Here is a 63,381-nt window from a genome sequence, read left to right as displayed (position 1 = left end):
GTAAACAGAAACATTTTGCTGAATAGATGTGACAGTAACCTAAGCTGTCATATCCCTGATGGGCAGAAATACCAGAAATGACCCTGGAATGGCATTGAGCTCTTCAGCCTTTCAAACACTGAAGTTTACACTGATGAATCATTTGGGCTGATAAATCATTTGGGCTGAATATCAAGCTGAAGCTGAACTTCTCAGAATGATTTTTTAAAATCTTTTACAAGATATTCATATTTGAGAAACAGTTGTTCATACACTAAAAGGGTGACCTTAAATGCCATGTATGTAAACAGCGGTGCTGGGCCAGTGCTCTGAATGACAGGAAGGTGAGGAGAGGGATCTCAGGAAGATATTTTGTGTAAAGGCAGAGAGCTGGCATGAACTCAATAATGTGGAGAAAGGAAAGAGTGCTCAGACATAGTTCATACCGGGGCAGGTCACTGGACCCAGAGATGCCATTCAAGGTGGCTGATGTAGTATCTTCAGCCAATTCACTATGTTGGGGAATTGTGTCTGCAAGTAGGAGCCATTTTCAGTAGTTCAATAGGAAGATTCAGCACCAAAGCTTGCCAAGAAATCTTGGGTTGCTATAAGAAGGTATCACTGGAGAGTTGATAAAAAAAAAGTGCCCGTTAGTGTTGAAGTAGTTTTGGCACCAAGTATTCTAAATAATTAAAGCATTGCATCAGGCTTGGAGACCATGAGTCCATGTTGGAAGGAGATAGTGACTACAGTTGGCCATGTACCACAGGGAATATACTTTTCCTTCCCTGTTTTGTGAACCCAAGGCAGGGCTACAGTCCAGCTGTCTGTAACTAAGAATGATCTGAACAATACATCACCATCATTGCCTCAATATAGCTCATGAACCCAAGGAGTTACACCTCAGAGAAACACTTGGCACATGTGTGTAAAAGTGTATACATAAGCTAACAAGTCACATTGGATTTTTTAAAAAATTAAAGACTTATTATTTAGAACATTTTTTTTGTTTCATAGCAACAGTGAGTGGAAGGTACAGAGAATATCCATATACCTTGTGTATATGTAGCCTCATATACACATGCACAGCCTTCCCCCGTTATCAATGTCCTCTACCAGAGCACTGCATTTGTTACCCTTGGTGAACCTACATTGGCACATGGTAATCACCCAAGTCCACAGTTCACCTTACGGTTCTCTCTTGGTGGTGTGCATTCTGTGAGTTTGAACAAATGTATGATGACATGAATCCATCATGATAGTATTCTACAGAGTAGTTTTACTGCCTTAATAATCCTCTGTGCTCCCTTATTCCTCTACTCACCCTATCCTGTCGATCTTCATATTGAATTATTAAATTATAAAACAAGATTAAGGTAAATCTATCTTTAATCAGGACATCTTTTTGAGCTGTTCACTTTTAAGGAATTTCTTGTCTGCTGAAGGACATGCAGACTCAAGATTCTGGAGGTTCATCTATTTATGGAGGTCTGCAACAAATCAGTAAGAGAGTAGAGATGATACATCTCATGATTATTTTCCAAAAAGAAGATCTTGTTTTACTTGGTAGGCTTTTGAGCCCAGGCTAAATTCTGGAGACCACAGAACTTTAGGATATCACGCAATATTCTAAGGTGCTTTACTGTCCTGCCTCTCTGAACATCCACAAGTCACAATTAATATAGGTATGTGGACTTAGATGGAAACATTTTTATAAATATGTTTCTTATTAATAGGATCATAATCACATAACTCAGATTTAAATTTCTAGCTCAAATATTTTAATAATATTTAATATATAAGGGAAAGTCTGCTTCAAAGACTTTCTTCCTTCACAGAACACCTGCCTATTTAAGTGTGCAATTTTTTTCTCCAAATATGATACAGATAAGTTGGGTAAGAATTGAACCTCAGGTTTCAGGCACCACACTGCCTTCCTTGGATTATACTTGCAAATAAATGAGAGGAAATAGAAACGTTTTTTTTTTCTCCAAATGCTGGAAGGTCGTCTTAGGGCCCTGGATGGGAGCAAAGTAGTTTCTTGCTGATGTACTTCCTCTTCTACCAAAGACACTTCTATTTCTTCTTCCTGTTTTTTCTTTATCACCTTCAATCATCCTTTGTATTGGGCTCCTATCGCCTGATATGTTTGGTCATCCTGAGGCACCTAATACCTCACAAACATTGTTTGCATTTGGTTACTGAGGTTGAGGAGGGTTGATTTCCTCTTCTGTAGTCTAAATAGATAAACCCCAGTTAAGTTTACTACAACATGTAGGATGTTTCTGATTAGTGAAGGAAGGGGACTCTAGGGAATGCCACTCTCCAGGATGCTAATATTGTATGTCATTATGCCTTAAAATTTTCCCTTGGGAATGCAGAAAGGGATTTTACCCCTTGTATATCATGGAAAGCTGCTTCTAAAGAGGGCTAAAAACGCTTGACACCAATTTAGAATGTTGTCACAGGTAAGTGACAGATTGATATCTTTGAACTCAGAAATGTATTATTACAAACTAATCCAACATGGTTTAAAAGTACATTTCTGTATGTCTTATACTGTACCTACTTTCTCTGAGAGATGAACAGAAAAAATGATTTTAGAAGTTTACTGTTCATGTAGTAAACAGGTAGAATGGAAATCAGCTTTGGAATAAAACAATCTTTTGAATTCAACAAATATTTTATGAGCTCCAGATAAGTGATAAGCCATCCTTGTGTAGGGAGAGAAAAATGAATTCCATGTTCTAAAGTTTCTTGAGGTGGCAGAGTGCAGACAAGTTCTCAAATGCTTTTCATGTGTGATAGCTGAGCAAGATGCATCCTCATTATGTGTGTTAAAAGTTAGAAAAGAATACATCTAGTTAGAAGTTGGAGAAACTGTTAATAAAGGAGTGACAGCTTTAAGTGGAATGTTGTATAGCACAGTTTCAAATGATTACTGTTTGCATGTTGCTAGAATGGTATAATAAGAACACAATTTGCAGTCAAAACACATCTGAGATAAAGTCTGAAAGGCTGAATAACTACTTCTCGTGGAAAGTTTAGAGAAACCATGACAATGTGAAGGTGAAAAACTACAATGAAAGGGAAAGGTAATGTGTCATGTGCATGAGAGGGAGTTTTTATGTTCTTTAATTTGGGCTTTTGAGGGATGAAGAATTGTGATACAATCTATTAGCTTTCCAGCAGAGAGTGGTAAATTTTGCATAGACATGAAATGAGTATAGGGAGTTTCCCAGAGGTAGAAGTGTAGTAGAACTGAGTCAGCGAGGGTTGGGTAGTTGAAGAGGAAAATGCTGATTCTCACTGTGGCCTGTGCAACAAAAGCGACTTTTAGGATGGGAAGGCATGCCTACCCTCCGTATTCCACCCTCATCTATTCTCTCACCTATTCCCCACTGTCGGCTTTCCTTTCAGCTCATTCCTGTTACCTCCCAACCCAACATGTCATCTGTTCGCTATAGTTTTGACAAATCCAGCTACTCTAAAGTTGGCCAAACTTGCTGGGGAAGTTGAGGTATGTTATTAGAAGAAGCACTATTTTACTAATGCTGTTTCATATCTGATCATTGTTGCCCATTTTTTGGGACAAATTGCTTTGAGAACCCCATGACAAAAGGTGTTAATGCACCTCTGGGAAAAGTGAATGTGATCATCCACAAAGACATGCACTAAACCCTGCATCAGGATCAGAGGACATGAACACTGTCAAAGCTCTCCTTGCATTCTTTAAAGGCCAAGGATTCATGTAAAAAGTGTCAAATGTGTGACATAATCATTTCTCTGGGTGGCAGCGTTCCCCAGTCTTCCATGGCCATACAGAGTGCAACACCTGCTCCAGCTTGTGAAGCTGATTAACTCACTTATTTAAAAATTGATCTCAGAATATTTTTCCTGGATTTATACATTGGGATCATGTTTATCTCTTTAGCATACATAATAGATGGAAGGTCACTGTAGGTTAATGATCTGAATGTGTTCAGTAATCAGAATAGTACTGACATATCATATAAATGTGATATTGTAAAAGGTGCTAGAGAATGTTCACTTTAAAAATACTTGAAGTGCCTACAGTGTACAAGACATTGAGTTTGGAACTATGGAGAAGCAAATCCCAGGAATGTAGTTTCTAAAGATTCTTATTTTTAAAAAGGAAGCTGAAGGAATCACACATATAATTAAATTTTAGTATGTACTATTATAAGAAAAGCTACAAAAGGAGCTTTTAGAGAAGAGGAGAGAGAATTTCCTTTATCACAAAGTGGTCACCAAAGGCTCCCAGAGAAGAGTTGTATTTGAAGAGCACTGTAGAAAAGTATAAATTTCACAAGCTTATTTGAGACTCATAGGGCCCTATGAAGTGGTCATTACAAGTTCAAAGACAAAATGCTGAGATGACACATTAAGAAACCACAACCAAAATGCCTATGTTGAGGAATATTTATTTTTCTTAAGATATGTCATAAAATCACCTATTGCACCATGAATTACTTCCTTCATTTTTTTGCAGATAAACAACTTCACACTCACCCCTCATCCTCATTCGTGAAATTATGCAGCTGAATAACAATGTGACTGAATTCATTCTGCTTGGGTTGACCCAGGATCCTGTTAGGAAGAAAATAGTGTTTGTCACTTTCTTGCTTTTCTATTTGGGGACATTGCTGGGTAACTTTCTGATTCTGGCTACTATCAAGACCAGCCGGGCACTTGGGAGTCCAATGTATTTCTTCCTTTTCCACTTGTCTTTATCAGATACCTGCTTCTCTACTTCCATAGCCCCAAGAATGATAGTGGACACCCTTTTGAAGGACGCCACAATCTCTTTCAGTGAGTGCCTAATCCAAGTCTTTTCATTCCATTTCTTTGGCTGTCTGGAGATCTTCATCCTGATACTCATGGCTGTTGACCGCTACGTGGCCATCTGTAAGCCCCTGCACTACATGACCATCATGAGTCGACAGGTCTGTGGTGTGTTGGTGGCTATGGCCTGGGTGGGGTCGTGTGTGCATTCTTTAGCTCAGATTTTTCTGGCCTTGAGTTTACCTTTCTGTGGTCCCAATGTGATCGATCACTATTTTTGTGACTTGCAGCCCTTGTTGCAGCTTGCTTGTACAGACACCTACATGATCAATCTGCTCCTGGTGTCCAACAGTGGGGCCATTTGTACAGTGAGTTTTGTCACGCTGATGTTCTCCTACATTTTCATCTTGCATTCTCTGAGAAACCACAGTGCTGAAGGGAGGAGAAAAGCTCTCTCTACCTGCATCTCCCATATCATTGTGGTAGTCTTGTTCTTTGGTCCTTGCATATTTATATACACCCGCCCTGCAACCACCTTCTCTGTGGATAAGTTGGTGGCTATATTTTATACACTTGGAACACCTTTGCTCAACCCTTTGATTTATACGCTGCGAAACGCAGAAGTGAAAAATGCCATGAGGAAGTTCTGGAGCAAGGCACTGGTCTCTGATGACAGACTATGAATGGATATTTCAAATTGTTCTTCAGAGTTTGGACTGATCTAGAAGAAGACCATAGAGGATATTATCTTCTTATTGTGCAGTTAATTTAATCCTAACTCGGGAAATGAGAATTAGTTTCTTCAGGAAAATAGGCAATGCAAACACACATATGGAGTGATATTGAGTCAATTTTAACATACCTTTTTTATGTATTGATTTTGTGAGAGGGAGAGGGAGAGGGGGAGAGAGAGAGAGAGAGAGAGAGAGAGAGAGAGAGAGAGAGAGAGAGAGAGAGGACTGGGAATAGAAACTACAGTCTTGGCATATTAGACAATCCTCTAAGCAACTGAACTGTACAGCCAGGGCTAGAGTCCATTTAAAAAAGAAGATACAGCCTAGGTACAAACAGCCATCGATGTTCACTGCTGTGTATCAGCCATTCTTGCCTGACTACTAGCATTGTGACTTTGATCTGGTGCTTTCTTTGACTGCTTCATGTTGACTTGCAGTGTTCTCTGTTTATACTTATACTTTATATATGTATATCAACAGTCTGGCAAGATTCTCTTCCTAGCAGCTTATTTATTCTACACTGTTCTTTTAGTATCTGAACATGGACTTTCAACTTGATTGTTCTTCCTGACTCACAAGGAGGTGCCAGATTAAAATAATAGTAGGATGTTTATGTTTTAAGGGACAATGTATATAATCTAGATACTATCCCTTCTGTTTCTTGGGATTATATTTTGAATTTTTCTCATGTTTACCTAGATCCTTCTAGAATAATGACAGAATAAAATGAGAAAATTCACATTTCTGAAGGAGTCTTTAAAAAAAATGTTTTTAGAGAGAGAGGGGAATGAGAAAGAGAGAGAGAGACCAGATTTTTGTTCCATCTATTTATGCATTCATTGATTGATTCTTTTATGTACCCAGAACAGGGATTTAACCTAAAACCTTGGTGTATTGGAGGGATGCTCTAACTAACCAAGCTACCAAGCCAGGGCTGAAGGCGACTTTTTATCTTAGAAAACTTTTGGCTATTGAGATTGTACTCATTATTCTTTTTGTAAAAACTACTTTTTTTCTTCTAAAGAAATTCCCCTTAGAATTTTGGGGAAATAGTAGGTTTTCTCTTGAATCATAGCAATAAAAATAATTTATGTTTAGCATTGAGTTCTTACAATTGTCACAAAGATGGCCCAAACTACGGTAGACATATTCATGTGGGCTAGAAGTAAAGGTACAGTTGTTAATGATAGGGAGTTTAAAAACAATAACCAATTAATGTGAAAATATTTACCCTCTGATAATCACCACCATACTGTTGTGTCTATGAGTTGTTTTTTTCTTTGCTGACTTCATTCATTTGGAAAAAATTCTAAAGGTACTTTCTGAAATTGTCACCCAGATGTCCAGTATTTAATATTATGAGCTCATTGAAGTCTGACGATGTTGCTCAACTTTTGGGATTTAGCACAAAATTAGTCACTGGGAAGATCTGAAAATGATACTGACTTCACTGCTTTTGAAGAAGAAATATCTCAAAGATTTAAAAATCACTCTTATGTATAATTCTGAATGTGCATGCCAAAATTTTTCTTAAAAAGGATGTTTCATCTTTTAAGAATTTCTTCTGTTGTTCATGGTATATGTGAGACTTCGGGATTTACCATGATTGCAACTGATTGATTATTTGTGCTATTATTGTTACAGTCTGTTTTTCCTAATGAACAGTCCCCTTCTTATGGATAGTGATTGTATGTATTTTGTAACTGCTTATCCCTAGCACTGATTATTGTTATTGTATTAGTATCACAACAAACAATGTAAATTTATTCAATAAATCAGAGACTTTCAAAATAAATTACCAATTTCAACAAGTTGAGTTTTTAGGTATATTAATTTCCCCCCTGCCAATGATCAAACCAACAGCAACCATGGGATATGACAACAAGCACAGGATTTTTCCTCCCGAAAGCATTTAGTCATGAGGATGCAAAGGTCGCCTGCTTTGTGGTCCTCTTGCTGTGCTAGATTATAATTCTGTCAGGAATCCTGCTCACTCTTTCCACCACCAGGGGCAGTTGCTTCAGTGAAAAGCCCCTTGTACAACACAGTTTGCTCAGCTACCTCTCCTTTATGGGTATCTGCTTCACCTCTACATTGTCCCCCAAACTGATCCCAGACTTACTGGCCCCATGGAAGACTATCCCCCATGACAGCTGCATGGCCCAGATGTTTTATGTGTACTTCTTTGGTGCCACTGAGACCTTCATGTGGTGGTCATGACATATGGTCACTATGCAGCCATCTGCAGACCCCTTCACTCTATGGTCATCATGAGCAGACAGGTGTGGTATGTCCTGTGATGGCTTAATTTTTGAGGCATTTATCCATCCACCCTCCATGTTCTGATTATTAGCGAACTTCCCTTAGTGGCTCTAAACAGATAGACCACCATTTCTTTGACGTGTTCTCCCTGATGAAGCTGGCCTGAACCAGCACCAGCCTGGTGGTTATTGCAGTCACCACCACCACCAGGGTGCTGTCCATTCTGACCTTTGCTATCTTGGTAATTTCTTACTTCATCATCCTGTCCACCCCCAGGACACGCTCCTCTGAGAGCTGCTGCAAAGCCCTTTCCACCTGTGGCTCACACATCACTGTTGTGTTCATGTTCTTGACTCTCATCTTCACTTAAGTCCCCATGGTCTATTCTGTCAGTAACAACAAGGCTTTCGCCCTGTTTTACACCATGATTTCCCCCCATGTTCAACTCTCCCTTCTGCAAACTGAGAAACACAGACATGAAGAATGCCATGAGGAAAGGTGATGTTTGATATGGATTATATGAAGGAAAGTGAAGCCTCTGGTGTGTGACCCTTTGTAGGTCTCCTTCTACACACAGAATTGTTAATGTTGACAGGTATAACAGCAGGGACAGAGAGTGATGTGTTGTCAGCAAAAGCTGCAAGTGTAAAGAGAGAAGGCCTTCAGTCACTCAATTCCTCTCCCTTTACCTGCCTAGGTCTCTATACAATGGGAGTTGGTCAAACAATCTCCAGGGCTCCTCAAGCTCTAACATTCAGTAACTTATGCCTGAGATTCTGGAATACTCTGCATATTATAATCCCAGACATAGGTGAGCCCTATAAGCACTTTTGTCAGGGCAAATCATAAAGACAGCATGGTCTGGCAGTTGTGCCCTGCTTTAGGAAACAGATATCTTGACTGACATGCCTCTCAGATAGACAGAGAGGTTCTAAGCACTTCCATTGTTTTGAGGTTTCCATTGCAATAAAAAAATAAAGCAATGCCAAAATATATACTAGTATTTGATATTGGAACTCTTTACATTAACAAATCATACATCTAAAACATTGCAATGGTGGTGTAATTATACTATTTGCACTATACTTATGGAAGTTATCATGATTAAGCCTTAGTACCCTATCAATAGTATATCCTGTCATTATAAGTTTCAAATGGGATGATGAACCACTTTTTATTCAATGATAGAAATTTAATTTTATGACTGCATTTATAATCCAATCTTTAAATTGTCCAAGAGTGAACAAACTAATGGTTTTTATAAATGTGCAACATAGGAGATGTCCCTTCCTGTGTAAGGCCCTGATTTAAGAAGGGGTAATGCTAAAGAGATAGATGTTCTCAGGTTCATTTTTCTAATCTTCAGTGCTCCTTATGCAAAAGGCATATGTTGACGTTTCTTTAACACTGTGCACATCTGTCTAATTTCCACGCAGGTAGGCCCTGACATTAGGGAGAAATAAAGAAGATTGAACTAAGAAGCAGAGATAACCAATTGAAAACAGGCCTAGGACAAGGTAATCTTTGGTACATTGAGGTTTTTCTTTAATTTATACCAGAATCCTATAGCTTTACAAATTACAAGGGACTTCTGACATTCTCTAGGGTCATTCATTAGCACAATGTACACCTGAGGAACAGAGGCTGAGAGGGTGGGGAACCCAATATATCAAATATGAGAGACATGGACCTGATATTTTCTGGTGCTCATTCTGTTTATCTCAGTTTCCATTAAGAAATTGTATTGTATATACCTTTTTTAAAAAGATTTTTTACTTACTCATTTTTAGAGATATGGGAAGGGAAGGAGAAAGAGAAAGAGAGAAATATCAATGTGTCATTGCCTCTCACACTCCCTCTACTAGGGACCTGGCTTGCAACCCAGGAATATGCTCTGATGGGCATTTGAACTGGTGACCCTTTGGTTTGCAGGCTGGCACTTAACCCATTGAGGCACACCAGGCAGGGCAAAATTGTATTGTATAAACTTAATGAACCATTGTGCCTTGTGTAACTGAAATCCAAGTTTTCAGGTGAGAATTACATTTGCAGAGATTAGCCCTAGGTTGATAAATATTTTTAACAATAGTTTATCTCTTGCAAAGAAACATAGGTACTACCTGAAAAAGTAGAGAGGTTAGAGCAAGGGGAGGCAGAAAAGTAATGAAGTATATTGAAAGGGTGATGAAGACAAAGGCTGATCAAATCAGGGGTTAGTTTTGATGGTGACCTTAGTATGTTTCCTCCTGGGGAGATCACCCAACCCTGGAAGGTGAAGATGAACAGAAACGTCTGTAGCTGTATGGGCAGTATCTAGTTCTGGTGTTTATTTTAATAAGCCTGTCTTTGTAACAAGGCCCTGTGATCATTTTTATGCAGTCCATGGCACATTGGGCATTTAGATTTGGAAACATTGAGACTAGATAATACTGGATGTTCTTAGAACACAAGAGGTCTATGAGTCAATGAAATGCAAAGAGCTGTACCTTTGGATAGACAAGTTCTGTCCAGGTGGCATCCAGCCATGTAATATGCCAAATGGAGACATTTATTGAAGAAGATACAAGATACAGGAAACATTGTACATGGGACAATGATACCTCAGTCCCCTTCAAAGTAGGCACCATGGGATCCCACACAGTTCTCCCAATTGCCATCAGCTGTCCTGTGGTAGTTTCCTGAACTCATTGATGGTCTGAACTGTCTTCTCTTTCAGAGGTGATTTTAGTTTTGGGAAAAGCCAGAAGTTGCAGGGTGTCAAATCTGGGCTGTAGTGGAACTGAGTCATCTGGGTGATTTGACGGTTTGCCAAAAAACTCTACAGGAGACATGATGCATGAACAGGTGTGTTATTGTGATGAAGCTGACAATTACCAGTTGCCCAGAGTTGCGGGTTCACGAATCATCCAAATAGTTTCCACAGAGGAATGTTCAAGCTTAAAGCAAAATTTGATGCAGATCCATTGCTCTAATTGCTCATTCATTTTGATTGTGATGGCTACACAGTACACATGCTCACTCAACAGTGTCTATCACCCCCACTGACCAGTACAATGAAGTCATCATTGTTCACACATGTGCATTCCAGTCCACTCTTCTTTGCTGCCAGGTTACATCAATGTTGTGCAAACAACATTCTCATTATGTTAACATAGAATTATAATTCTCATTATATTAACAATTGCTGGACTTTTTCTGGACAGACCTTGTCAGATATCCCTACCTGCTTGGCTAATGAACACAGAGAGCTAAACTTGAACTGAGTTTAGAAAACAGTGGAAAAATTAATGTTATTCATCTGATAACTTTTGTACACTATGTTCTTGCTTTTATGTTTTTGTATGAAGGAGTTGACCATCAAGGCATATTAGTGATGTTGAGGGTCTGAAGTTCCTAAGAAGGGAAAAACTGAGAGCCTCATCACTCTCAAAAACCAGGAAGTGAAACCTATGAAATAGTATTCAAGTTTCCACTAATGACCTTATAAACTTGTTCTTGTTCACGAAAGTTCCTCAGGGGGAATACCAAACAGAGGAGTTCATAGAGTCTCCTCTTGGTTCCCTGGAAAGATATAACCAAGATATTCATATCCAGGCTTACTGGATTGGAAACTCTTTGATTACGTACCATTATCTGCTCAAAAATCCCTCACGATGATTCCAATGGTCAGCTGAGGTTGAGAAGTGCTGATCTGGTCATCATTTTAAAACTGAGCAAATGAAGTCCCGTGGAGGCCCCATGACTATATGACCAAACTGGAGCAATAAAGAAGGATTTATAATCAATAAACAAGAGTTTCTTAATTATAACTTCTTTTTAAAATTAAAGATTATATTTGTTTATTTTTAGAGAGAAGGGAAGGGAAGGAGAAAGATGGGGAAAGAAACATCAATGTGTGGTTGTCTCTGGTGTGCCCCAGACTGGGGACTTGGCCTTCAACCCAGGCATGTGCCCTGACTGGGAATCGAATTGTTGATCCTTTGGGTCATAGGCCATCTCTCAATCCACTGAGGCACCCCAGACAGTGCTTAATTATAATTTTTAATACAGATGTCTTTCTGCCTTGGATCTTTCCTTTCTTTAATTTTATGAATGCATCAACATCAGAGATAATTTTTAAACCCCTATGCACAGTCCTTTACCTAAAGCTCATGCATGCACACACTCCAGAACACACTTGCAGGTATAGGCAGTTACTTAAATAATCAGATTTGTATGAAGGACAAGGAAACAATTGCAGAGGTAATTAATGATGCATTCATTTGCTATAGAAAAATAATGCTTTGATTGTGTGAATAAGAAATGTAGCACCACAGCAGGTATCAGTTCATATAAAAAAGATGTGTGTGTTTGTCCAGAACAAGTCCTTCTGGAATGTGTAGCTGGAATAGGGTGACAGCACAACTGCACAGTTCAGACCATGGAGAAAATACAGTTCCCAGCCATGCATTTCAGCAAATTCTGTTTACCCTGCCAACTGAGTCATAGTCATCTATGTCACCAATGGCTTACTTTTTATTATTTTCTTAATTTTTCCTGTTAGTCACTTTTTGTTAATAGGGATGGCAGCCTATAGACTATAATATCAGGGTTAGTGGAAACATATTGGAATGTTACAGTTAAAAGAAAGATCTTAGAGGTAATTTCTTCCAATTTCCTTATTGTTTGGGTAAAGAAAATGAGTCCTAGAGAAAGGAAAAGTTTTTTTCCCAAGACCAGAAGATGAAATCAAGTCATTTATTTTTTATACCTATGTTTTATCTCTTTTACATTCTGCAGACATGCTTCCTCCCACTACAGCCTTACTAGGTTTTATTTTCATTCTGTTTTGGAGTGATGCATGGGTCACCGGCCAGCAGTGACCACGGAATGCTGCAGATGGCTCGCCGAAAACATGCAAGAGAAAACATGCACAGAGACAGACCAGTTTCTGTGAAGAAGTAGGTACGGAATGGCCACCCCCCTAGTGGGGACCACCGATTTACCATCTATACCTGCTTTTATTGGGTTTCTTTTGCATAATAATTCAGGTAAAGTACAGTACTCATTAGGGGGGAGTAAGGAACCATAGAAAACAAGGAAGTCTGAGGGTCTATTTTGAGTCGGGGTCAAAGAGCTGTAAGACTTCCTCCTAGGACCCTTCTCATTCAACTGAGAGCATTCTAAACAAAGAAGGTTTCACAGTAATTTACATATTCTTTCTTAGGCCTGATCACCCAGGGAATCCGCCCTTTTCAGCACAGAGCTGCACCACCCTGTCATTGTTTCAGCCTTAGGTGGAGCAAGGGAACTAAGGCAACCAAGAGATAAGGAGATTTTTCCCAGACAATGAGAACTCAGGCAATGTCAAAGCTGAGGAGCGAGGGTCCATCACCCCCTTTTGCTGCAGCCCCCCAAGTCCTTCTTTTGGGGGGCCTCCCAAAGTTATCATGCCTGTCTTAGGTCATTCCCCCCTTGGGGAATCTTACTCGTGTTTGGCTAACCGACCAAGCTTTTTGGGGTTCAGTTATGAATAAAGCAGCAGAAGCAGCATTCCTGCCAGGGAGATAAGCTTTTGTCTCCTTGCTGGCTTATGGTTCCAAGAGCGTTCCCTTAGCCTTAGCCTAGGCGGGGGTTTCAGCTTCTGATACCAGTCAGGGCAGTTCCCAACATTGGAGGGCTTATATAAACAAGCTTTAGTCAGATCTGTGTTATTTTTTCATGTATCACTTCTTTCCTAAAGATACACATAGTAAGTGATTAGTATGTGCAATCACAGTTCTAAACACTAGAAAAGAGCCTTAAGAACTTCACAATAAACTCATTCTTTAAAGAAAATAGTAAGGCAAAAATGGAGAGAAAATAATGATGCTAAGAATGATCTGGGTGAGTTTCTGAGTTTAAATAAGATGTTTCTGGTCCAAACATTTCAGAAAATGATCTGATTATAGCGCACTAGAACAAATAACGTAATAATGATAAGTAAATAATTTACTTTTGTATAATGTGTCAATTTCCTCCATAAAACCCATGAATTGTTATTTTCTTTACTGTACAGATGAGGAAATTTAAGATTATCCAGCTTAAATTGCTACTTCCACCTGTTTATGGTTAGCTTCCCAGGAACCCTTCCTGCCCCATAGTTTCTTCATTACATTCTTTACTTCAGCATTTCTCATTGTATAAATCAGCGGATTTAACATGGGGGTGATAATGGTGTAAAATATAGCCACCATCTTATCTTCAGAATAGGTAGTATCAGGGCGCATATACATGAAAGTACAGGGACCAAAAAAGATGATGACCACGGCAATGTGAGAGCCACAGGTGGAGAGGGCTTTGCGCCTGCCCTCTGCTGACTGCTTTCTCAGGGACACCAGGATGACAGTGTAGGAGATTAGCAAAATAACAAAGCTTCCCAGAGCAATGGTCCCACTGTTGACTGTCACAACAACACCAACAACGTACGTATCTGTACAGGCAAGGCTCAGCAGGGGGTGGACATCACAAAAGTAGTGATCAATCTCATTGGGCCCACAAAAGGGCAGTTGGACTACCAGAGCCACCTGGATGATGGAGTGGAGGAACCCACCCTAACCAGGTCCCCAGTAACATTTTATTGCAGCTGTCCTGGTCCATGATGACCACATAGTATAGAGGTTTACAGATGGCCACATAACGATCATAGGCCATTACAGTGAGGATGAAGATCTCTGTGCAACCAAAGAAATGTACCCAAAAGAGTTGCATCATGCACCCTTCATAGGAGATGGTTTTGTTCTTGGCTAACAGGTCAACTATCATCTTAGGAGCTGTGACTGAAGAGTAGCAAATGTCCACAAAAGACAGGTAGTTGAGAAAGAAATACATAGGAGACTTGAAAAGGTTGCCCATGTAAACTGTCAGCATGATGAGGAGGTTTCCCAGGAGAATGACTGTGTAGAAGACAGAAAACAGCACGAAACAAATTTCTTCAACCTCTGGGTTTTGAGAAAGACCCCAGAAAACAAATTGAGTTACACTGTTTATTTTTTCCATGGAATTAGTCTAGCAGGCCAAGTTCCCAATTAAGTTATCTGAAAGAAAAATGTAACAGAGACCAACATTTATTTCTAACTAAAAAAATAAAAAGAATAATCACAGTAGTTGCAAACAGAAAAATGGGTACTTCCTGCTGCTTGGCAAGTATACATAAAGGACTTGGAGTGTGCACATTCTGATCATTCTACCTGAGTATGACAGTTCTTTCCTTCACTTGAGACTAGTAAATAAATTCAAGGAGATAATGCAGGCCATCTAAGTCACACATCTAGCCAAGAGTCTTACCTCCCTCACCTTTTATTAAGGGTTTTTAAAAATCTGTTTATTTTTTTTAAAATTTACTTACTTCTTATTCTGTAGAAGGCATGCAACCTTATTTTGAAAACAACTTTTGTATTTAGGGATATGGTAACATTTATCTATCAGGAAAAATTTGTCTGATTTTTGACACAGAAACACATGATCACATTTTTCCCTCTGAGTACTGCCATGAATGTTTCAAGTCATTGAGAACATTTGACCTCTGCTGGTTAGTCTTCTTATGAAACTCTGATCTCTGGCTATATGAATGTATGCCCCTACTTGATACTAAGTTCTTAGAACCAGAATGATGGTATGATGTAGTGGAAAGAGGACCAAAATTATGCAACCTGATTCTGAGGTAATGTTGCTGTATCTTGAGACAAATTGTGTAGCTTCATGGAGCTTCTGTTATCCCATTTATGAAATGAGAATGCTTTAACTTCACTATCATCTATCATGTTCAGTTATTTTTACCATGAAATTAAGTCTATTGTGTCAGCCTAGAATAACCTGGAATCCCTGATAAGGCTGCAGAGATAAGAGAAGATAAAGCAATAAAAGAAACTGCTGTAGACACAACAGGACCTGTCTGATTTGAGAGGAATGGAAGTGAAGTTTCAGGTGCTTTCTCCAGGAATTACTTTGACTTGGTATTTTTCTTTATACTTTTACAAAAACTATAATGCTATTATACTTTTAATAGCACTGAAAGGGAAAAAACTGTACTTAAATAATGATTAAAATAAAACAAAAAAAGGAAAGAGATTTGAAAAAAAAGGGAGAAAACTATTTTGTTTGCTGGAAGGCTAGAATTAAACAGTATTACAGTAGCTTTTCATTTATGAACAGGGGAGAGTTTTAAAGAAAAATGGAATACTTTGAAAGGCACCATTCACCCACAATGATATTTAAAATATTTTATAATTATAAAAAATGAGATAAAACAATGAAAATGTAAATAATAAAGTCATATTCATCTTTCATCTTCACTTCAAAAGACAAGCAAATGCTCCAGAAAAAGAGAATTAGATGGTACACTGATAGGAGCCCAAAAGTTTTATTTTAAGAAATACCTTTTCTTTAACTCAATTAACAAAAGACTTCAATATGATGGTTCTTCAGTTTCCCTTTTATATTAGGGGAGTAAATATGGTCATGTTTAAAAGAGGCATACACACAGGGGAGAGAAGCCATTCAAATATTTGAGAAAAATAAGGGTGTGACAATTCAAACAGAAGTAAAGGCTTAGTGTGTGTTTTTATCTATGTTGTTTTGTCACTGTTTATATAAACAATTTATAAGGAATAGTAGCTTTTTAAAAGTGCAGTAAAATTTGGGAGAAATATTTGGCATTTTTTTTTAATTATTAGGCAATGCTTCCATAATAGAAAAAACAAGTTCCTCTTATAGCTCTAAATTGATCATCACAATTTATTTAATAACCATTTCACATTATGGATTTGAATATTGCATTTTGTCTTAGCAGACTATAATGCACAAATAGTATAAAATTGGATTTTCATGTAAGCAGGATGTACAGGTGATATAATAACCACTGTTATGATTTTCACTTTTAAAAATTCATTTTAAAGGAATACATTTCTGTCAAACTTAAGTGGGCTCCTTCAAAGCCCAAATAAATGTAATTTATCTCAAGTTTTTAGCAAGTCATTAAAAGACAATACATGATATAAATTAAAATGCATCTTAATAAGTTCCAAATATACTTATTAAATATAAAGTAGTTAGCTCTGGTACATAAGAAAATATTCACAGCTAATGAAGAGCAGACTATAGGATATACATGTTCTATGTATAAAAAAAAGTAAAATATGCATAGTGGAGACCTAGGGATCTTTTCTAAGGAAAGTTTTGTCTATGCAACTGCATTGCAACGCCATCTTACTAGTGTTACTGGAGCACATATATGCATGGAAGAAACCTGATTGTAATCGTGACTTAAAGCTTCGTTAACTGGAAAAAAGCCCAAAGAGACAAAACACAAGAAGAAAGGAAAGACTCTGCTTTTAATCTCAGCATTCCTTCATGCACCTTTTTTTAATTACCTTTTTTAAAAATTAAATGTATCCAGGTGACATTGGTTAATAAGATTATACAGATTTCCAAAGTACGTTTCAATGACACATCATCTGTATATTGCATTGGGTTCCCACCACCCAAAGTCAAATCTTCTTCCATCACCATATATTTGACCCCCTTTACCCTTTACTCTCTTCCCCCCTTCTTCCCTCTGGTAACCACCATACTGATGTTGGTGTCTCTTCATGCATTCTCTTTAATCTTTCAATTTTATGCTAGTTTATTTTAAGTATAATTATATACTTATACATAATTATAAATTATGTATTATCATTACAAATATGAATTAAGTATTTTTGGAAGAGGTCATCACTAAAAGATACTTTGAAGGGGTTTAGGAGGAGAAAATATTTAATTTAAATAGATGAACTTTCAGTGGTGGAATTTCAGGCACTCTAGTAAAGTCACAGGAGCTGTGGAATGGAATTATGTGGAAGAGTTTTGATTAAAGGGGCTTGCGAGGTATTCATCAAAGAAGCTACAGATGTACATGATTCTTTACTTATATCTTAGGATCGGGTTACACAGCACCTGAGGTACTCATGAGAGGTTTGGTCCATCTGAGGCCACATCCTCCCAAGGTGTGTCAAGTTCAGTGCTCTCAGCTCTCCCTTTGCAGCACTATTGCACTGGCATGTCCAGCTTTCAGGAAACTACAGAGCTGGCTCTCCTCAGGTCTGTATATCAGAGTTGGTAGGGTAGTCATTATAGGTGTGCCCTCTATTATACAACACAAAGTAATAATAATAGTAATAGTAATAATAACCATTCCAAATCAGACTCAGACACATCCTGCTGGTTTTACCTGGTCATTCTCCTTTGAATTTTCCTTATGAATTAAAAAAATGACCATTTTCTTGAATTTTTGGGAATAGTCTGTGAAGGATAGGGGTTAGCTCCTCCTTAAATGCTTGGTAATATTCTCCTGTGAAACTGTCCAGTCCAGGGCTTTTGTGTGCCGGGAGTTTTCTGATTCCTGCTTCAATTTCTTCAGCTGTTATTGGTCTACTCAGGCGTTTTGTCTCTTCTTCATTGAGTTTTGGAAGATTATATTTTTCTAGAAATCTGCCCACTTTACCTAGGTTTTCAAATTTCTTGGCATATAGTTCTTTGTAGTAATTTCTTACAATCCTTTGTATTTCTGTGGTATCAGTTGTAATCTGTCCTCTTTCATTTCTGATTGTGTTTATTTGGGTCCTCTCTCTTTTTTCTTGATGAGTCTGCTTAAAGGCTTGTATGGGAAAATATATTTGCCAATCATATGTTGGACAAGGGTTTGGGCTCCAAAATGTATAAAGAACTCACACAACTCTATTCCAGAAAGACAAAAAAACAATTAAAAAATGGGTAAAAGATCTGAACAGACACTTCTCTAAGGAGGACATACTGAGGGCCCACAGTCATAGGACAAAATGCTCAGCATCACTACCTATCAGAGAAATGCAAATTAAAACCAGGGTGAGATGCCACTTCACACCAGTGAGAATGGCCATCATACACGAAGCAACAAACAACAAGTGTTGGAGAGCATGTGGAGAAAAGGGAACCTTAGTGCACTGTTTGTGGGAATGCAGACTGGTGCAGCCACTGTGGAAAACAGTATGGAATTTCCTCAGAAAACTGAAACTGGAACTGCCTTTTGACAAGTCAATTCCACTGCTGGGATTATATCCAAAGAACCCTGAAACACCAATCCATAAGAACCTATGCATCCCTATGTTCATAGGGGCACAACTGACAATAGCCAAGTGCTGGAAGCAACCTAAATGTCCATCAGTAAATGAATGGATCGGAAATCTATGGTGCATTTACACAATGGAATACTGCACAGCAGAAAGAAAGAAGGAATTCCTACTCTTTCCAACAGCATGGATGGAACTGGAGAGCATTATGCTAAGTGAAATAAGCCAGGCAATGAAAGACAAATATCATATGATATCACCTTTAAGTGGAACCTAATCAATAAAATGAACAAGTGAGAGAAATATAACCAGAAACACTGAAATCAAGAACAAACTTTTTTATTTCTCCCAGAGACTTCAAGTATCCAAGTACATCCTGACAGTAACCAGAGGGGAGGTGGGAGGGGGTAATGGGGGGGAAAGGGGCAAGGGTTTTCAGGAACACAGGGACAAAACCAAGGGGAGGTAGAATCAGGGGAGGGAGGTGGGGATGGCTGGGGTGGGGTGAAAAGACAGAGCACTGTACTTGAACAACAATAAAATAAAATAAAAAAGATTTGGTATGCTGCTGCACACCAAACTTTCATTCATGTAAAAATTACAGTTATTTTCTCACTGAACACCGTTCAGTTTAAGAGTGTTCAAATAGCAGCTTTTGAAAACTGTTAATTGTGTTGCTTGGTTTTCATCTAAAACAAACTGGGTATTTAAACACAAGCCTGGGAATTCTGCCTCCATTGTTCATACCTTAAGGTCCTAGAAGAATTCTTCTTTCTCCTGGAATCAAGACTCATAAAAAAAATTCCTTCCTCCACTTTCTGAGCATTTCAAACATGATGCTGCCTCAAGTGCCTTTGAAATTATTGTCACTTTCTTATTTGCAATCATGCTACCCTGTCTCATAGACATGTCTAGATGTATTTTATTAACGTGTCATTATCTTATAACTTTATCCTCCCCCCTTATCTCTGAGAATAAGGGTCTTGCAATTACATTACAAGTTTTCAAAATAAAATAATTAGATTGAATCCCCCTTTCACAAACCTTTTATATTAGTTTCAGAAGAAAAAAAAATCTCACCAGTATTGTCTAGAGGTAGAGTTTTGCTTTATTTTCCTCTATCTTCTGAGGTAATATTTGTGCAGCTGTCCAAAATAAAGAATGGGATCTTAGAACTTGCTTTCTGAATAATTACTACCAGAGAAGTCCTGACCCCCAAAAGGCAAAAGCTGATAGGAATTGTGTCTTGGTTATTCAGGCTCTGTCTTTCACCTACTGAAATCTGCCATTTCACAGAATCCTTGGCAACAAATGGTCTTTCCTTTCCTTTTATAAGATCTATTTGAAAGGAATGATGCAAAATGTTAATGACTTTGGGGAAAACCTTTCCTCTAGTCTCCCTACATAAGTAGAACCAGAGCAGACAGCTAACAATGAACTTTAATTTCTAGATAGCTTTTTGATTTGTTAAAAATATTTAAAACTATTTTCTATTTGCTAAATTTAAGACCCAATCAATTCTTGCATTTAGGCCTGTAGTGTTAATTGAAAGTATAACAAAAGAAAAAAACAACAAAATGTAAAGTCAAATTATCAAATGGGAAAAAATATTTGATAACCATCTGTCTGATAAAGGATTAATATCCAAAGTATATGAAGAACATACATGATTCAATACCAAAAAGCAAATAACATTTTTCCAAAGATATACCAATGACCAACAGGTACATGGAAATGTGCTCAAAATCACTAATTATTAGGGAAAAGCAAATCAAAGGTGTAATTAGATTTCACCTCATACCTGTGAGAATGACTATTACAAAGGAGACAAGAGATAAGAAGTGTTTGGTAAGGCTGTGAGAAAAAGGGGACCCTTGTGCAGTGTTGATGGGGGTATAAATTAGTGCAGCCACAAGGAAAGCAGTGTGGAAGTTTCTCAAAAAATTAAAAATAGAATCACCATATGATCCAGCAATTCCATTTCTGGGTATTTATCCACAAGAAATAAAAACAGAATCTCAAAGAGATTTTTGCACTCTCAAGTTTATTGGAACACTATTCAAAAGAGCCAGGAAATGGCCAGAAACTAAGTATCTCTCAAAAGATGACTGGATAAAGAAACAGAATGTATCTCTAACACTGGAGTATTATTAAGCCATGTAAAAGAAGAAAATTCCGTTACTTGTGAAAGCATGGATAGACCTTGAGGGGATAATGGCAAGTGAAATAAATCAGAGAAAAACATAACTGCATAATATTGCTTATATGTGAAACCTAAAATAACTAAATGTGAAAGAGAGAAATGAAGTGGCTTCCTGTTACACTATGTGGGTTCTTTTTCACCCTATTCACTAGAGACAAGTGTAGTGAGTAGTTTCTAAAACACTTGTGGTACTCTCTTGTTTTCATTGACACAATATAGCTTTAAATAAGATAGCATGCTTTTTTTTTCAAACTAGGTTTTGCTATTCTGTATTTAAATCTCAGAAAATATGTGGTATCCCTGGTATATTTTTTCTTTTCATTTAGTCTTAACAACACTATCTTACTTTCTTACCTTTACACTTAGAGTTATAGAATTCTATTGTTGTGGTTTCTATATACCAATCACACAAATAGCTGCCTATCTAAAGGCCTTTGTAACACTACATTTCAAAATCCCTTACATGATGTCTCCATTATCTTAAGAAAAATTATTTTAGAATGGCATTACATAAAAAGCCTTTGATTCAATAGTATGAATAGTACTTTTCAAAAATAAACTAATGATATGTTGAACATCTTGATACACAAAGTTACTTCCTTTCCACTGGAAGTGATCAAGAAGAGAAGGTGGGATGTCCTATTTGAACTGTGCTATAGGGAATTACAAATCATAGAGCTAGCTACCCTTTATTTGTGGGTACTCATATGTTTGAACAGTTGTGACTGTGTGAATGTCTTTCTCCTTATCAAACCAGAGTGTATTCTGTGTTGGGAGGTGTGGTTTGCAGTCAGTGATGCTAGAATTGAGCCCTCGGGATTATGTAAACCATATGTTTATGCAATCTATTTATCATATTGCATAAAAACTATGAAATATATAAAGAATGAAAAATTAAATAATTCTTTACTTGGCATAATGAACATTAAGTTAAGAAGTTTAGTACTTTCTGAGGTAAATGTGTTTCTTTAGTGTTTAACTAGTACCTGTTAAGGTAGCATGTTGCAAATACACAGAAAGCTTATGCACAATTTAGCATAATATGGTTTCAATTACTTGAACTTAGTACTCAGTGATAATATATCTCCTGGTAGATATCTTGAACATTCAAGAAATGATAGAGAAACATTTGATAGTGTCTTCCTTAGCAAAGTCCAAACACACACACACACACACACACACACACACACACACACACGCACACAGTCAGAGACAGAGAGAGGGAAAGGGGGAGGCAAGGGGAGAGAAAATGCAATCCTACAGAGGTTATCGTGGCTCGATTACTATTTATAATTCAGATTCTACCCTAGCAGCAGCAGGTCTGACGACGTGGATCTAAAGGAAGTCCACCTGGTGAGCTTTTGATTTGGGAAGGTAAGTCAAAACAGCTTGCAAGGACTAATTAATGCTCCGGAATAAAAGAAATTCTGTTTTAGAATATATTTTCTATGAAGCATTTAGCCTGGACATGTGAGCCTGGACATCTCTAAGAATAATTTTAGTGCTGAAACTATAGATTGTGATTTGACTTGTTCAGGCATTAAAATCATTTCACTTGTCTTTAAACTCTTTCTCTGAGCTCATGACTGCTCACTGCTCATGTGAAAATTGATTAGGTAACAGGTGTCAGTTGTTTCTGAAATGGTACAAAGTTTTTCTTCCCTTTGAATGGCTGATGGACTGTTCTGAGTGAAATGTGAACTCAAGAAGCTGAAATGATAGACTCTGAACAGCAGTTACATGACCAGAATTGTGATGAGGAGAGAAAACACTGAAAGCAAGGAACAGGAATCAATTGATAACAACTGAAATGTAAGAGCACATTTGGTGAATTCTTTCTCCTTCCTTTCCATGATCCTGCCTGAATGCGTGATGGCAGTTGATATATATTTGTCTTTATTGTATAGACAGCAGCTTGGCTGCAGTTAAAGTTAAATACAGGCATCTTCTCTGAATTTAATAGACCATGTTTTGAGATTATGGCAGTGATAAATTCAAGAAATTTCCCACTGAGGGTGTGATAGAATGTTCTCAAAGGACAGGAAGACAGTGACAGAGAATTGATGCTTGGCTGGATAATAAATTTGAAATAAGAAGAAATCATTATCCAAGATTGACAAAGCATTGATTAAGAATAAAAGTGATTAACTGGTAGCCAAGAAAGTGAGAAAACCCAAAATGAAAGGGAAAATAAGCTCGCTGCTGTAACCACTACCATGACCACTATTCCCTTCTTCCCCAAGACAAAAGTTGGCCTAGGAATTAACCAAAGACTCCCTGCAGGTCACTATAAAATCAAATAGAAGAATCTAAAAACTTGAGTCTCTGTTTACCCTGTCTCTATTTATTATGTTGCCTGCCCTTGTTGCTTGTAAAAACTGTGATGATAATTTTATTAAATATTTTACTTATATACTCTTTAAATCACTGAACACATTTATTCTAATAACTTAACACATTTACTGATTATTGGCTAACTGAATGGCAGCCTACAGATCATTAGTTAAATGAATGATAGTCTTTATTTGACAAGAAATAGAGCAAAGATAAAATAATTGAAAATATTTATCAGCCTCCTACCATGTACTGGGTGACATATACTTTATCTAGTTAATTCTCACAAAAATGTTGGGAGATAGATGGACCCATCAGCAATGTGATGACCTGAGAGAAAACAATACTTGCTAAAACTCACATAGGTAAGGCACAGGTGGCCAGAATTCAAAATTAAATTTGTGTAAATGCTTCTTATTATTTCAAAGCAGAATGTAAGAAAGTCTCTCTGTCATTGAGGAATTGAGGATTATGCAAAATAATGATGTATATAACTTACTTTGGTTAAAGATTGCAGTATTGGGGTCACTGAAACCCTCTGTTTTAAATCCTAATAGTATCACATATTTATTGAGTATTCTCTATGCATCAGGAACTGTGCTAAATGTATAACATTTTATTAAGTATATTGCCAAGTGGGGTTATGTGGTTTTAGATCTTGACACTATTACCTCTTAGGTCAATGGTCCTGTCCTAATGAATATCTCTATGATTCACTTTTCTCTTCTATGAAATGTTTACTATTAACATTTACTTCCTAGTGTTATGAGGATTTAAAAAGTTTATGCCTATAAAGTGTTTAGAAAAGTGTTAGGTACTCAAGAATGATCAAATTGTAACTAATATGAGAATTATTAGACCTGCTGATAGTGTAGTTAAATAATGTACTGAGGCCATGCAGTCATTCATAATAAAGCTGGAACATAAAGCTAATAAATTTCATTTCATTATGTTCAAGGTTTTTCCAATTTTTAAACAATTGTAGAGTCCAAGGGTTACCCAAAATCTTAACTGAAACCTGTCTTATAAAACTTCTAGACTGATCATTTTTTCGAGTCAGTATCATGTTCATAAAATGAGTAGAACCCATTATAACAACTGCTCTTTATTGCATAGATTCAAATCCACAGCAGACCAGTCATGTTCCCTGACATTGAATAATCACATTCAGTAAAAACCTGCCAGGGCATTCCTCAACACTCTAGTCCTGAGGGGCTACCTTCCAATCCTCTTTGCAGTGCCTTGCACAAAGAAGAGGTTAAGCACCAGTAAGAAAGACTTGTTAACAGTAGTTTTATTTCATCATCATCACCGATAAACATGCAGTTTCTTCCTTCTATGTGCACTGCACTGTCAAATGGTGCTACCCTCTGCCTAGGGACAAAGTCTACCAAAGGAATATGCCAGTACAAAGTTGAAGCCATTAAAAAGAGTTTAATAACAACTAGGAGATAATTAAATCTGGAGTGTTGAGGGAATCTATGAAAGATTTAGAAACAACACATACACTTAAATGTTTTATTAGGGAAGGGGTGAAAAGGGAACTTTTCATGTGAAGATGAAAGGTTTTCTAAGTTGTTCCAAGTTTACTCTCTTTCTACTATTATCTTTATTTATTTTAAATTTTATCTTCTTAATGTTGTTCAAGTAGAGTTGTCTCCATTTTCACTCCACCTTGACCCCCACCCCCACCCACCCACCCTCACCTCCCACCCTCTATCCTACCCGCTTTGGCTGTGTCCACGTGCTCTTTATACATGTTCCCTGATGGCTCTCTGCTACTGTCTTTAAATACTGCAAAGCATTGTGAGCGGCATCCCTCTGTGCCTTGCTGCAGCAGCTCCCTGGGCTGTGACAGATTATAATGCCACTGGTGGACATGTCAGTGAGATGCCAGTACTGTCCGTTGGGGCTCAGTTCTTCTATGTCCAAATATGTTCTATTAAAACCTTGCTCCTTGGCAATTTCACTCAGCAGTTGGATGTAACCTGTATTTGGAATACTGGGGAGGCTTCTTTTCAGTAGGTTGGTCTTTTCACCAGAATTCCTTATGGAATGCCAAGTATATCCTAAGGAATGTCCCACCACATTTGCTAAAGAAATGTGGTTCTCTGGAGAAGCGTTACTGTATTTGTTGAGAAACTTTTCAGCAGCATTTCTCTTGGCTTGTTTTTTGACACCCCCTTTCCCGTTTCAATAAATGACTCTGGCCTGAAAATTGTGGTTTATTCTCTCTTATGCGTAGGTCCTCTCTCCAAGGAAAGGGTAGATTCAGGAAGTCTTCAGTCATGATGAGTAGCCAATGCCTGTAATGAACCAACAGGATTAAGCTGGTTCTTTGGTTGCTCAGAAGGGCCCGGCATTAAGGGGTCAGGAACTGTAAAGCAAATACTTCCACTGGCTTTCCAAATGTTTATGGCAGCCTCTGCGACCCCATGTTTCGCTTACAGGTACAGGTTATGTCACCAACAGTTACTCTGAAGGTAGAAGTGGGAGTGTGTAATTTGCACATCGGATCTTTCACAGTCATAGACCAGGATGTCCTTGGTCTTCCTGCTGTAATCATGTGTTGTCCCTGGTTTAGCTGAAATCCTCTTCCCCAGACTGAAGGTCCTGCTGTCTTTGTGCTCCAATGGCAGGTCCTGGGCACTAGGCGGAGTCTGGCACGTAGTGAGTAGAGGACTCAGGCACCGAGGAAGAGCCTAATGGATCAATGTCCTCTTGACCCAGGCCTGCCAGTGTTCAAGAACAGCGGTCCAGTTATGTTCCCTGGTCCCCTTCCCTCCAGTGTTCCTCCTGCAAAAGGACAGATGGGGGGAAAGAGCCAGGACCTTGGTGCCCTAGTTTCATCATTTAAGTGATAGATACCCTAGAATAAGTGCATACAAGCCCCCAAAATGAACTAAAGAGCTGCCTATACCAGAGAATAAATCCCAGTCTCTCTCTCTCTTTTTTCTAGCTGTTGTTCTCCCAGAGGGACTCTTTGTGGCCGAAGTGCATCCCTCATGTCTGTGAGCAGGAGGATTTTCAGGGCACTTTATTCACCTATGTGAGCATAATGGTTTTACTCTTTATAAACGAGCTACATAGGTAGAGGAGAGGAACAGATTGAGTGTGTAGTTTTGTCTGAGTATTTGCCTGTTTTTTTTTGTAGAGTTAGAAAGTTTGGCTTCATTTACTATCTCATTTTATCATCTGTGTGTCAAAATAAGAATACCTGAAATGGTTCAAGGACCATAACTTTGGAAGTCATCTGGTTTTACATGAAATAATTAGGTTAAAAAATCAGATAATAATTAAGTGAAAAAGTGGGATTGTTAACAAAAATTTATTGGTTTGAGTACATTTTTTTTTTAATGTAAGAACTCAGCCTCTAGACTCAGAATTCTGGTTTCAAGTTCTGATTTGCTAAATACCAGTTAGGTGTTCTCTAAATACTTTATCAGAAGAGCCTCACCTAAATTTTATCTCTCTAAGCCTTACAGTGTAAAGTACTATTACTCTTGTCTGTGCTTCTAAATGAACTTAATACCATATGCATTTGCATAATGTTTTAATTTTTTAAATTATTCATCCAATTTTAAATTTGAAACTCATAAATTTTGATTATTTAGGGGAAAAATTATTTCTCTATATTTTAGGTAAAAAAGAGTGTTGGAGCATATAAAGTTGAGAGTTCACACTTAAAATTGATGACTGCATCAAGAATAGAAACTAGAGATCTTCTCAGAGTCTAAGATTGAGAAGCCAGGAACATAGGTGGTAGTTTACACATGGTGGAGCACGTGGGTGTGGGCAAGTGGAAATGGAAAGAGATTGTCATGAAGCGGAAAAAGCATTATCTGTGGCTTTGAAAATGGAAAACATGAAAGATTTCACAAATAATTAGCAAAACTGTTTGGTTAGGAGACCAAACCATGTTTAACTAGCAGGAAAATCAATTTTGTTTCAAGTGAAGATAGAATGATTGGCTTTGCCTGAATATTCTAACAACCTTATTTTCTTCAGAAGCCTAATTTTATATATGAACCAATGTTTTCTTGTTTAGTTTCAGGGGAGGAAGAGGCGAAAGCAATTCAAGTCATTGTTATTTCCATGCACATGATTAAAATAATGGTTTCTATTTCTGTCCATTCCAATGAACAAACAATTACTTTAAGAGTAAATTTTAAACCAAGATTTTAAATATTATTTTTTATTTATTTTTAATTTTTTCTTTGTCTTTTTTTAATTTTAATCATTGTTCAAGCACAGTTTTCTCCCTTTTACTCCCATTCCAGCCCACCCACCCAACCCTCCCCACTTCCCTCCCATTAGCACCCTCCCCTTAGTTTTTGTCCATGTGTCCTTTAAATTTGTTCTTGTAAACCCTTCTCATTCTCCCCTGAAATTCTTTCTTCTCTCCCCTGTGGTCACTGTCAGCCTGTCCTCTATTTCTGTGTCTTTGGTTATATTTTGCTTGTTTCTTTGTTTTGTTGTTTAGGTTCCTGTTAAAGGTGAGATCATATGGTATTTGTCTTTCACTGCCTGGCTTATTTCGCTTAGCATAATGCTTTCCAGCTCCATCCAAGCTGTTGCAAAGGGTAAGAGCTCCTTTCTTTCTGCTGCATAGAATTCCATTTTGTAAAAGTACCATAGTTTTTTCATCCATTCATTTATTGATGAGCATCTAGGTTGCTTCCAGCACTTAGCTATTGTAAATTGTGCTGCTATGAACATCAAGGTGCAAAGGTTCTTTTGTATTGGTGTTTTAGTGTTAGGATATAGTCCCAGCAGTGGAATTGCTGGGTCAAAAGGCAGATCCATGAATATTATTTTAAAAATAATATTTATTTATTTATAAGTAAGGAAATCTTTACATGGTATATTTGGAGTCATGAAAACTTACTTTTGAATGACTCTTCTGTAAACTAATTCTAAATCTTAAAATTGCACCATAGAAATAATGTCATTTGTTTTCAAGCTCCATGGCAAAATAACTTTTAATTGGAAGGTCATACGATTAACTGAATCCATAAAGAGTGATGAGAATTAAAAAATTAATTAATAAGAAAATATAGCTACAAGTTAAGACAGAAGGTATAGCACAAATTTTAAGAGACAGTGATATATATTAATGACACAATTTGGGGTCAAATTTATAGTGAAGAGCATTGCACCATGTGGTTACCAGTTCTATGTTATTTTTTACATCAGCATTGACTGAAAGTAAGTTAGCAGAAGGTATGCTCAACCCCTACTGAATTGCCTACATTTCCATGTATGAAATCATGTTGGTTTGATATAATTGCTAAATAATGAAGAGATTCAAACTACCCTTATTATCCTATATATTTTCTATATACCTTTTGTTAAAATATCTCCTATTTAGAACTAGTAGATCTCAAAGTTTCCTTCCTGTTCAAAATAATTTTATGATTTTGAAATATCATTGTCTCTATGGGGGTCATATTCACTGGACTTTATTATTGACAACTTTAGTTTACTGATTTGGTAACACTAACACCCAGATAATACAATCAGCAAAGAATACTTCTATGGTGAGAAAAATTAATAATCATTTAATGGTTTGTTTGAGTTTCATTGTGTAACAAATCTCCTCCTTTCACAAATGGGATAACTTAAATTCAAAGAAATAAAGTAATTGATGCCCAAATTCATGCACTGGTACAATTAGTAATAGAACCTATAGGTCCCAACTGTTTGTCTGCATATGAACTTTTCCCACAAATTTTCCATAAACTTTTTAAAACATGAATTATGTAGTGTCAAGATTCTTTATTGGTTTTGGCAAACACATCAATTGGACAAATATAGACTGGAAAGTCATACTTTGATCGAAAGCACTAAGAACAAATTGACTTTCAAAATTTGGTATAACAAGTCAAGAGCAAAACCGTGCAATAACTGCTGCCTGCTCCTTTTTAACAATTTTAGCTGTTGATTTGTTCTGTAGTTCTTTTACATATGGTTATTTGATGTCTGTAAAAATAAGTATACTTCCATTATGAAATATCAGCATTTTATCTTCACAAATCACTAAGAAAAAAGTAAACAAACAATCAAAAATTATTTGAACTAATTGCATAGGCCTCTTGTAGAGAGGTTTTATCTTCCACCATGTAAATATAGCTATATCAGTACATAAAGCTTTAATTTTGTTTTCTACATTGTGCTAAATTACTTTGAGGAGCATGTATTCCACTAGTGACCACTGCTAAGCTTTGCATTTGTTTTTGTACCATTAAACAAAAACTTTGTAGGACTTGGACTTGCATCTTCAACAAATCTGAGTTTGAAAGGATTTAGAGTGATGTCCTTTCCAAGGACTTAGATGTACATTACTTTAAAATTGGAAAATATTTGGCAAGTAATAATAGCTTTGCAATATTTTGAATTGATTGAATGCATTCATTTTTATTAATATGAAGATTAAATATAATTATCTGAAAGGCTGACCTATGGAAATCATCACAAGACTAATTAGGAAAAACACTATTAAATTTTTATTTTCTGGAACACTGGATCATGTCCATTAAACATAGTTTCATGATATTAGTGTTAGCACAAATCTTGTCCATGAACATTTCTGTCATTGACTTATGCATCATGTCTTTCCAGGGCCCTGCGAATGCATTTTTACTGCACTGGACCATGGAAAGTGGAAGTAATGTCACTGTGTTTATTCTCTTAGGACTATCTCAAAACAGGAACATTGAAATCCTCTGCTTTGTGTTGTTTTTATTTTGCTATGTTGCTATTTGGATGGGAAATTTGCTCATAATGATTTCTATCACATTCAGTCTGCTAGTTGACCAACCCATGTATTTCTTCCTTAATTACCTCTCCCTCTCCGACCTTTGCTATACATCAACAGTGACGCCCAAACTAATGACTGATTTACTGGCAGAAAGGAAGACCATTTCCTATAATAACTGCATGACACAGCTTTTTATCCTTCACTTCCTTGGAGGCATCGAAATCTTCATCCTCACAGGGATGGCCTATGACCGCTATGTGGCCATCTGCAAGCCCCTGCACTACTCCATCATCATGAGCAGGCAAAGGTGTAACACGATCATTGGAGCTTGTTGCACTGGGGGATTTCTACACTCTGCCAGTCAGTTTCTTCTCACCATCTTTCTGCCGTTCTGTGGCCCCAACGAGCTAGATCACTACTTCTGTGATGTGTATCCTTTGCTGAAACTGGCTTGCACTGACACCTCCAGAATCGGTCTCTTGGTAGTTGTCAATTCAGGTCTGATTGCTTTGGTGACATTTGTGATTTTGATGGTGTCTTATTTTCTGATACTACATACCATCAGGGCTTTCCCTGCAGAGAGCCGTGCCAAAGCTCTTTCCACCTGCAGTTCTCACATTACAGTTGTGGTCCTGTTTTTTGGGCCTGCCCTTTTCATTTACATTAGACCAGCCACAACTTTTCCAGAAGATAAAGTGCTTGCCCTTTTCTACACCATCATTGCGCCCATGTTCAATCCTCTGATCTACACACTCAGAAACATGGAGATGAAGACTGCTTTGAGGAAAGTGTGGTGCCAGAAAGCATTTTTGATTGGAAGGCAAATCATCTGAAAGCATTTTCCCTCCTCACCACAGACCCTGTTCAGGTGATACTTGTTCCATTTCAGTTTATTAAACCAGGAACTTTGCTGAAAGAAAATAACCATGACACCAGTGTCATTTCATTAACATTAAAATTTGCTATACCATACTTTCTTCTTTATTTCTTGATCTGTTCCTTATTTATATCTTTTTTTTAACATTAGCTTTTTTTTTTTAAGATTTTATTTATTTATTTTTAGAGAGGGAAGGGAGGGAGGGAGGGAGACAGACAGACAGATAGACAGACATCAATGTGCAGTTGCTGGGGGTTATGGCCTGCAACCCAGGAATGTACCCTGGCTGGGAATCGAACCTGGGACACTTTAGTTCCCAGCCCGCGCTCAATCCACTGAGCTACGCCAGCCAGGGCTCCTTATTTATATCTTTGCTTAATAATTTGAGTCATCATTTCCTTGTTCAAGTTCTGTTATGCTTTGCTTTGATTTTTTTTTTCCTTTAGATTTCCATGAGTTGCTAACTGGGATCACCATTTTAATTTCTCTGAACTTCGGTCCCATGAATGAATCTCCAAATGTATGTAAGCAATATCATACTGACCATCCTAGACCCAGAGAGTCCATATGACCTGGTTGTCCTCCCTGCATTCTCATCAAAAAGAAGTCTTAGAAATTTAGAACCATTCTTTCCTCCTCCTCTTCTTCCCCCTTCTTCTTTTTCATAGTCCAGTAGTTTTCCATTATGCAAATGTACAGTAGTTGTTTTATCCACTCCTATACTAATGGACACTTGGGCTGTTTTCAAATCTTGGATATTGTAATTGATGCTGTAGTGAATATAGGGATGCATATATCATTATGCTAAGTGAAATAAGCCAGTCAGAGAAAGACAAGTACCATATGATTTCACTCATGTGAATGTAATGAACAAAATGAACTAAAAAGCAAAGTAGAGACAGACTCATGGATAGAAAGCAGGCGGACAACTTTGGGGAGGTTTGGAGGTGGGCGGAGGGATTGAGCAAAAAAAGGAAAAAAAACATGGACAACAATGTGGTAATTGGAGGGGCTGGGGGATGGGTGGAGATGGGAGAGGGTATAGGGCCAAATAAAATGTGATGAAAACAACAGAAAAAAGTTCTAGAAAAGATATAATTTATGTACAAATATGGTTATATAAAAACCAGAACAGTTTTTCTAAAGTGATTTTAATAAAATCATTTTAAAAATCACAAAATTTTAATAATTATATATAATTTGCTATAAAATTCTCATTTATATGGTAATGAAATCGTGGAATTGATTATGGATAAAGTAGCCATATAATTTATTGTCCAAACTAAGCCACAATATCACTGCCAGTAGCATTTCCCTAAGCTGTCCATTCTTCTCAGACATTTAAAAGTAGCCAGACATCCCACTTCTCTGGCACAATCCCATTCATGCCTAGTATCTCAGTGTCATTCTAAGTAGACCTCCACTTTTGTACTCAAATATGGCTTAGTTTAGACATAGTGTCTAATGAAAAATTATAAAGCAGTTCAAATAGAGAGATAAAATTGGAGACATCCCTAAACAGTGCATGTTTGTTGGTATATTAGAAACTTAAGAGAACTATTATTAGAGCAGTTGGTAACTGAATTTCTAGTGAAATTATTATGCAATCTACACCATGATACCAGTCAGTTTTCAAAGATAATTTTGTAGCAATGAATAAATTATTAACAAATGTTTTATTTTTTAAAACACTTTACTTTGGTAGAGCCTTAAATTTATCACCCAATAAAATAATTGTCTTTTATAAATTATTATAAAGCAATAACAAAGATGACAATTGTAGTGAAAAGATTTCTCGTTTTGCTCAAAATAAAAAATACAAAGTGGGTACAGTTGAACACTAAACAAGTAGATGAATGAAAATGCTAGCTGAGGGACCCTAGAAAGGCAATTTTGCTTTCTCTTCTTTTTCTTCCTCTATAAAAAAGGGATAACAGTAGCTATCCCATAAGGGGATTTTGAGGGTAAATGGAAAAGTACTGTTCTTCAAATAGAAACTGCTGAAAATAATTTTATTGTTGTGAAACAGTTGAATAAAATTTTTAACATGAATATTTCATTTTGTACTCTAAATATTTTCATATTAGACATATAAGCATAAGATTTTTGTGACATATCCATCATGTTTAAGTAACATTATAATAAAATATGATTTTAATCAACACTTGGTATTTGTGTGAATTTTTTCCTTAAAAAGCTATATAAGAAAGGTTTAAGGAACATGTATAAAGGACACATGGACAAAAACTGGGGGTCAGTGCAAATGGGAGGAAGGTGGAGAGGGCTGGGGGTGGGCTCAGATGGGAGTAAAAGACAGAAAACTGTACTTGAACAACAATTAAAATAAAATAAAATGGTGTATAAACTGTAGCTCTGAATTAATGATCTAATTATCTACTTCATTTTACAAATGGATAAACTGAAACTCTCAGAATTAAAATTTGTCTAATCATCCAACTCCAACCTAGAGAAGAAGTTGAATAATTAAGCAAAAATAAATCTTAAATAAATTGGTGGTAGCTGTCAAAGTTTTATTTCAAGCTTGCCAGCAAGGGACGAGTCTTCATACAAGTTAGATTGAAGATTTTACTTTTGACAGTGACATATGTAGAAGAAAAAGTAGAAGGAAGAATTGGATGATATTTTCAGACTAGATACAATGGAGGAATATCTGGTTAAAATTTCTAGGCAAAACATGTATTTGGGTGAGTGAATTCCATTCCCCAAAGATGTTCTTCATTGCATTAAATTCCATCAAAGGATTGCTTCCCCCCTGCCCCCCAGAAGAATCTTTAAAGATTGTCCACTCTCTTTCCTTGAACATGAGGAGCTTTTCCTTCTCAGGAAAATTCTTTGACTGTTGAAATCCTTGAAGGTGCTTCACCAAAAAAATCTTTTTTCCTGTACTCTGATTTTGTGTTAAATCATTATTTAAATGTTACTTAGTTAAAGGTTTTACATCTGTATTTGGGTTTTTAAATACACAGTTGAGCTTATATATAGTTCAAATGCAATTCCCTCCACTTATCCTCTCTCTTATTATGTACCTTCCAACGCATGTTATTAGAGATGACACTTACAGACAGATCCCAAAGCCACTTCTTTTCCAGAGCAACATGAGGCATGGAGTCTGGAAGCGGGCCTCACACCGTGACATTCTGCTTAGATCTGTGTACTCTCTCCACTTAGGTACAACAGTAGCAGTTCTCAACCACGCTAAGACTCTCTGATGATTTGGTAAAGAAATCTAGAATTATGGGATGCAAGGCCAGGAAATCCATTTCTGAATGGCATTTGCATTAAGTGTTATCTTTTATACCTTGAGGGCAAGCCATGAGGGCTGGCTCAGGTCATTAGGTTAGCCTTTGGTACCTGTGGGATTACACTTCCTTCAAAATCTTTTGGTGTGCTAATGTTTTTCTTTCGCCTGCCCTTAAATAAGTAAAAGTTTTATTGCTTCCTAGGCTGGGACTCAGTGAACTCTAATTTTTCTGAGACGATGTGTAAGCATTCTTCTACATATGAAGTGAAACATTTATTCTTCCACAATAGGTTTGTCATAACTAATTAAGTGGAATTTACCTTTAAATGAGGTAGCTCTGACATAGTCAAGATAAAAATTTGGTTTACCCAATTATGTTCTGACAGGAAGGATATCGACTGATATTAAACCTATACAAAGAACTATTTGCCATCCAAACTATGTAGACTCATCATATCACTTACAGAATCAAGATACATGCAACTAGTAATGCTATTACCCTCAAAGATGTTTTTATTGATTAGAAGTCAATAAAAGTTTCCCCTAATGATTCACAAGTTGGCTTGGATTCATTGGAAAACACAACCTAAGGCAACATTTGTGTGCTAATACTTCCTTCAGAAATGTACTTCCAGGGAAATAGGTGTGAGGGAAAGGGATTGAGTCAGAGAAGGAAGGAGATCCAGTCCAGAGGGAGGCACCAGACAGCCAGCTTCAGCTTCACACCCAACACTGCCTTTTGACTGTGTCTCAATGGCCAGGTAAGAAAATCCTGCACATTGAACCCATGTGAAGAATTCCTTGAATCCTTCTGTGGAAGGATTAAAATGAAAGGGAATGTACAACATCTGCCTGGGTCTATCAGTAGGAAATTAGCAGTGAAATAAAAATGGCATGACACTTACTTTCATGAAACTTAACATTGAGTGAAGAATGAAGTACATCAATGTAGAAAGATGAAGCTGGAGCAGCATGGAGGGAAGGCTGCTGCTTAAGTCTTGGCTTTTACACCTTCTGGCTGGTTTTCCCACTGACTGGAGGTTAAATAAAGATAGGGGGTGTGAGAAGCAGATACTCATTTGCATCAAAAGATGAATAACCCTCAAATCATTGGCTTTTCTTCCCCAAACCTTTCAGGGCACCAAACTTTCCTGATTGTGTTTTTCATCTCCATGTTTGTTGAGTGTGTAGATAAGAGGGTCAGGCATGGCAACAATAATTGTGAACAAGAGTGTAAACACTTTGGAAAAGTTGCGGCTGGTCTCACATAAACAAAGGTGATGGGTGTAAAGAACAGAATCACAATTGTGACTTGGGAACTGCTCATGGAAAGTGCTTTGTGGTGGCCTTCTGCTGAATAGGCCGTCAAAACCACGAAGATCCCTGGACCCATGAGATTGGAGTTGACAATGACCAAGAAACCCATTTTGTGTGCATCAAGGCAGGCCAGTTTCAACAAAGGGGACATGGCACAGAAATAGTGATCTATTCCACTGGGTCCACAGAAGGGTAAGACAATTGTAACAAGAAACAGGCCCAGGGAATGTAACCCCCCCCCCCTCCAGCCCCAGCACAATGCTATGAGGATGGACTTACACCTTTGCTGGCTCATGATGATGGCATAGTGGGGGGGGGGGGGTTAGATGGCCACATAGTGGTCCTAGGTCATTTCAGTGAGAATGGAGACCTCGATCCCCCCAAAGGAGTGTGTGGTGAAACACTATGCCATGCAGTCTTATGGGAAATGACTTTTTTCTCTGTTGGTAAGTTGGTCATTAGTTTGCACGTCACAGTGGAGGTGTAAAAGAGGTCTGAGAGTGCAAGGTAATTAAGGGGGAAGTGCATAGGCTGGTTCATTAGCTGACTGCATGTAATAGGAATCATGATAATCAACTTCTCCAACTAAACAGCTAGGTAACAGAGTAAGAAAAATAAAAAGCAGAGGATCTGAACTTTTTTTGTTCCTAGTCCCAAGAGAATAAATTCAGTAACATTTTTCTTTTCTCCATGCTCGGAGACTCCAGCAAGTTTTCTGAAATGAAAAAAGTAAAACAACAAATAATGGCAATCTAATATCTAATTAAAATGGCAGGAATGCATTTTTAAGAGGCTTAAGCTATTCTGAGGTCCACAGGAACCACTCACTCATCTAGTGCCATCCTTCTGAATGTCCAATGCTCATGCTCCTCCACAAACCAAGGGTGCAGTGCTGAGTTAGACAAAACCCCAGCTTTCATGTAACTTAAATTCTTTGGTGCAAAAGCAAGAAATGATACCAGTCAAGAATGAAGAAATTATTTCAAAGTTTTAAGTATGGTGAATGTATAATGTGCCATCTAAATGGGAGAAGTTGGAGGGAGAGTGAGCACCAATAGTGATCACACCAGAGCAGGTGCGAACCAGGACCTCCCAGGAAGAACCGAGATGTGGGTTCACTCTGATGAGGGGTCCTCCTTGCCCCTCTGTGGCTCATGGAAACCGCTTTGTGTCTTTGGCAAGAACATCTAGCACAACTAATCAGATCAATGAATTTGAAGTAACTTCACAAATGAGAAAGAATTATTTGAATATAAGTTATTTTGATTATCTAACTATGTGTGTATCAAACAACTTCTTCCTATACCACCAGTTTACAGCAGAATCTTGTAATCCTTACTTTTATAAAAGAAACTTAAAATTTCTTAGTCATTGGCATTTTATATTTCATTAAAATTTTTTTCAGTTACTGTTGACATTCAATGTTATATTACTTCCAAGTGCAAGCATGGTGGTAAGACATTTATATAATGCACAAAGCGATGCCCTGGGTAAGTCTCGTACCCACCTGACCCCACACATAGTTGTGACAATATTACTGAGCATGTTCCCTGTGATGTGCTTTATAGGTCCATGACTGTTGTATAAATGCCAGTGTAATCCCTTCACCCTTTTCACCCAGCTCCCCAAACCCTCTCCTGTCCCAGTAACCATCAGTTTTTTTCTGTATATAAGAAAACTCAAGTTTAAAGTCATGGAAGAAATATGTTAAAAATCCAGCTCAGTATTAAAAAGTACATGGCAGTGTAATCATCATCATCACCATTATCATCATCATCATCATCATCATCATCATCATCAGTAAATAACAATGATTACATTCTTATTTAGGAGGCACTGTTATAATGTTTATATTTATTAACTTATTATATGCTCAGTTAAGCCAATTAAATTTATATTATTTTCCCTATTTTTACATGAGGAGAGTAAAGCACAGGGTGGATAAGCAATGAATTTGAGCTCACACCTCCAGAGGCAAACTATAGTGTTTAAAACCTCGTAAACTGGATTTTGAACCTGTGCTCTCATATACTCTTCTATGTTAATTTTTGGAATTATGGAAATCTTCAGAGTATTTTACTTAAAAAACTATTTGTGGGAATTCTTGGGAAACTGTTTACTAAGTGAATGTTTGTGGAATTTATACCCAGCAGAAAACCAGAAGAAATGATTTTAGATCATCCTTCATTCAGTCAGTTTAAATGAATTAAAATGTTTAAACACCACTGATGCTTCTGCCTTTTGTATTAAATTGCATGCAGTTTACTATAAGCAAAATTAAACTTAATGCTAATTAAGAGACACCCAGTGTAAGTTTTTAAATGTTGGCTTCAAGCCTGATGGCATCAATGCAATGTCTAAGGATATAGAAGTTCTAAGTGACTTATCTGACTTATTTGACCTCCTTAACGCTTACAGAATAGGACTCCCAAGAAAACGAGCATATACTTGTTTTTCAGTGCACACAGAAAATTTGCCTCCATCAATCATTTGCTGGATTATAAAACAAGCCACGACAAATTTCAGTGGGCTTAAATCATTCAGAATATATTCTGTGACAACAATGCAATTAATTTAGAAATTACTAACTTATTCTTTAATTTTAACTTTACTGAATCTCTTTGCTGAGTTACTCATATATATAGGACAGTGTTGGATTTAACTTTGTCATTAAATTTATTAATGTAATTAATATGTTCTGCTTTAATTCTGTAATATGTTATATGTATGATATTTTATGTGTGTATGTATACATGGCCCTTAAATATGTATCATATAAATAAATGGCTTCTCACTATTTAATTTGTTTTGTTTGTGCTTTGCTTTTAGAAAGATTTGCATTTTTGAGAAGATTTTTACTTTTATACTTATACCTGTAATGCCTTTTTATAATTATTCCCATTTTATTTGTGCGTTTATTTATTATAAGTGAATTGAAATAAACTGTTAATACTATTTTAAAGATTTTATTTATTTATTTTTAGACAGAGGGGAATGGAGGCCAAAAGAGAGGGAGAGAAACATCAACATGAGGTTGCCTCTTGAGTGCCTCCCACAGAGACCTGGCCTGCAATTCAGGCATGTGCCCTGACTGGGTTTTGAACCAGTGACCCTTTGATTCATAGGCCAGCATGAAACTACTGACCCACACCAGCCGGGGCTAAACTGTTAATACTCTTAATTCTCCAAACTACGTGATTGAGTAAGTGACCATGAGCTAATACAGCCACACAACATTACTCCTAGCTCAAAATTAATAAATACAAAAAGAAAGTTAAAAATTAAAGGTGACTCGACGCTTGAATGTGGTCAGAAATTTACTGCCTTTGAAAATTTGTTCCATTATCCTTGAAAGAAAGGGATGCAGAATGAGTACATTCAAAATATGAACATCTTATTTTTCTTTTGTTTGTTACTCTCTTTAAAGGAATTGAGATTTTAGTGCATTATTTTAAATTATGGTATCATCCTGCCATCTAGTGGATATGTATTTGTATTGCTTGTAAGGGAAAGACAAATTCACACTGCTACATTTTGTACAGAGGGATTTTGTACTGGACTATATGAGAAAATCTACCAATTACCACGCAGTTCAGTTGAGAATAAGACCACAAATAGATGAGAGCCTACGTTGAAATATTATGGAAATTAAAATTGACATTTTTTTTCTCATTATGTCAAACTAAAATAAATTAAAAAAAAACAAACAAAAAGTTGTCTCTTGTGTAATAACACATGATACTAGACTGGAAAATAAGAGATCCATATCAGGTTTATCTTAACTCTTTAGCATTTTTTGAAATATGTGTCATATATGAGATCATTCTTAAATCAGAGAAAGAAAAAGAAAATGGTCTGTAATCACAGTAATTGAGAGTTATCCATAGAGTACCAGTCATGGGCACACACTCTGTACTTCCCATTCTCAGAGGTATTGCTATCTGTCTCTGTACTTGTTCCTCTCTATCCCCTTCCTTCCTTCCTTCCTTCCTTCCTTCCTTCCTTCCTTCCTTCCTTCCTTCCTTCCTTCCTTCCTTCCTTCTTTCCTTCTATTCATCATCTATTTATCATCACACTAGATTGGGAGGCAATTTTGAATTGCATTTTCTATTTTTTCATAGTATGCTATATTTGTATACTTGTATATGCTTCATGAATGGTCTACTCTTTTACAGGCAAGAATTAATAAAGAGTGAATTAAACCAAATTCTTATTGGTTAGCAAGGTTAGAGCATGCCTATTTAATTACTATAATAATTACTTTTATTGGGTAGGAAATTCAATTAACCTGTTAGATATGAATATTTTTCTGGGTTTTGAGAAGCATGGAGATAGTTCACAAACAATAGAGTACTTTGAGAAGACCAACAGTGAAGTGAACTTATTGAGAGCTCTACACAAATACGAGGATTGGTCACAGGATATGGGAGATGCAGGGAAACATTGTGAAGTTTCATTGTTTCTGGATCCTTCCTTTTACTTCCACTGAAGTTTATATCTGTATAGTCCTTTCTAATATCTTATCAGTAAGACTGAGCAACCAGGGGACCATAAGATTTATTTATACTATTTTTTGGATACTATGGAGAGAAAATTCTTCTTTGTTCTGAAATTGGTTTTCCTGTGGTTTTTAAACTAATGGAATGAATTTTATCTCTTGAAGACATAGAAAACAAGGCCAGCCTTTCACATTTTAACCTTGAAATATTTGAAGACACCATTTAGAGTTCCTTTTTTTTTTGTGCATTACACATATGTTCAGTTCCTTGATTAGGCTATTTGATGCCAGATGCTGTAGTTCCCATATATAATATCACTATCAATTACTTAGCATTACAAGGTACTCATACAATTGTAATTAGTTACTGGAACCATTGGCCTATCTGCAATGAAATGCTGTCAAGAATATAATGCTCCCTTTCAAACTAAAATGAGAATGGGAGTTACCACTTGCTGTCTAGATAAACTATTAATGGAGCAAAATTATTGATAAATGCTGCATTAGGACTAAATTTATTTCATTCACGATACCTATGTCTTTTTACAATCACAGCTTCATTATTCGACACTTGTCCTTTTGGCATGGAACCCTAGTACAGGGCCCAGCATCCAACACAAATTCCAGCTGTGTTCCATACAGTTTGGCTCCTCTGACCCTCCAACCTTATCTTGTGCTGCTACCGAATCTTACTTTTAACTGGCAGAAACATGAAGGTCCAAATTCCTACCTTCGTTTACACTATCATAACTGCTTAAAAAGTCTTTTGTTTTTGTTTCTTGTTCTTATTCTCTACTTAACATTATAGTTTGGTCCCAAGTTGAAAGTTGTGTTATGATTTTGCCAACCAGGAAAAACTTCAACATTATTCAATAATTTCAAATTATGAAGAGTATCCCTAATAAGCATGATAAAAACTTAAAGTAAAAAACTGAACAAACCAAACAAAACAACTTATGCATGGTGACAATACAGAAAAGTGCAATATCTTTTAAAGCAAATTACTGTTTCTCCCACTACATTGAAATTAGATTATAATAATCACATTAATATAAGCAAGGTTCACATTATATTACCACTCCAAGGACATCTGCCTACTGATGTGGAAATAATTTTGGACCTTGAACAATCAAGAAATAAATTTGTATTGCATGAGTTGACAAATTATGATCAACTCATATGATCACAAATCAAAGCTTGTCACTGTCTCTTTATAAATAAAATGCTTCTGATACAACCAAGCCCAATGATTTATATATTACCTAGGATTGCATTCATGCTACAACATGCAGAATTAAAGAGTTAAGATTGAGTCTACATGCTCCACAAATTAAAAATATTTACTATATGAATCTTTACAGTAAAATTTTGCTGACACCTTTCTATTAAGTCAAGTAACTGAGATTGAGATGTTTATATGTTAAGATATGGTGGCTTCTTAAATAACATTATTTCTCAATTTTAATAATAAATATAAGCATTGAGTAACATTATGCTTATATGTGGAAGAGTAATACAAACTGTGTTATTTTAAGAAAATGAATAGTTTTCCTAGAAAATGAAGCTCATAGTACAATGTTAAATTAAAAAGGAAGTAAGCAATATGATACTTATTGTTAAGTTTTCAAGAAGATATGCAATAATAAATATATATTTACCTAGAGAGGGGAAACTAGAAATACAACCAGGATGAACAGTAGTTCTCTTTGAATTGTTGCCCCATAGCTGATTTTTCTTTTATACATTTCTGTATTTTACATGAATTTAAAGACAAAATATTTTAAACCTTGTTCAATGCTTTTAAAATATTGATATGTCAAAGGTGATGATGGGGAGATTTAAGAGGGTGGAGGAGCAAGTGAAAGCTACACTAACCTCCTCCTAGGACAAATATGGAATTGCAACTCAATTGTAGAGAAATCATCTTGAATAAACAACTGAACACTAACTGGAGAGAAGCCTTACAATCATGGACAGAAAGAAGAAAGCACTTCAGCACAATGTGACTGGTAGGGAGTGTGGAGGAGACATGAGAGGGCTAGCTGTGCCCCCATGGGAGGCAGCTGAAGTGCAGGTGGGACATTTCAGTGGCCAGGGCATTCCCCTTGAAAAGTATGAGGTTTAAACATACAGCACCAGAGCCTTCTAAATAACATCCAGCTGTGAAAAGCAGCAGGGGTGTTATTTGGCCAGGGACAGACTGCTGAAAAAAGCAAAACCACACAATTTCATTTGCAGCCACTTACTCTGGGTGCCAGCAGAGGTAGGGCAGAGTGGACTAGAGATGCCTGAGGAGAGTCTGGAGTTGGCAGCTCTGGGGAGAAAACTCAGGGAACAGCTTCCAGCTTTCATGGGCTAAGTCATCCACCATACTGCAGGAGTCATCTGTCACAGGCAGAGCACTCCTGTCCAGTGGCATCAGCCTGAGGGGTAACATAGCTCCACCCTCAGGAATAATTCTGCCCCACCCTGAAGTGCCTAAGCCTGACTGCTGATTATAGAATGATTAGATTAACACCAAAAACAGTTTAATTGCCGATTAGTTAAATATCTAAGGTGGAAAATACAAAGAAGTAGCCAAAATGGGAACACAAAGAAATAGACCCCAGATGAAAGAAAAACAGAATTTTCCAGAAGAACTAGATGAAATGGAAGTAAACAATTGATCAGATAGAAAGTTTAGAGTAAGGGTTATAAGGATACTCAATAGCATGGAAAAAGGCATAGAAACCATAAAAAAGGATCAGTCAGAAATGAATGCAATATCTGAGACAAATAATACATTGAAAGGAATAAATAGTAGGTTAGATGAAGCAGAAGATCAAATCACTGTTTTGGAAGATGAGGTAGAAAAAAAAAACAATCACGTAGAGTAGCAAAAAGCAAAAAGAATTTAATAAAATGAGGAGAGCTTAAGAAACATCTTGGACAACCTGAAGCATAACAACATTTTCATCATGGGATTCCCAGAAGGAGAAGACAGTGAGCAAGGGGTTGAGAACCTATTTGAAGAAATAATACCAAAAGCCACCTTAATCTGGTGAAGGAAAAAGATGCACAAGTCCAGGAAATGCAGAGAGTGCCAAACAAGTTGGATCCAAAGAAGCCTACACACGGAGACACAACATAATGAAAATGACAAGGATTGAAGATAAGGAGAGACTCCTACAAGCTGCAAGAGAAAAGCAGATGGTTACTTACAAAGGAACACCAATTAGACTGTCATCTAATTACTCATCAAAAACATTTCAGGCCAAATGGGAGTAGTGTGAAATATTCAAGGTGATGGAAAGCAACAATCTACAACCAAGGCTACTTTACCCAAAAAGGCTATCATTCAAAACTAAAGGAGAAAGAGCTTCCTAGACAACAAAAAGCTAAAGGAGTTTGTTAAAACCAAACTAGTACTGCAACAAATGTTAAAGGGCTTGATAGAAGAAGAAGAAGAAGAAGAAGAAGAAGAAGAAGAAGAAGAAGAAGAAGAAGAAGAAGAAGAAGAAGAAGAAGAAGAAGAAGAAGAAAATAAAGGGGGAAATAAAAACACCTTTCTAACAATAAAATGGCACTACGTACATATCTAACAATAAGCACCTTAAATGTAAATAGCTTCAATGCTCCAACCAAAAGACATGGATATGAAAACAAGACCCATATATATGCTGCCTCCAAGAGACCCATCTCAGGTCAAAAGATAAACACAGACAAAAAGTAAAGGGTTGGAAAAAGACATTTCATGCAAATGGAAAAGAAAGAAAAGCTGAGTAGCAGTACATGTATCTGACAAAATTTACTTTAAAATCAAAGCTATAGTAATAGACAAAGAAGAACAGTACATAATGAAAAAAAGGAACAACCTGACAAGAGGATACAACCCTAGCAAACATTTATGTACCCAACATAGGAGCACCCAAATAGGTAAAGCAAATCTTGATGGACATAAAAGGAGAGACAGACAGAAATACAGTCATAGTTGGGGATTTTAACACCCCATTGACTTCAATGGATAGATCTTCCAGACAGAAAATCAACAAGGAGACAGTGGCCTTAAACAGCACAGTAGATCAAATGGACTTAATGATGTCTTCAGAGCATTTCACCACAAAGCAGTAGAATATGCATACTTTTCAAAGGGCATATGGAATGTTTTCTAGGATAGACCACATGCAAGGACACAAAACAAGTCTCAATAAATTTAAGAAGACTGAAACCACATTAGGCATCTTCTATGACCATAATGCTATGAAACTAGAAATCAATCACAAGAATAACACTGAAAAACATGCAAAGACATGGAAGCTAAATGACATGCTATTAAACAATGAATGGGTCAACAATGAGATCAAAGAAGAAATCATAAGATACTTTAAAACAAATGAAAATAAGGACACAACAATCCAAAATATGCAAAACATTTGGGAAACAATCCTAAGAGGGAAATTCACAGCATTACAGGTATATATATATGAATGACAAGAAAAGCTCAAATAAACCATGTAACTTCACACTTAAAGGAACTTGAAAAAGAACAAAAAACAAAGCCAAATGTAAGTAGAAGAAAGGAAATAATTAAGATCAGAGCAGAAATGAACGAAATAGAGTCTAAAGAAATGATGCAACACATTAATGAATCCAAGAGCTGGTTCTTTGAAAAGATAAGCAAGATTGACAGACTGTTAACCAGACTCATCAAGGAAAAAAGAGAAAGAACCCCAATAAATAAAATCAGAAATGAAAGAGGAGAAATAACAAATGACACCAAAGAAATACAAAGAATTGTAAGAACATACAATGAACAGCTATATGCCACCAAACTGCACAACCTGGATGAAATGGATAAATATCAAGAAACATAATCTTCCAAAATAAATCAGGAGGAATAAGGGAATCTGAAAAGACACTGATGAATTTGAAGCATAATTCTGAAACTGAAATTGAAATTGAGGCAGTAATCAAAGAACTCCCAACAAACAAAAGCCCTGGACCATATGTCTTCACAGGTCAATTTTACCACACATTCCCAGAAGAACTAGTAGCTCTACTTCTCCAAGTATTTTAAAAATTCCAAGAAGAGGGAAGGCTCCCAAACTCATTTTATGAGGCCAGCATTATCCTAATTACAAAACCTGATAAAGATACTACAAAGAAAGAAAATTATAGGCTAAATCACTGATGAACATAGACACTAAAATCATCAATAAAATATTAGCAAAGCAAATACAGCAATGCATCAAAAAATTACACACCATGATCAGGTGGGATTTATTCCAGTAATGCAAGGATGATACAACATTCAAAAATCAATAAATGTGATTCATCACATAAACAAAATGAAAAATAAAAACCACATGATTATATCAGTAGATGCAGACAAAAGCTTTTGATAAAATCCAGCACTCATTTATGATAGAAACTCTCAGTAAAGTGGGACTGGAGGGAACATATCTAAACATAATAAAGGCCACATATGACAAACCCACTGCCAGCATCATACTCAATAGGCAAAAATTACAAGCACTCCCCTTAAGATTGGGAACAAGTCAGGGATGTCCACTTTCACCTCTCTTATTCAACATAGTACTGGAAGTCTTAGGCACAGCAATCAGACAAGTAAAGAAATAAAAGACATCTAAATTGGAAAGGAAGAAGTAAAACTGTCTTTATGTGAAGATAATATGATGCCATACATATAGAATCCCAAGGATTCCACCAAGAAACTACTAGAACTGATAAATGAATTCAGCAAAGTAGCAGTATACAAAATTAATATTCAGAAATCACCTGCATTTAGTATGCCAAAAACAAACTAAGAGAAAGGGAAATTAAGAAAACAATTCCATTAACAATTGTTTCAAAAAGAACAAAATACTGAGGGACAAACCTAACCAAGGATGTAAAAGACCTCTACTCAGACAATTATAAGATGCTGAAAAAGGGAATTGAAGAAAATACAGATAAGTGGAAGCACATACCATGTTTATGGACAGAAAGAATTAACATCATTAAAATGTCCATACTTCCCAAAGCAATCTATAGATTCAACACAATTTGTATGAAGATTCCTATCAAGATGATGTATTTCACAGAAGCAGAACAAATATTTCAAAAAACATGTATGGAAGCACAAAAGGCCCAGCATAGCAACTGTGATCTTGAAAAAAGAACAAAGTTGGAGAAATCATGCTACCTAATATCAAACTATACTATAAGGTCATAGGCCATAGTAATCAAACACAGCCTGGTACTGGCATAAAAACAGACACACAGATCAATGGAACAGAATAGAGAGCCCAGAGATAAACCCACACCTTTGTAGTCAACTACTATTTGACAGAGGAACCAGGCACATACAATGGGCTAAAGATAGTCTATTTAATAAATGATGTTGGGAAAATTGGGCAAATTGATGCAGAAAAATGAAACCAGACCACCTTCTTACACCACACACAAGAATAAATTCAAAACAGATCAAAGACTTAAATGATAAGACCTGAAGACCTGAAGACCTGAGACCAAAAGACCTGAAACCATAAAAATCCCAGAAGAAAACTCAGGCAATGAAATCTCAGATATTGCTTGTAGCAATTTTTTTGTCTGATGTATCTCCCCAGGCAAGGAAAACAAAAGAAAAAATTAACAAATAGTACTTCATTAAACTAAAAAGGTTTTGCACAGCAAAGAAAATCATTGACAAAATAAAAAGACAACCCACAGAATGGGAGAACATATTCTCTGATATGTCTGATAAGGGGTTAATATCTAAAATTTATAAAGTACTTGTAAAACTCAACACTAAGAAACCCAATAATCCAGTTAAGAAATGGGCAAAGAACCTAAATAAGCACTTCTCCAAAGAGGACATACAGATGGCCAATGGACAAAAGAAAAGTTGCTCAACACCAGTAATCTTCAGAGAAATGCAAATAAAAATCACAATGAGATACCATCTCACACCTGTCAGAATGGCTATCATCAATAAATCAGCAAACAACAAGTGCTGGTGAGGTTGTAGAGACAGGGGAATCCTTTTGCACTGCTGGTAGGAATGCAGACTGGTGCAGCCACTGTGGAAAGCAATATGGAGATACCTCAAAAAATTAAAAATGGAACTGCCTTTTGACCCAGCAGTCTCACTTCTGGGAATATATCCAAAGGAACCCAAAACCCTATTTCAAAAGAACATAAGCACCCCTGTGTTCATTGCAGTATTATTTACAATCACCAAGATATGGAAGCAGCCCGTGTGTTCATCAATAGATGTGTGGATAAAACAACTATGGGATGTTTACACAATGGAAGTCTACTCAGCCACAAAAAAAGAAGAAAATTTTACCCTGTTGCAGCAGCATGGATGGACCTGGAGAACAATATGCAAGGTGAAATAAGCCAGTCTGAGAAAGACAAATGCCATATGATTTCACTCTTATGTGGAATCTAAAGAACAAACTGAACTAACAAGCAAAACAGAGACAGACTCATAGATGGAGAGCACATGACAGCTAAGGGAGGGCAGAGGTTAAGGGGTGGAGGGATTGAGTGAAAAGGAAAAAGGACTCATGGACATGGACAACAGCATGCGATTGCTGGGGTGGGAGGGGGTTTTAAGGTACTAAATGGTAATGGAAAAAGTATAATAAAGATTTTATATTAAAAAAAGTTGATGATGAAATTATTCCCTAATGTTTAGAAGAAATTACATACAACCAAAATATCACTTTAGCCATTACTTCACCTAATTGCTATACCTGTGGCCTCCTAGGCAATACTTAAATGATATTCTCCAGAGCTAACATCCCTAAGGTCTTGGTGGCATCTATATGTAACACAGTTTGGTGTTAAGATTCAGCTTTTTGATCTCCTTTTCTCTCTGTCATCTCCTAAATTTATTTATAATAGATTTGAAAAAAAAGTCATTTCCCTTAAATATTGCAATGTACTGTAGACTCCTATTCATATTTTTATGGGTTTGTTAGTACATGATTTTTAAACTTGAAATCTTAGCACAAACTTTTTGGGAGTTCATTAATTTTAGCAAAGAAACTTTATACATGAGTAAGTCAAATTCTTCTACACTCAGGTGAGTTGATTTACTCTTATTTTATTTCAATTGAGAAGGAAAGTAATGTATACCAGCAATCTTTGCAGGAGGCAAACACATGCCACTCTAACTGCCAGGATGCCTAGTTAGCCGACGGCAAGTATCTGAATATTCACTGACTTACATACTAAGAAAGTTTCAGTTTTTGTTGATCACAATATTCTTATCTTTCTTTTTATACCTGCAAACTTCAATTTTTAATAATAAAAAAGAATTATATGTTGTAATATATCATTTGTCACTAAATATATTATTTCTCAAATTAATTCTCAGAAGGGAAAACTACTGTGAAAATTTCACAATTTCATAGTTTCATAATTTCATAGTTTCTACAATGCCTATGACAGTGCTGAGCAAAGAGTGGATGTGCAGTGAGAAAGCCACTCCAGGTTAGATATCACTGGAAAGAAGGGAAGTTGTGTGCACAGCACCTGGAGCTCTCAGTCAGCTGGACGTGTTTGACACTTCGTGGCCTAAATGGGGAACTGTGAACTTTGGCTCAAAGTCTGATGTTGTAAATACAGAGGGCAGGAGAAGGAGTGAAAAGTCAGACACATGGACAAGATATGTGGGTAAGAATGAGATGAATACATACCAGAAATCATATTTATTTTCTTTAAGTTAAAGTTATTGGCCCTGGCTGGCGTAGCTCAGTGGATTGACCATGGGCTGTGAACCAAAGTGTCGCAGATTCAATTCCCAGTGAGGACCCCCAGCAACTGCATATTGATGTTTCTTCCTCTCTCTCTCTATCTCCCTCCCTTCCCTCTCTATAAATAAATAAAAATCTTAAAAAAAGTTATTGGGGTGACATTGGTTAATAAAGGTATATAGTTTCAAGTGTAGAATTCTCTGATACATCATTTGTACATTGCACTGTGTGCACATCACCCAAAGTCAAGACATCTTCCTTCATTATGTATTTGCACCACTTTATCCTTTATCGCCTCCTCAGCCCCTTCTTCTAGGGTAATTACCATACTGTTGTCTGTGTCTATGAGTTTTATTTGTTTGATTTTCTTGTTTGTTCATTTGTTGCTTTCAGTTTATATCTCACACATGAGTGAAATCATATGATTCTTTACTTTTTCTCTCTGAATTATTTTGCTTAACATGATATTCTAAGATCCATCCAGTTGTCACTAATGGAAGTATTTAATCTTATCTTATGTCTGAGTAGTATTCCATTGTCTATATGTACCAAATCTTCTTTATCTAATCATCCACTAAAGGATATTTTGCTGTATTTATTTTTGATGGTGATAATTTCCCTTTCAACCTGGAATGCTCAGGCATTATTATAATGCCCATAAAGAACAAATACATATTTTGGAAAAAGTAAGAAAAAATGTGCTCAATTATGGAATTTGTATTCGATGAGTTTTATGTGAAGTTGAAAAACACATTCAGGAAATTATAATAAATGTGGTGGAAGATCAAACCATAAGTATAAAATCAAAGGAATTTGAAAGAACATTTGGAGAAGAAAAAGTACAGCAAGATGTGAATGATATTGTTATATATGCAGGAAACCTTTAAATGCTGTGTAGGATCATGTAGGATAACAGGCATAACAACCAAGTGAAAATGATGGAGTATTTTAATTTCAGCTCATCACAAGACATAGAATTTTAAGTTGTACATGGAATGATTTTCCCTTTATGCCCAGTGCCATTTCAGGTTTTAGTAAGTAGTCAGGAAGTGGCTCTGAGAATAATTGCTTAGCAGAAAAAGGTAGCTGAGGCATTTTGGAGGAACACAAGACATTAAAAAATGTTAAATGTATCCTTTCCCCTGCTATACATCCTTATTTTCCAATATTTTAGGAAGATTAAGTCCCAAGAGGTTTCACTGTGACAATTTGTTTTGTATGACTCAAGATGTGCATCTCAGTACATTGTGAGTTTACAGAGTGGTCCTGATTGAATAAGCAATTCTAACTTCTTTAGTATCTTTATGAGCTTTTACCACAGTACAAGTATATTATGCTCCCAGAGTTTACTCATATAATCACATGTTCATTTCTCCAGTAGATGTTACTGAGTACCTAGTCTGTCAAATGTCCCTTGTTTGCTTTTGCAAATTTTATTTTGCTGTGGAATAGACATGATAAAATAGTAATTAGATAAAAACCAGTAAAATATGTATTTTGTTGGAGATGTGAATAAATTTGATATTTCTGAGTCTTATAATTATAGGTAAAGGCATAGTTAATAGCATGACTATAGTTTTGAAGAATATGTCAAGTAGACATAAAATTATTGGAAGAGATCAAGCAACTTAGAGAAGAAGAAATTGTAAGGATTATCTTTATGTCTATCAAACCTCAGTGTCTAACCAAATAGAAGCCACACTGTGATACCTAAGTGCAGTGACCCATGTTTAAAGGGTTTCAGGTAGACTAATTTGACCATTTAGTGATGATGTAGTAGAAAGGTCTCCAGCATAATAAAAATAAAATAAATATAAAATATATTTCTACACAAGTCCCTATAAATACCAGATATATTATACCAAGAAAGGGTAAATTATACCAAGACTTTTAAAATTTGAATGATTAGGTCAATATGACTGATCAAGGGTATTATTTTTCCTCAGGAAATATCTAAAATATGGGGAGAGAAATATGTGACCAACTATAAGAAAGTCTCTAGAAAGGGAAATTAAAAAATAGCTACAGTAATAATAGTAAAATAAAAAAAGCGGAAAAATTTTAATGACAGTTTTGCTAGACCATGAATTTCCTTTTGAGTTTTAACTTCTCCTTGTAAAACTGGTTAGGTAGGGAAGAAATTATCAATACATATTTCCTCTAAGACAAGCATTTTAACTAAACTCATGTTGAGGCAAAAAGCTAGACTAATCCTTCTCATGATGCTAACTGTCTCTGAGGATACTGAGTCTTATCTAGAATATAACAGAGCCAACACTATGTTGTTCCTCCTTCTTTTATTATTCCATCAGCACAGATTTTAAACTTACTCTAGAATATTTGTATTAGTAAATTCTAGCTTTTGAAATAAGTAACAAATAAATGAAAGCAAGTACTTTGTACAACACTATGTATACTCACGTCTTTCAACATTTGCTCATTTTAACCTGCCTTATCCAAACTTTGCTTCTCATTTTTCTGAGTCACCTTTCCCATGTTGTCCACAGGAACCTAGAAAACCAGAGTGATGAGGTCACCTTCATCCTCTTGGGCTTCTCAGAGTATCCAGAGCTCCAGGTGCCTCTGTTCCTGTTGTTCTTAACAATCTACACAGTCACTGTGCTGGGGAACCTGGGCATGGTCATGATCATCAGGATCAACCCCCAAACTCCACACCCCCATGTACTATTTTCTCAGCCACTTATCCTTTCTTGATTTCTGCTACTCTACAGTGGTTACACCCAAACTACTGGAAAACTTGGTTGTGGGAGACAGGACCATCTCCTTCACAGGATGCATCATGCAGTTCTCCTTGGCCTGCATATCTGTGGTGACAGAGACATTCATGTTGGCAGTGATGGCCTATGACCGATTTGTGGCAGTGTGTAACCCTCTTCTGTACACAGCAGTCATGTCTCAGAAGCTTTGTTCCCTGTTGGTGGGTGCATCATACTCTTGGGGTATAGCTTGTTCCCTGACCCTCACCTACTTTCTAGTGCACCTAACCTTCAGAGGAAATAATATCATACATAACTTTGTCTGTGAGCCTGCTGCTATTGTCTCTGTGTCTTGTTCTGACCCTTACATTATCCAGAAGATCCTATTAGTGTCTGCCACATTCAATGAAATAAGCAGCTTGGTGATCGTTCTCACTTCCTACATTTTCATTTTCATCACTGTCATGAGGATGCCTTCAACTGGGGGGCGCCACAAGGCTTTCTCCACATGTGCATCCCACTTGACTGCCATCACTATCTTCCATGGGACCATTCTTTTTCTCTACTGTGTTCCTAACTCCAAAAGCTCCTGGCTTATGGTCAAGGTGGCCTCTGTCTTTTACACAGTGGTCATCCCCATGCTGAACCCACTGATCTACAGCCTCAGGAACAAAGAAGTGAAGGAGACAGTCAAAACTTTAATCAATACTAAATTGTTCTGTCAGGAAAAGTGAAGGTAGAATATGAATGGTTTCTTTTTAGAGTATTGGTACGAGTTATTCATTAATAAATCATCAGGTGAATCTGCAGTAACCTTGCAATTGATCTTCCAATATCTGTTCACTCTAACATTTAGTAAAATATCTTTAAAATCAGAATATAAAATTTTATGCCATAGTATCCATGACCAAGTAATTGTCCAGCTTAAATTTCAATTCAAGTAGGGCTTTTAAAGTGTGGGATTTGTGAGGTGATCTGAAGAGTTATAGCCTAAATTGTAGTAATTTTATAATTTATTTATAGATTATTTTGTATGTCGATCATGCATATTATATAATATCTGATTAAATGTATTGTGATTGTTTTGTTGACAATATTATTTCTTTTAATTTTTCTATTTTGCTTTGGTTAACTTCAGTGGTAAGAACTTGCATGTAATGTTGAACAAACAGTAAAAGTGGGCATCCTTGACTTCCTGATATACCCAAACAGCATTGACTATTGTATATTTGAAGTGTTGTTTGCTATATGTCTTTATAGATTTCACTTTCCCAAGCTTAGCAAAGTTATCTTCTTTATTTTTATTTTTTTGGTGAATGTTAATTTAAACTGTTTTTTCTTCATTTTACTCTTTAACATTTTAATTTGACACTTACATTTCTTTTTAGGTTTTCTAATATCAAACCAATATTTTTCTGAGAAAAAATAATTTAAATGTGATATAGTAAGATTTCCCATTAGCTGTTTAATGTGACAATGTTTTATTTAGAATTTCAAATTATAAGTTCATAAGGGAAATTGTTCTGTAAAATTCTTTTTTTTGTACTGTCCTTGTTAATTTTTGACATCAAAATTTTACTATCCTCTTAAAAGAAAATGGTAAAACTGTCTTCTAATTTAATTCCATAATTTTTTTTGCTTAATAGTAATCTCTGAAAAATAGGACAATTTTTAATTGCATAGGAATGTTTTCAATTTTGAATTCACCTTCTCTGCTGGTGGCAAGAAAATGATGATTTCAATTTTTGAGTCTTCTTTTTTGGAATTTTTTCTACTATAGCTAATTTTCTGAGTTGGTAGCACAATAGTTTTTATAACAGTCTCTTTCTGAAGTTGGTGGTATCTATATTTATGATAACTTTCAATTACTAATATTATTTTTGCCTTCCTTTCTTCCCCACACCCTGGTTGAACTGTATAAAAGTTTATTCAATTTTATAGGTTTGCTAAAAAAAAACCCCTAAAATCTGATTTTGTTGATCCCCTCTACTTTATATTTTCTATTTATTTCACTAATTTCATTTGTTTTCTTCTTTGTTTTTCCTTACTGAGATGGTTTTTTTACTGAAAATACCTGTAGCTCTGTATCTCAAGGTTTTGGATTTGTTTTTTCTTCATAGTAGCAGTGTCTTCAGTCTATGCATGGGCTATCTTAAAACAACAAGAGAGTCAACACTTCCAGGAATAGCTCTCAACCAACAATATAGGGTTGTAGGTACATAAATACCTCAACTTCTCTACTTACTCCTTGGACAAATTGGAAATAGAGTCTACACAGTCTTGCAGTGGGACTAAGATTCAGTTGTAGGCAAAAATAAATTGTTCATTATTCTGTGTCCCTCTTTTTTACTGAGCTGCTGGTGCTTCCTAGGATCATATTCTAAACAAACTACTTGTGTGTAAATCCTGGTCTCTGGGTCTGCTACTGAGAAACCCAAACCTGGAAGAGTGGAAAACATCTTGGAAACATATATAAGGCATGCATGCAATAACTATGAGCTCCTAAAAGCTGCACAAAAAGCCAATCGATACTGATCAAATAGCTTGAAAAACTTTAGGAGTATAAATCCATAATTCTGTTTTCTATATGCACCCAGTAGTAACAGATATATATTTGCACCAAAAGCAGGGAGCAATGGTAAACATGCTGACTGTGAATATCAAGTAAAAAATGTTGATTTCATACAAATTTCTGGAAGGATTACCAATGAGAACCAAAAATGGAAAGTTTATAGGTTTTAATCTCACAACCTGATGTGTCAAACTGATGTTTTTTTACTGATGTTTTCAGTAAAAACCCAAGTTTGTAAAGTTTTTGTTTTTGTTTTAAAGGTTAATCTTTAATTAATTACACATTTTACCTGCATGACATAGCTGCCAGATAAATGTGACATAATTGCAACTGTTTTGATTGAAATGTCTTCTAAACTGATTATTTTTCTGCTGTTCTTAACCCACTGTGTTTTTGTCAAATAAAATTTTCTAACTTCACCTTATACCATAAAAGTATACTACAAAACCTTGTCTTCTATGTGTGTGCAAGTAGGCAATTATAAAACAAAAGAACAGATATTTTACTTGTAATCTTTTTAATTGTTGTTAAAGTACAGTTGTCTGCATTTTCCCCGCAGCAACACCCCCAACCCAGGCATCCCCACCTCCCTGCCCTGATCCCCGCCGCCCCCCCGCCCCGGTTTTGTTCATGTGTCCTTTATAGTTGATCTCTTCTTTCCCCCCATTATTTCCTTCCACCTCCCCTCTTGTTACTGTGAGTTTGTTCTTAATTTTAATGTCTCTGGTTACATTTTTCTTGCATGTTTGGTTTGTTGATTAGGTTCTACTTAAAGGTGAGATCATATGGTATTTGTCTTTCACTGCCTGGCTTATTTCACTTAGCAAAGTGCCTTCCAGTTCCACCAATAATTGTCTTTAGTGATAAACTAGAATTTCCACATAACTTTATCATCATATTCACATCTGTTTAAGGGCCTCTATAGTACACAAAAGATGCATTATGCTCTTTTCACTTGCCTCCTCAACCACATGCAATTCTTAAAAAAAGAGAAAAAGAAACAAAATCTAAGTGCTGGTCTATAACCACTTGCTGGGTCTTTGTAAATCTCTGCTATACACTGCAGAAGCTGTACCTTGTCCCTCTGGATGGATGCTACACCTGGGCATAGCCTGTTTCCTTGTTGGGGTCCACCCTGCCTGGTCTCAGGAAGCTGTAACCCCCCATGGCTAAGGCTGAGTAAGAGGCCTCCAAACCAGGAGCCACTAAGGAGACAAAAACATTTCCTTGGCATGAACGCTGCCTGTTCTAATGCCTGGCTCCCTGACTGCTGATCACAGCAGTCAATGATGGGTAACAATTCTCTAAAAAAGGGGATGAACCTAAGACAGACATGGTCCCATGGGAATGCCCTAAGGGAAGAGACTCAGGGGGCTGTGGAAATGAAGGGGTATTTACATCCACCCCTGCCCCCTCAGCTTTGTCAAAGCCTGAGTCCTTGAGCAATCCAAGTCTCCTGGCTACCTTTTTCTCCTCTGCCTGACTCAGGCCTGCACAAATAACAGGGGTAGTGCAGTCCAGACCAGAGTCAGAGGACCCCTGGGGTAATCAGACCTGGGACATAGAATATGAAAGATCCTGTGAGGTCTGCCTGCTGGAGCATGCTCTTGAATTAGAATATGAAGGCACAGGCAGGAAACAAAACTGGCCTTTTAGATTCTATAGTATTTTTAAATGATAGAACCCCAAAACCTCAGCCTGCAATCCCAGTGGGAGATCTGCTAGCCCCTTTGAAAGCTAACTACTTGTTTTATCTTCCCTGAGAGACTGTAATCCACAAACTGTATCTGTATTCTTAATAAAAGCCTGCTTGGGCTGGAAACGGGGCGCTCTCCACTAGAGAGAGTGGCCATTTTGTCCCTATTTCTCCATAGGACTTGGTTGTCTGTGTGTATGTTTTCTTGTGTTTCAATGAGCATCTGCAGCTATGGATACTGCTGCCCAGTATTTACATTTCCTAACACTCAGTTTCTCATTTTATGCCTAACATAAGTCTGTCATAGTTAAAATATTTTATATAAGTATATTGTTTTCCTTTTGGATCCTGTTCATTTCATAAGGAAGTTCATAGTCATCACTTTGCTTTCATTTTTGTCACAGTCCTAAAGATACTTTATATCTGTGCTCATCTCTACTTGTGCCTTCCACTTCACCATCATCCTTTCTTTCTATGGTGTGTCCACTTCCAAAGACTCATGGGTAATTGTTCCAGTAGTCTCCATTTTTTACACCATGCTAATCCTCATGCTGAACTCACTGACATATGGTGTGAGGTACAAAAATGTGAAAGAACCTCTGAGGAAGTTAATAGGCTCCAAAATAGTTTAGCACTCAATCCCATTATGTTAATACTAATTTATTTAATATTAATAATTATATTTCTCTGAATTTATTTATATATCTATTGAAATGTCACCTCCTGACTTCTAGTCAAGATGGAGGCACAGGTAAACATGCTTTGCAACCTTGTGCAACCACAGAAAGAATTACAACTAAACCTGAAAACAAATAACACTCTGAACTACCAGAAAATCAAGCTATATGGAAGTCTGACAACCAAGGATTTAAAGAAGGCACACTCATCTGATGGGTAGGAGGGGAAGAGTTACAGAGACTGGTGGAGAAGTGTGGGACATGCCCTGGTGCAGAGAGGTGGCAGCAGTGAAATGGTGGTTCCACATTCATGTGCGGTGGACAAAAAGTGGGAGGGATACCTTGTAAGCAAGCAGTCTCAGCTGCATGCTTGACTGCCAGGGGAAGAGGAAGAAGAAGAAATTGAGAACTTACTTGAAAAAAAAAAAGAAAGGACACTTGCCTAATTTGGTGAAGGAAATAGACACAAGCCCAGGAAGCACAGAGAGTCCCAGGCAGGATGATCCCAAGGAGCACATCAAGGTACATCATAATTAAAAAGTCAAAGGTTAAAGATAAAGAGAGAATCTTAAAAGCAGTAAGAGAAAAGCAGATAGTTACCTACAGGAGTTTCCCATAAGACCGTCAACTGATTTCTCAAAGGAAACTTTGCAGGCTAGAAGGGATTGGCAAGAAATATTCAAAGTCATGAAAAGCAAGGATCTATGGTCAAGATTGTTCTACCCAGGAAAACTATCATTTAGAATCAGAGGGCAGATAAAGGACTTCCCAGACAAGAAAAAACTAAAGGACCTCATTGTCACCTAACAATTATTATTTTTGGGGGAGGAGTCATCATTACCCCATTTTATTTGATTATTTTTTAAACTTGTTTCATTGTTGTTCAGGTACAGTTATCTTCATTTTCCCCTCATGACTCCCCCACCCACACCACCCATCCCCACTTTCTACCCTTGATCCCACCCCCTTTGGTTTTGTCCATGTGTCCTTTATACATGTTCCTAAAAACCCTTACCCCTTTCCCCACAATTATCCCTTCCCACCTCCCCTCTAGTTACCATCACTTTGTTCTTAATTTCAGTGTCTCTGGTAATATTTTGCTTGCTTGTTTCACAAAACCATTATTATATGAAATGTTAAATGGACTTATTTAAGAAAAAGTAGAAGATCAGCCATGGCTCAATGGGTTGAGTGCTAGGTTGTGAAGGAAAGGGTCACCAGTTCGATTCCCAGTCAGGGCACATGCCTGGGTTGTGGGCCAGGTCCCCAGTAGAGGGCATATGAGAGGCAACCACACAATGATGTTTCTCTCCCTCTCATTTTCCCTTCCTTCCACTCTCTCTAAAAACAAGTAAGTAAAATATTTTAAGAAAAAGTAGAAGATCAAAACTATGAACAGTAAAATGGCAAAAAATGCATGTCTTTCAACAATTAAATCTAAAAAAGAAAGCAAACAAGCAGAATCGAGACAGAATTATGGATACTGAGATGGGAGGGTTTTGTTGGAGAATTGGTGAAAAGGGGATGGGATCAACAAGTACAAATAAGTAGTTACAGAATAGCCATGGGAATGTAAAGTACAGTACAGGAAATGGAGTAACCAAAGAACTATGCATGGTCCATGGACATGAACAATGGTGGGGTGATTGTCTGAGGGAGTGGGGGTTGATGAGTATAGGGAGACAAAGGGAGAAAACTCAGGACAATTGGAAGAGCATAATCAATGAAATATAAAAAAGAAATCTTAGAAATATATGTCCTAAAGCAAAATTCAAAACAGGTTTATGTGTAGAAATTAAAAGTAATTGTGTGCTAAGCTAAGTAGGAGAAATTAAAACATTAATTTTAATTAAGCCACTAAGTGAAGAAGTGATAACATTAAGTATGATGAGATGAAAGGGATTTAAAGCATTAAGGAGCTTTACGGAAACTACAATGTTACATCAGAATTAAAAGCCACAGGGGAGGTTTTAAATAAAGAATTTACACTTAGAAGAAGGATTTTGTGTTTGAAAGGACCAATTTGAAAAGCTCTTGCGAGATTCAAAGACAGAGGAAAATATAATTGAAAAGAGAAGAAACAATGATATCAAGAACATAAAGTAGAGATTCAACAACAGATATTATGTGCATGTCAGGGATGCGTCAGAGCAATCAAAACGGAAGAAATGATGAAAGCTACAGTTTTTAACAAAAATTGTAACAAAGTAACAAAGAGTCAAATATTTAGATTTAAAACATTCACTGTGTTTTAGACGAAATAGGTAAGAAGAATCTCACAGACCCTAGAAGAGATTTTTTAAGTGTAATGTTAATGAAATAATTCTTTAAGTATGAAGACAATAAAAACTACTACCCCCCCAAAGGGGAAAGTCATATTATTCTCAGTCCTCTTAACAATATTAATAATAAAGAATATATAAATAAAAGAATACCATCTAAGGAGTTTTCAGGGCAGAAATACATGACTGTAGTTAATTATACTACATTACATTTTATGTTTTTATTTATTTTTTCCCATCCATGCCTACCACCCAGCCCTCCCCACCTCCCTCCCCAAGCCGCCCTAGTTTTTGTCCATGTGTCCTTTGTATTACATGTTTTAAGGTGGCTGAGTAGATCTTAAAATTCCTCATAACAAAACAAATATTTGCAGTGAGTTATACAGAACATTGAATGTTAACTAGACTTACTGTGGTGATCATTATATAAACTATGCAAAAACAAATTATTATGTTATACATTTGAAACTACTATAGTGTTATATGTCTGCTATATCTTAATAAAAAGTTCTTTCACATAAGAATCAAGAGAAAGTTATTAAAACTTAACCTCTCATAGGAAAAAAATGCTTTAAAGAATACAGTATATAAAGAATATAGCATATATCTTTGTGAATTCATGTTTTCAAATTTTTCAGGTAGAGATCCAATTGAAGTATTATTTTAGGAGCCTCCATACTGTTTTTATTAGTGGTTGTATCAATTTATATTTATATCAGCAGTGAATGAGAGTTTTCTCCAAACCTCTCCAACCTAACCGTTTATACTTGTTTGGTTGAGAATAGCCAGTCTGACAGGTGTATCTTGTTGTAGTTTTGGTGAGCATTTCCCTAATAACTAGTGAAGTTGAGCATCTTTTCATACATGTGTTGGCCGTTTGTACATCTTCTTGGGAGAAGAGTCTGTTCAGGTCCTCTGCGCATTTTTTAATTGGACTGTTTGTTTAGTGTTGAGTTGTATGGGTTCTTTATGTATTTTTAATAACTGCTTGTCAGAGCTGTTGTTTGCAAATACCTTCTTCAATTTGGTTGTTGGCCTTTTTGTATTGTGAGTGATTTCTTTTGCTATGCAGAAGCTTTTCTGTTTGGTATAGTTCTATTTATTTATTTTTGCCTTTACTCCCCTTGCCTTTGGGGTCAAATTTAATAAAACCCTCTCTGAGACCTAAGTTCATAATTTAGTACCTATATTTTCTTCTATGTAATTTATTGTTTCAGGTCTTTGATTTTGGTTTTGTAAGCATGACAAACAGTCGTCTAGTTTCATTTTTTTTTTTTTTGCATGTGGCTTTTCAATTTTCCCAGCACAATCTACTGAAGATTTCTTTTCTCCATTTTATGTTTTTGGATTCTTTGTCCATATACATACATGTGAGTTCCCTCCTCAACTTTCAGTGGTCAAGCTATAGAAACAACCCAATTGTCCTTTATTAGATGATTGGAGAAAGAAGATATGGTGCATATGTACAGTGGAACACTACTCAGCCACATGAGAAGGTGAAGCACTGCCACTTGTGACAACATGGATGAATCTTGAGAATATCATGCTAAGTGAAAGAAGTCAGACATAAAAAATCAAGAACCATATTATTTCACTCATACGTGGGACATAAAACTGAAGAAACGGCCCTGGCTTGTGCGGCTCAGCAGATTGAGCAATGGCCTGCGAACAAAAGGGTCGCCAGTTTGATTCCTAGTCAGGGCACATGCTTGGGTTGTTGGCCAGGTCACCAAATGGGGGGCATGAGAGAGGAAACCACATATTGATGATTCTCTTCTCCCCCTTTTCCTTCTCTCTAAAAATAACTAAATAAAATCTTTAAAAAACCCTGAAAAAAAATAATAAATGCACAAATAAGGAAACAAACAAAAACTTGTAGACACAAACAACACTCTGGTGGTTACCAGAGGAAGGAGGTCAGGGAGTAGTAAAGGGAAAAAAAGATGGAATATTGGTGACAGAAGATTTGACTTTGGGTAGTGGACATACAATGCAATGTACAGATCAGTACCATAAATTGCATACTCAAAACCTATACTATCCTATTAACTAAAGTTACCCCCATTAATTTAATAAAAATAAAACACAGTGGCATGCTACAAAATTAAAAAGAAAAGAAAACAAAACAAACAAAACTTTCTAAAGTAAGGAATTGTATTATATGCTGAAAGACTTGTGGTATTTTTTCTTACCTAGGCTAGAACCAAAATTCAGGTTTCTATATTGACTCTGCTATGTCAGGCTGATGCTGTTTGTCTTGGAGGTAAAAAAACACTCTAAGCATTCTGTTTTGTTTTATTTCTTGGCAACAATAAAGTAATTTCTCTTGTCATATGCTAAGTGTTCAGATGTAATCTGTTAAATTTTAAGGACCAGTTAATACGTTATCAGAATATAATTTAAAAAATGAAAACAATTTTCCTTTTCTAGTCCTAGCTTACAATAGTTAAACTCTTCACATATTTTGGACAAAGTCCTGGGAAACTTACTTCCTTGGCAAAGTATGGTAAGTGTTCTATCTGAGGAAAGACCATTTTGTGCATTCTTATGTCTTGCTCCTAAGACGTTAATGCAGAAGAGAGATGGGTACTGCCCTCTGTGTTACTTCAATTTACAAAGAATTTCATAGAGTTTCCTTGCTTAGCCTGGAACTCGGGGTGAGAGAGTCTATATGGAGTTAGAAATAAACTTGAAATGATCAGAAAACAGATGTCATTGAATTTAGGATATGAAGCAAAACTTTAATTGCACTTTCCCTAAGTGGCCTCATTCCCAAGGTATGGTATGCTTTTGGGGACAGAGCATTTTCAATAACAATAACAAAGAAAGAAATGATGCAATTCTTCAGTGAACTTGCACCTAACTAATAAAGACTAAATATGGTTTTAGTGGAGTCTTCCACATTTTCTTTTTGGAAGAAGATATAGGGTACAATCAAATGACTATTGAAATATCTGCCCCATTCTGTGTGTGAAGGTACCATGTTAAGGGAAGAGATGAGATCTGGTGAACTTGGCTCATTTTTACTTTAGTTCTTCTTGTCATCTTGAAAGAGAGGGGAGAATCTGTTAGAATGTAAGTTGAGATCTTCCAAATCACCTTCTTTCATTTACTCTACTTGATTTTTAAGAAGTTCGGGAGAACATAAATTATTTCAGGTAAAGTTAAAATGAATAATATATTTGGTTCACAGCCAGAATCACCATGACCTTCATCTTTGTTGGATGTTGAGCAAGATCTAAGAATAGATCACTTACATAGAAATAAATGCAAAATCTGCAGCTGGAACAAAGCAAGTATAAAATTGGACAGAGATATTTCAGCAGCAGGGTGAGGGGAAAAATAGTCCTAGCTTTAACTCCATCTCTGTTCAAACCAACTGGGTGTTTCCTTCCTAAAGGAAGACTAACACAGATGGTCTTGGTATTATCCAAGGGCACTGAACATGAGAGCCAATTGTGTCCACCACTCTGAGTAGTGTTCTAAGCAGCAAATAAAAAAAAGAGAAATTAAGAAACTAAAATTTTCCTAAAGGGGTAGAAGGCTTGGGCAGTTGTAGAAACTATGATTGATAGAAAAGAGTTGAGGAGCTTCAGGCAATTGTCAAGGTGAAGACTGAGATACAGTGTGTGACTGATCCAGTGGGAGTTATTAGACTTCTTAAGATGTTTAAGCAAGGGTGAGTGTGATGGGTAGACTGTTTGACTGGCTATTCCATCTATCTCTTTAATTTCCCCAAAGCCAGAGACATACTTTAAACTGTATTTTATGCTTCACAGGAGGCTTTGCTAAAGTCAAATAATGAATTTCAAATGAAAATGGAAGGAAAAGTGTCCATCATATAAGTCTTATGTTGGACTCTGATATTCTTGGCCTCATAAGTTCTTTTTTTTAAAGTAATGTATAAGTAGATTACTGAGCTTTTGTATGTTGATCCTTTTATTCTAGTGGGTGATAATCCTCACAGATCAAAGACAATAGTTTTAGCTACATTAAATAAATGAAGTCTTTAAGTAAAGTTCAGAGAGATCAGCTGACTTAACTAAGGTCATCGTTAAGTGGGTGACAAAGAATCTATAGAAGATACAGAGATGGAGAATTTAGGCTCTTTTTCAAATTTCTTCCTTGCACTGTTTTCCTCCCTGCACTGGTACATAAACTCAGTAGTTTCTCTTATCTTATGGGCTTCCCACTAATGGCCACTGGCTAAAATTCCACACCAGAAACAGAAACCCAGAAGTATGTTATCTTATGCTCATGTTGGAAAGATTTTTTTTGAAATGAAAGGAGTTGTGAATACATCAACATTTCCCAGTGTGAGAGCAGGAAAAGCACAGACCATTTTGACAGGTGTTTCAAAGCCCACCTCTGCCAGTCACTAGCAGAGAAATTGTGAATTTCCCTGTTATGAGAACATTGTGAACAGTTCTATCTTGTGTAAAACAAGGTGATATTTAGCTTGGAGGCTTATTCAAAAGAGTATGTAATGCAAAAATACTAACCATTGTTGTCCACTTATTTAGGTGCTCAATAAGGTGCTGCTAGATTCCTTG

The 63,381-nt window shown here is 36.6% G+C and overlaps 4 protein-coding genes and 2 pseudogenes across 4 annotated transcripts; 3 read left to right on the top strand and 3 right to left on the bottom strand.

Annotated features, from left to right (window-relative positions):
- Positions 1-4,535: 4,535 nt before the first annotated feature.
- LOC123832447 (olfactory receptor 4C16-like) lies at positions 4,536-5,468 on the top strand. The gene has a single exon (XM_045860095.1). The coding sequence runs from the start codon at positions 4,536-4,538 to the stop codon at positions 5,466-5,468; it is 933 nt and encodes a 310-aa protein (XP_045716051.1).
- Positions 5,469-13,843: 8,375 nt separating this feature from the next.
- On the bottom strand, positions 13,844-14,813 carry LOC123832446 (olfactory receptor 4S2-like). Its single transcript, XM_045860094.1, is given in 2 exon segments — positions 13,844-14,353; positions 14,355-14,813. Coding segments are annotated over 2 exon segments (954 nt in total). The 5' UTR covers positions 14,799-14,813.
- Positions 14,814-25,139: 10,326 nt separating this feature from the next.
- LOC123832445 lies at positions 25,140-26,676 on the bottom strand (annotated as a pseudogene).
- A 3,401-nt stretch (positions 26,677-30,077) lies between these two features.
- LOC123832444 (olfactory receptor 4P4-like) lies at positions 30,078-31,016 on the top strand. The gene has a single exon (XM_045860092.1). The coding sequence runs from the start codon at positions 30,078-30,080 to the stop codon at positions 31,014-31,016; it is 939 nt and encodes a 312-aa protein (XP_045716048.1).
- Positions 31,017-35,424: 4,408 nt separating this feature from the next.
- On the bottom strand, positions 35,425-36,481 carry LOC123832443 (annotated as a pseudogene).
- A 14,812-nt stretch (positions 36,482-51,293) lies between these two features.
- Positions 51,294-52,335, top strand: LOC123832442 (olfactory receptor 5D13-like). The gene is given in 2 exon segments (XM_045860091.1): positions 51,294-51,545; positions 51,547-52,335. Coding segments are annotated over 2 exon segments (1,041 nt in total).
- Positions 52,336-63,381: the final 11,046 nt, after the last annotated feature.

Source organism: Phyllostomus hastatus, unplaced genomic scaffold, assembly GCF_019186645.2.
Source record: "Phyllostomus hastatus isolate PE091 unplaced genomic scaffold, TTU_PhHast_1.1 phas_scaffold_190, whole genome shotgun sequence".
Lineage (NCBI taxonomy): Eukaryota > Metazoa > Chordata > Mammalia > Chiroptera > Phyllostomidae > Phyllostomus > Phyllostomus hastatus.
The sequence above is the reverse complement of the archived record's forward strand: the minus strand, read 5'-3'. Positions and strand labels throughout refer to the sequence as shown.

Coding starts and splice junctions, on each gene's coding strand:
- LOC123832447 (XM_045860095.1), top strand. CDS start 4,536: ATGCAGCTGAATAACAATGTGACTGAATTCATTCTGCTTGGGTTGACC.
- LOC123832444 (XM_045860092.1), top strand. CDS start 30,078: ATGGAAAGTGGAAGTAATGTCACTGTGTTTATTCTCTTAGGACTATCT.